Genomic DNA, 72,089 nt, shown 5'->3' with positions numbered 1-72,089 from the left:
ACCTGCTCCTACTGCCGTCATTCTTATTTTAATAGATGGTACCACTACTGATTTAGTTGCCCAAGCAACTATATTTAATTACTTAAGTGAGTATGTCTCCTTGTTTCCGCTTTTTTCTTAATTGCATCAAACAGCAAGTCCTATCAACTCTATCACACAAATATCCCAAATCCATCTCTTCATCTCTACTGCTACCACTTTAGACTCAGCTACCATAAACTTTTATTGGACTTCTGCAAGAGCCTCTCATCTCTCTCTGGCTCTCTCATCTATCAATCATTTATCTATCTAATTTTAAAATAGGGAATAAAGGAGCATTTTCTTATGGCTTAATAAAGCATAAAAGGGCATACAGTAAAAAGTGCACCTCTCAATACTGCACCACAGCTATCGTCTCTCCTACAGTAAATACAAAATAAGAAACAAAACTAAATAAAAACTTTTAGTCTGAACCATATGCCATTGTCAATTTTTCATCATTTGTGACCTCCAAAAAAGGCAATTAGGTATGGTTTGATCTATTAGTTTCTTACGATGTCTTTTAAATATTTTGCAATGTGTATACATGCAAAATAAAAACAGTACAATTTCTGTACACTTTCCCCCATCCACATTTTACACAAAACTAGCAACCTTTACCATATGATGATATATACCAACTTTTTTTTTCATTTAATAATATATCTTGGAGATATTTTGTTAACTTTAAGTAAAGAGTGACTTTAAAAAAAAATTGTTGAACAGTCCCATTATTTGGTTAGACACTTATCAATTTATTTTATCTATTAATGGCCATTTAGGCTATTTCTAATATTTTGCCATTATGCAATGCTGCAATAAATAACCTTTAAATGCATTGCTTCATAAGCACTAAATTCTTAGCTGAGTTCTTTTCTGTTACTCTCCCTTTTCCCCAATCCATTTTCTAATAACCAAGGTGAACATTTTTGTTTTAATTTTAAATTTATTTTATTATTTTTAAAAATTAAGTGTGTTGAGGTCACATTGATTAATAACATTATATAAAATTCAGGTGTACACCTGTATAGTACAACACCTGTATACTCCATTGTGTGCTCATCACCCGAAGTCCAGTCTCCTGAAGGTGATCTTTCTGAACATAATTCCAGTTATATTATCCTTCTACTGAAGATCCTGCTGCACAGGAGGCCCACACAGCCCTCAGTGATTCAGCTTCTGCTGATCGCCATGTTCACTGTGCTCCTTACCCCCATGTCACCAAATGCCAGTCTTCTCTGTGTTCCTTTATTCTACATTGTAGGGCCATTGCACTAATTGCCTAGACTGTTCCCCCTTGGATCTTCATACTGCTGTCTCTCTGCCATTTAGGCTTTAGTTTAAATGCAGTGGTGTGCTGGTAAATGTTTAACAGCCAGCTCTCCGGACAAAAGAAGCCATGATTTGTAGCATTTGTTAATTTGTGTAAACATTCTGCCATGGCCTACTTAGAGCTACCAATGTAATGCCAAGTGCTCACAAAATTGTGGAAATCTTAGCACTCTGTTCTTCTGAATTGGTAGCTGGCTTCAGTATAAATGATTAAAATACTGCTTTTCCTAACAACCCAATTTAAAGTAGACCCCAATCACTATTAAATCCATTTCTTTTATTTTTCCCTTTAACTATTATCACTATTGATCTAATCTTTTCCTGTTCAATTACTTATTTGAACTGAGTCCCAGGAAAGCAGGGACCTTGCTTGTGTTTTTCAAGGCTTCTGTTTCCTGTGTTTAGATTGATACCTGAAAAATAATACGTACTCAGAAAACATTTGCAGAATGTATATGTGAAAGAATGGATTTCAATCACTGATTAATTTCCTTAATTTTGGCTCGAAACCTTTAAACATTGTTCTTCCTACTTTCCACCTGAATATGTTCCAAAAATCTGATGTGACTCTCATAAGACCAGTCATATTTAAATTTTCTTGGTATATGGTCACTGTTTTTGGATTGCTTAATCTGCAAACCTGTCTGTACTCTGATTCCACGTGACCTGTCCAGCCTCCCTCTCTTCACAATGCAGCCTCCATCCCAGTTATCACCTCCCACTAGAAGCTATGCTGGTCTCCATTTCTGTGACTTTGCATATATATTCACCTACTCCTATTTGAACATTTCCTCATTTCCCCCTTTTAAAATATCAGTCTTTCACAGTCCTATTCAAATCCTATATCCTTCTTGCTCTTCAACCGGTACAGATATGTCCCTTCTCTGAACTGCTATTGTATCAACAGTTGAGAAAATCTCAAGCCTTGACCTAAAAAAAGAGGATGCATCTTAAATATGGACTGTATAGTCTTGTGATATTAATAAATTAATATTAATTTTGTATAGGTTATATAGAATGTGTTTCTTTTCAGAATTAACGTGTTTGAACTATTTAAGAATGAAGTGTAATGATGTCTATACTTTACTTTCTAATTATTTTTGATATGGGCAAGAGAGAGAGACAGATTGAGAAAATGGGAGAAAATAATTGTTGCATTGAAGAGTAGTAGGTGTTCATTGTGATATTATTCTTTTGTTATTTTTGTAGGTTTCAAATATAAATAAAAAAGTTGAGGAATAAATGATGCATTAGAAGTACCTATTAGGCTTTAGAATGTACAGTTATTTGGACCCCACCCGTGGAAATCTATAGATTCCGATTCAGACATAGATGATTAAGTCCAGGCATAGGTATTTTTATAGAATTCCACAAGTGATTCTGATGTGTAGTGTCTTTGGCTGGGCTTCTTAGAAGCTTAGTGTGAGACCACTTGCTTCATTGGAGAACAGCTCTCTGGAGAAGAGGAGTGAGAAAAGCAGAACAGGGCAATGGAAAAAAGTTAAGCAAGGATGTGGTCTTAGCTGGAGACTGACTTCAGGTTGATTCCATAGGAAAACTTTGGAGCGCAAGTCACACTGAGCTCAGTCCCATTTTGAGACAAGGGGCTGATCTTTTGTATCCCCAGGCCACTCAGTTACGAGGTCTAATCTGAAAGAGGAGCTAATGGTGGTGGGAAGTAGCCACACAGAAGGTTTGACCAAGGGCATTTCTCTGTAGGAGACAGTTGTGAGCTGTTATCCACCAACATGTTGTCTGCGGCATAGGAACACCATCCAGTGAAAGGGACCTGGGCAGGATACCAGCAGGCTTCACTATATGCAGCCTGAGTGTTGAGAAGTACATCTGTCAAAGCAGCATGGATTAGAAAGGTATTGCTCCTTATTCTGTATGTCCTATCTCCCCAGCTGAAGACAGGGAACATATCTCCAGCTATTAATGTTTTCTACAGAGGTTAGCACAGTGTTAGGCACATCATAAACAAATATAGATTCTTGGTGGTTAATTGACATGGCTTATCTCAGTACTCTTATAATAGCACCTACCCAGGCAGTTAAAGAAATTTGCTTAGGAGATAAGATTCCTTGACTCTGGCATGGTGAGGAGAAGGGTATAAAATGTACTGTAGAGGAGTCAGTGATAAGGTCTACCAGTTGCCCAAGACTTCCATGTTATAACTGCCAGCTCCCTTTCATTGTCTGCTGCATATCAGACACTGTATTCAGAGCAATACATATTGTCTTATTTGGGGTTTCCTCTCAAGCAAACCCCAAAGAATTCAAGCACAAGTGCGTAGTTTATTTGGGAGGTGATTCCAAGACGCATCAGTAGGAGAGTGGGGACAGAGACTGGAAAAGAAAGGCAGGCAATACTTGGCAGCATTAGCAAGTTAGCACCATGGGAGCCTGCAGCTTAGCTCACTGAGAAATGCTGGGCCCAGTGTGAAATTTACACCTCAGATTTTTTATACCCAAGAGGTAGGGAGCTAAGATATTTATATGCCAATCATATCAATCATTGCTTGAGGGCTGCTCTTGTGGGATTGGGAAGCCTGATTCTCCGACTCCTCTTGCCAGCACTTGGTGAGGGCAGAGCAGTCCCCAGCCACAAAAGAAGACCTTCAGGTAAAGCAATGCAGAAATGTGACCCTGGTAAGGGTCAGCACCTGCGCCGTCCATCTCATCTCATTTATCTGTACAACATCCCTTCAAAGGAGGAAATGATATCCTCTTTTGTAGACTAGAAAAGGGAGACCAGGAAAGGTTCAGCAGCTTCCAAATGTTCCCTATTTAGTGGTTGGCAAAGAAGAATTTGAACTCAGATGCCCTGTCCCAACAGTTTTTGTTCTTACTTCTACTGAAACGGCCCTTTACCGTAAAGCAGCAACATGGGTGCTAATAGAGACTTTTGTCAATGGTGATCACAATGATTGCTGCTGCTGAATGAATGGATGGTCTAGTACATTTGGCAGCTCTCCTCAGTACAAACTTAATGGTGAATATATATCCATCAGGTATCAGTAATTTGGAAATGGGCTTGGAAGCAGCATCCACCCTACTAAGTAATAAAGGTCAGCCTGCCTAGAGAACCATTCATGCAGGAGCCAGCTGGCTGGCACTGAGTGATTTCTTTGGAACAGCCTGGGCTACTAAGAATACCTGTCATTTCTCTGTCGGTCACAGCTCTAGCCCAAGTAGGGTTCCAGTGACTGCCTCCCCAACCTTCACATCAGTGCAAAGACCCTCACTCATGTCGTTCTGCATCTCCACCAGCTGTCAGTTCCCTGACAGTTCTCTTCCAGAGGAATCAGATCAGCTGTGCTGATTAAAGACTCCCGCGATTCATAAGAACAAGAAAGAAACCTAATAGGGAGGGGCTGTGGTTGGAAGGGAAGAGCAGGCTCCTAGTTAATTCACTTGGCTAGCTGCTTGGATGGATGATGAGCTATCCCCATTGAGGGGCTTCTGTGTTCAGGGTTCACATGAGTCTCTAACGTCTCTTGATTATTTTGTGCTGGTTTCCCCAGGTATGAATGCCTGGCCACCAAGGTGACTGGTCCCTGGGCACCAATCAAGTGAAAGTCTATGCCCTGAACCTCCATCCCATTCTGTGTGTGCCCAGTCAGCTGAGCGCACAGAGCCTCACTGAGCCGAGGGGTGGGATACGGAGACCTGAGTTGTTGGAAAAAACTGGTTGATGTCTCCATTGCCGTAATACTATAGCAGCAGAGAAAGCGACCTGGAAAGCTGTGAATTCAGAGTGCTTAAGAGAACCCTGGAAGCCAGGGTGGGTGGGAACAAGGAGTTGGATTAGAAGTTCTCTAAATTTCCTCCCTAATTCTAAGGTCCAACAATTCTATAGCAAAAGACAAAATACTTTTTTATCCCTATCTATAAAATAAATTTGAGAAAGACCTTATATATATTTATTTATAAATTATGTATGTTTTATTGTACTAATGTACTGTTTATGTTATAAAATTCATATATACATATTTTCAAAAGGTGACATTAAATATAAATAGACAAGTTAGTATTTTCCTCTAGGTCCCCGTTGGGTAAACTTACACCTCCCTTGAGTGTAAGCCTTCTAGTGTGGAGACAACTGCTATAGATACAATGCTTCCTTTCCCTGTTTTACCTAATGTGACTCTATAGGACCTAAGGGATTTAGGCAAAACAAAACCTCCAGGTGGGCAGTTCGCAGAGCCATTCAGAGTAGAGGAGCTGTGCAGTCAGAGTCACCTGGGTTTAAAATTCCTGGCTCCACTAATTTTTATCCAAGCGACATCACATTGGTTACTTAACTTAATGAGACTCAGCTTTCTCACTTGTGAAATGAACCTCATTATAATAATAGTTCCAAACTTACAAGGTTGCTGGGACACATGGAGATAAAGCATGTAAAATGCTCAGTATCACACATAATAAAGATTCAATAAATGGCAACTGCCACTAAAATTTTAAAATTAATATATGCCTCCCCCTGTCAACCATCTCCTTCCCCAGCATCCAGTTAATCGTTACTCTAGCACCTCAGTGTTCAGTGAAGCTCATAGCTAGGATGCTGGGGCTCAGGCACCGCTGCTTCCTCCTGGAGGTCTCAAGGCCCCTGAAAAGTGCCTCTACGACAAGTTTCCACGAAGGTGTCTAAAGCTGTGGCCTTATCCCACCCATAGCCATCACTGTGGAATTCAGTGTTATGGAGAAGAGGGAAGAAAATCTTTCCTTTTGAAGAGATGGGCCCAGTAACACAGAGCAGGGAGACAGAACAACCTGATTTTGAAGATGACTTGAGAGCTTCTACTGCCTCCACGCTCCCCCTCAGATGCCTCTGTTACCAGAGATAAAGTTGCCTCCCTCCTTTTTTTTTGAGCACAATGTATTATATTTTTTCCTGGAATTTTTTTCCTGGCTAAGGTTAAAAAAAATAAGAGATGGAACCAGAATCTGCCACTTAATAGTTGTGCAACATTGGGAAAATAACTCATTTGAGTATCAATTTATTCATCTGTAAACTGGGCATATAAATTAGGATAAAAATGGGTGATGTAAGGAAAGTGCTTTGTACATATTTCCACACATATGTGAGGGACTATTTTTGGTTCTTCCTCTAAGGGAAAGTGCTATGATAAAATTGTGAACAACAAAACAGAAACTCTATTTTGGTACTCCATGCCTCTGTGGATCCTATCAGAGAGAGAGAGATCTTAGTGTAATTTAAATAAGCAGGCTCAGAATTAGAGGGAAGGAAAATGAAGGGTGAGGAATTTAACTATTATAATTCTGATGTATTGCGCCATCTAAAAAGACATCTATATGAACTCCCGTACAAGCAGCAATTACCTGGAAAATAAATGTAATACGAATCTCCTAAGTTGGCAGTAAAATTAGCATTGCTGAATTTTAATTAATAGTCCAGCTTGGAAGGAATATACTTCGCCTTAGAAAAGAATGGCCTTAACCATGGAGCACGCTCACCTAAATCAGTGCTTTTAGCATGATTTTTTTTTTCCTTCCCCTTAGTTTCCTGGAGACGTTTTGCACTCCCCATATCACTGGGAGAACCGTGAGGGTAAGAGTATTATAGCAGCTCATCCAAAGAAATGTTGATCATTAGTCTCCTCTGTGGGTCTCAATTTCCTCATTTGAAAAATGGTGGAAGTGTGCTGTGGCTGAGGAAGATGTGGACCCATGACTTCTTGGGTCCCTTTTAAGTTTAATGCTCTTTGTGCTTTGATCTGGACACGTTTCCAGTTTCTCTATTTTTTGTTCTAAACACTGTCATAATAGAAGCAGTGAGGTCAATGGTAATTGGGGGGTGGGGTGTTGAGCATCCTGGATGTGCCAGGCACGATTGATGGCGATCATCACAGCAGCCTTTTGAGGTAGCTATTATTTGCATGCCCATTTTATAAATGAGATGGACGCTCGGCAAAACCTTGCCCAAGGTCGTCCAGCTGGGCACCAAATGGCCATGGGGGGTAATGGGATGATAAAAATCAAAGGAAGTTTTTTTCACTGCAACTATTAAGGATCCCAGTGTTGCTTTTGAGACTCAGAGACATGTCCTGCTTATGGGACTCTTAGACTCAGCAGGGCTGAGTGTCTCATAAGATTCATGAACCTGTAACACATCACATTCCCCTGCAGATTTCCTGCGCCTCCCATTTCCATCAAGTGCAGTGCAACTGTTTCCTTATTCTAGTGCTCTGGATATTTTGAGATCACCATTGGTTATTTCTTTTTCTTTCTTTCTTCATATCCAAGCATTCATTAAATTCCATTCTTTCATTACTTAATTAATTCAGTGATAATGTGTCAGATATTGCATGAGAAACTTAATAATAGCTTCTTAATTTATATAGTGCTTTAGAATTTTTAAAGGGCATCCATGTGTATTATCATCTTTAGTCCTCACAATGGCCCCTGAAATGGCTGATTGGTATTTTACCAGATGAAGAGATGGAAGTTCAGAGAGGACCACAATCAAACAGACAGAACAGAGGAAGGGCTCTAATGGAGCACAGATCTTCCTCAGGTTTAAAGTCCAGTGCTCCCTGCAGCATGGTTCTCCTGAGTATCTTCTATATTTTTCTTTCATTTTTCACTTCCACAGTTTCCACCAAAGTCTAAGTCGACATCAGCTCACCTCTGTTTTCTGTGACAGCCTTGTAGCTGGTGTCCTGGATTTCTGTCTCCCTACTTCAATCCAAATTTAAACTCCAATTCCTTGTTTTGAAACCTACAGTGGATCCCTACTGACTGGGATTTAAGTTACACTCCTCTATAAATCTTTCGATGTTCTCCATAATCTGTCTTTAGTCTACAATTGCAAGTACATGTTTCACCTTTCTCTTCTTATCATATGGGTCTCCCTGTCATTCTCTGAATATATTTGGCCCATTTGCTGTAGTGAGTTGTTTACATACGTGCTCACCAACATGTCTGGTTCATCTTTGTATCTGCAGCACCTGGCACCATGCCATGCACATGGTAAGCACTCGACACCTTGAACAAATGGTCATGACCCTTAACATCCTATTCACATCACTGTCTCAAATCTTAAAGACCCAACTGCAGCACATCAGGATAACCCTAAATTCTAGTTAGTACTCAGAGCTTATATCTTTGCTATTCAAAGTGTGACCCAGCAAGATAAGCATCACCTGGGAGCTTGTAAGAAATGCAGAATCTCAGGAAATTTCAGACTTAATCAAGAGCTGCCTTTTAACAAGGCAGTGGATATGCACATTAGGTTCTGAGAAGTATTGGACTAAAGGTTCTAGTCATGATGTAATGGGCCAAGCAGAGGCTTTAAATTTTTTTTTCTATTTTATTTTATTTTTTAATAATTTTATTTTTCAATTACAGTTGACATACAATATTATATTAGTTTCAGTTATACAACAAAGTGATTTATATAACTTACAAAGTTATATATTTATACAACTTACAAAGTGATCAACCCAATCAATTCCATACCCGTCTGACACCGTGCATAGCTATGACAACACGACTGACTATATTTCCCATGCTATACTCTACCTCCCCAGGGCTATTTTGTAACTACCAATATGTACCTCTTAATCTCATCCCCCACTCACATATCCTCTTAACCCTGCCTACCAATCCAGCAACCATCAAAATGTTCTCCGTATCTATGAGCTTGTTTCTGTTTTTTTTTTGTTTGTTTATCCTGTTCTCTAGATTCCACATACAAGTGAAATCATATGACATTTGTCTTTCTCTGTCTGATTTACTCCACTCAAGACAATATCCTGTAGGTCATCCATGGTGTTGTAGATGGCAAAATTTCATTCTTTTTTATGGCTGAGTAATATTCCATTGTACATATGCACCACCTACTCTTTTTCCATTCAGCCACTGATGGACACCCAGGTTGCTTCCATATCTTGGCTGTTGTAAATAATGCTGCAGTGAACATATAGGGATGCACATGTTTCCTCAAAGTATCAGTTTGAGTTTCTTCACATAAATATCCAGAAGTGGGATTACCAGGTCCTCCTTTGTCTCTTATTATAGGCTTTGTTTTAAAGTCTATTTTGTCTGGTATAAATCTTGCTAACACAGCTTTTTAATTTTATTTATTTTTCCTTTTTCATTTCCATTTGCATGAAATGTCTTTTCCCATCCCTTTACTTTCAGTTTGTGTGTGTCTTTTAATTTGAAGTGAGTCTCTTGTAGGTAGCGTATGTAAGGGTTCTGTTTTCTTACCCATTCAGCCACTCTCTGTCTTTTGTTTGGAGCATTTAATCTATTTATATTGAAATTAATTGTTGACAGATATGTAGTTATTGCTATTTTATTGTTCATATTTTTTATCTTTTTCTTAAAGAAGTCGCCTTAATGTTTCTTGTAATACTGGTTTGGTAGTGATGAACACCTTTAGCTTCTTGTTGTCTGGGAAGCTCTTTATCTCTCTTTCAATTTTAAATGATAGCTTTGCTGGATAGAGTAATCTTGGTTGTATGACCTCACTTTTCATCACTTTGAACATTTCCTGCCAATCCCTTCTGGCCTTGCAAAATTTCTGTTGAGAAATCAACTGACAGCCTTATGGGAGCTCCCTTGTAGGAAAGTAAATGCCTTTCTCTTGCTGCTCTTAAGATTTTCTATTTGTGTTTAACCTTTGGCATTTGAATTATGATGTGTCTTGGTGCGGGCCTCTTTGGGTTCATCTTGTTTGGGACTCTCTGTGCTTCCTGGGGTTGTATGTCTATTTCCTTCACCAGTTTAGTGAAGTTTTCCATCATTATTTCTTCAAACATGCGTTCATTCCTTGCTCTCTCTCTTTTCCTTCTGGTACCCCTATGATGCAAATGTTGGTAAGTTTGATGTTGTTCCAGAGGACCGTTAAACTAGGCTCATTTTGCGGGGACTCTTTTTTCTTTTTGCTGTTCTGATTGGGTGTTTTCTACTACCTTATCTTGTAAATCACTGATTCAATCCTCTGCTTCATCTAATCTACTCTTGAGTCTCTCTAATGTATTCTTCATTTCAGTTATTATATTCTTTATTTCTGACTTTAAAAACAATGTTTCCTATCTCCATTTTTATGTTTCCTATTCCTTTGTTGAAGTTCTCCCTAAGATCATTGAGCATCCTTATAACCGTGTTTTGAACTCTGCATTTGGTAGATTGCTTGTCTCTATTTTGTTTAGTTATTTTTTCTGGAGCTTTGTTCTGTTCTTTCATTTAGGACATGTTTCTTTGTCTCCCCATTTGGGCTCCCTCTCTGTGTTTGTTTCTGCATATTAAGTAGAGCTGCTATGTCTCCTGGCCTTAGTAGAGTGGTCTTATGTAGTAGGTATTCTTATGGGGCCCAGTGGCACAGTCTCCCCTGTCACCAGAGCTGGGTGCTTTGGATATGTCCCTTGTGTGTGTTGTGTGTGCCCTCCTGTTGTAGTTGAGCCCTGATTGCTGGTTGCACATCAGTAGGAAGGATTGACCCTCGGGTTGATTGGTTGGGAGGACTGGCTGTGACTACAGTGCATGAGCTGTTCTGCAGGGCCTGAACTTACAGAGCAGGATTCATTTTAGCAGGGCTCTGTTGCCTGTTCAGGCTTCCCTTTGGATGTGTTATCTGTAAAGGTGGCCTAGTGGTGCTCCAGTGTGGTCCAAAGGGAGCCACTGGGAGTGCCAGCCCCAGAGCCTACTGAGAGGGTCAGCACTGCAGGCCAAGTTAAGCCTCAGCCTATGCCCTGCCCAGGGCCATTTGGTAGGAGCCACAAAATACTCTACAGATGTCTTCCGCCCACGCTGGGTTTAGAAGTGCCTGGGAGAGACTAAGCTGCAAACTGAGGCCAGCTGCTGTTAGTGTCAGGCTTGAGGCTGCTTAGCAAGAGGCATCGGGCACATCAAGGCAGGATGCTGCTTATATGGGGATTGTGAACCTTTGAGAGATTTTAGGAAAGTTCACAGCATGAGCCAAGATAGGCTTTTTGTATGGAAAAGCCACCAGAAGCATCTTGGGTGGGCCTGGAAGTTGGATGGGGCAGTGTCTCAGAGAATCATCAATGCAGGACGAACAGTGTCAGCTAGGTTGATGGAGACTCCGATATGGCAGCCACCTATGTCTGCATGCTGGAAGGGGGAGGAGCTCAACTTCTGTCTGCAAGAAAACTGCCCTTCCAGACCCTGCCCTGAAGCCAGCCAATTCAGTTCTGTCTTGTATGTCCCTGGTGCCTTCTGAGTTGCTGTGCCAGTGCTGGAACTCAGAGCAAGTGAATCCATCGGTGAGTAAGTTTGTGCACAAGCCCTATAAGAGGAATGCCTGGGACTCCAGCAGCCCTCTGTCTCACTCAGCTACAGTCTCCACTGGTTTTCACAGCCAGAAGTTGTGGGGACCTCTCATCCTGGCACTGGAACCCTGGGCTGGGAAACCTGGTGTGGGACTAGGACCCTTCACTTCTCAGGAAAGACCTCTGCAGCAAAGATAGCCTTCCTAATTTTTAATCACCACACATGGGTATGGGGACCAGCCCATTCAGCAACTGACAGCCTTATGGGAGCTCCCTTGTAGGAGCTCCCAAAAATAAGACCTAGCTGGACGATCAGCTTTAATGTCTTTTGGAGCAAAAATTAATGTAAGACCCAGTCTTATTTTACTATAAGACCGGGTATAATATAATATAACATAATATAATGTAATATAATATTATAATATAATATAATAATATAATATAATACTGGGTCTTATATTAATTTTTGCTCCAAAAGATGCATTAGAGCTGATTGTCTGGCTAGGTCTTATTTTTGGGGAAATACGGTACCAGTCTTAAGGTGGCTTCTTTTGTATGTCATTAGTTGTAAGACTTCTGTTCAACTAGACTTCAGGTGATTCTCAGTGATGGCTGTTCTGTAGTTTAGTTGTAATTTTGATATAGTCATGAGAAGATGCAAGCACAGTGTTTACTTACTCTGCCATCTTGACTGGACATCCAAGCAAAAACTTTAATTCATAAATGCCTGGATTTGAATCCCAGCTTTGCAACTTACTAATTAAGTGACCTTGAAAACCTTGTAACATTATTTAGGCCTCTACTTCCTTACACATAAAATGAGGATAATAATAAATTACCAACCATGAGTGAGATATTATGCATGTATTATTACTAAGTATCACAAACATTGGCATCGTGGATAGTCTTATCCCATTTTGGCGCTGAGGAAACTGAGGCTGCATGGTATTAGCCAAGTAACACTATGCATTAGCTGGCAGATTTGCAATTCAAACCCAATCTATTTGATGATAAATGCCATTTTTACTCACTTCACCATTCTGTACTCTCTATTGTCAGGCTAGATCACATATTGTAGAGACCAAATAGGATTCAGGTTGTTATGTTTCTGGTGCCCTGTAATGCTGCATACAAATGTTAATCGTATTACTGGCTTGAATTGTTCTCTATTTACTTTAAATATTTTGCTTTGTTTCCTTGTAGTTAATAGTGTCCTTCCTTCTTGCTTGGGTATTTGATGAATTTGAGGTACCCCTTCTTGCTGCAAACAAGAGATATCAAATATACTCTGAATGTACATGTGGATGCTTGCACAAGTTAATTAGTGATGAGCCAGAGATGGAATGAAAAGAGGCAGAAAATAGGGGAGAAGAAGATAAATTGGCATTTGATTTATCTGGTGTACAGGAAAGTGTGAAAGAAAATTGATTGGAAGTGGGACTAGGAAAGCAAAACAGATGAACCTGGAGTGTTTTAGAATATTCAAAGAGGAAGTTAAGGAGAATTCTTGAGAGTATCTTAGGCTGCAAAAGCTAGGAAAGGAAATGACTATTGGGTTGGATGTTAGGTATGGATTTCTATAAGCTGTGGAATGAGTGTAGTATTTTTTCAGGAAGTTGGGCTTTCTTAGGTTATGCTGTTTGTCTTTTTTATATATTAATCTATTATTCACCCATCATTGCTGCTTTGGAGGTTTTGAAATGTGAAGAATAATTGGGTAATCAAAGCCAGACCTTAGCAATATCTGTAGAAAGTGGGCATTGTTCCTGGAAGTATGAGCAGAATTTGTAGTATCACCAAATACATCTACCATCACCACTGGGCCATCCTCCTGCTGTGGCAAATAGAAGTGGTCACCACGCTCTCAGGAGCACAGCTCCCAGAAGGTGTATTATTTGTTCATTTTTCCATGTGCACATTTCTGGGTTCTCCGTTCTCAGTCACAGGAGAGAAACTGAAGCAGCATATCTGATTTCCAATAGTGCAGGGAGATTAGAATCTGGGAAGATAGAAGATATCAACCAGCTTGGGATGCCTGGAACTACTTTAGATTTTAACCTAAACCCAAGGATTGTGTCTAGAAAACAGTGAAGAGAATGCATTTCTTAAAGAATGGAAGCTGACATAGAATTCTAGCTAGTTTTAAATATCTGAAGCTTTTGGAACTAAGGAGAGAATCCAGACTCTTCCTGGGCTAGTCAAGCTGGACCATACACCCACACTATGAACCTGTAATTTGCAGAATTTTATGTAGGTTTTGTTCTTAGTCTCCTCGCGCTGATCCCAGCTGGGTAAGAACAGCCTACTACCAAGGAGAACTAAGGGAAAGGACTAAACTTTCGAGAGTCAGTTTAAGAAGAAACAAAGTATTACACACTTTAGTTTGGGGAGTAACTTTGTATTTTATTGTATATCCCAGTAAAACAAATATCTACTTGAAGGCAGGGACTAGGAAAACTGAAATACAATCAGAAAACTACTGACCAGAGAGTCAAAATACTTTTGTTCAAACTTTCAGCTTTGTCATGTAATTTTAATAGATTCTGTAAATTTACTTAACCTTTATGTATAAAAAGGAATAATAATATATTTCCTGGTTATTAAAGTTAAATATGATGTCTGAGAAAAATTTTGTAACTTCTGGTTTACCTGTTTTCATGTTACTATACTATTTGAAACTTGATTTTACATAGATAAACTAAAAATCCTTGATAGTAATTTATTGAGTGCTTACTGTGTGCCAGGTACTGCACTAAAGATATTTGTATATATAGTGTCTAAACCTTGGAATCTTCTTTTGACATAGATACTACTTATTGTCTACATTTTGCCAATAAGTAAATTAAGACCTTAAAGAAATTAACATCTGACCCAACGTAACATAGTTGCTGGATGGCAAAGCCAGAACTTGAAGTTCCACCCATCTCTCTAAAGCCTGGACCACCTTGTCCTTTCCACTCTAGCATCATGAGGCACAATCGGTTGTCATTCTTATAAACTTGTGGATTTGATGTATAATAATATTAGAGAGGAACTGTTGGATGAACTGATCCTTGACTGTCCAAAAGTCACTGGCCAACCCTTTTGGAGGCAAAGGCTCTTTCATATAGAGACCCAGTTATAGTTAAATTACAGATAAACAATGAATAATATTTTGGTGGGATAAATATATCCCGTACAGAATTTGAAACATGCTATACAAAAAATTATTTGCTGTATTTTTATTTGCTAAATCTGGAGACTCTAATATAGGAAAGCACTGGGCCCAGAATTGTTTAGAATCTACCAGAACCGAAGCCTGTGATTTGGTCTCAGGGCTTGGCTGGAATCTGAGCAGTGTTTCTGGGAGCAGAAAAGATGAAGGTCAGTGAGATGCAGTGGGACAGGCCTGGACTGGGCCTCAGGACATCTGTATTCTAGTCCTAGTTCCACCCCCCTGTTTGGACAGGCTGCTACCTCCCTTTGCCCGCTGGCTGTGTGGTACCCGTAGGTCTTCCCACAGCTTCTGGAAGCAATATACCTTTTGTGATTGGACTTTGGAGCAGAAACGTTGGAGTTGTTGCAGCATAAACAGATGTCATTTCCAGGAATCAAAGGTTTGGGCAGAGTAGTGGCTATAAAACATGGCAATGTCTCAGGGCTGTCTATAGAAGAGAGAGGTGTGGAGAGAATTTACATGTAAAAACTGAAAACCAATTTATCTGGAGCCAATTCCAGCTTAGATCATGGGAAAAATTGCTGTTTGAATTCGTAGGTCCATTGCCAGGTTTATTGACAAAACAAAATAAAAAACCCCACCTCTTTGCTTTATGAATTTGTGGTAGATTACAAAAAACGGGGGTATTTATACTCTGCAGTTGGTGACATGCTGGATTTTGACAGACCTTTCTTTTATAAGTGTAAAAATGCTTATGGATGAGCGAGACTACACCCCCGTTCCACAACTCTGGGTCTCTGGATAGAATCTTTTACCTGTACAGGCATCAGTGAATTCTGCCCTCCTCCCTGCAGACTACAAACGGCTTGTCCTCATTTCAAAACTGGAGAAAGTAGGAGCCAGGTAAGGAAAGTGACTTTCCTAAGGTCACAGGTTGATGAGGTTGATAGTAGCTGCTGGGCAGAGCAGAGGCAAATCTCTGCAGCTAGGCCTGGACCCTCATCCCCTGGATGCCACAGAGCCCCTTCCTGACCCGACCAGGGAAGCCCAGGCTGCCTAACCCCTTCTAGGAATATTTGGCACGTCCCTGCCTGTCCTTACAAGTTTACAACTGCCTTAAGGACCGGAAGCCTGTTCCTCATATCTGTAGCTCTGTCATCTCCCAGCCCTTTCTCACCAGTGTTTGCAATCCTTCTCAGCTTCACTCAGTCTGAAATGTGTAGAGATCATAACATGTGGGGTCGTACAAGAAGCCAGCAGCCCTTCCATAATTGCCACTGACGTGGAAATACAGCAGCAAATGAGTAGCAATTCATATGTCGCTGCATGACAGAACAAAAACCTCTACTGAGGAATTAAAGCCATAAATATCCTACAGGGTTCCTACCTGTGAGCATGTTCCTGACATCTGGAATGGCAGCTCATTGCAGCCACTCGGCTGTCAGCGTGCTGCTCCGATGCCAGCTGCAATTAAGCTGTGAGAGCAGAAGGGACAGGAAGAGGAAGAGCTGTGGGGCAGGGTTGAGGGAGGTTTGCCAGTGGGAATCTGGTGACAAAAAAGCCCCTTTCCCCTACAGTGACCAAAATGACTAAGAGGCCCCCACCCACTACTGCACAGAAAGCCTGCTTGTGACAAAAGGCCCTATCCTTGCAAGAGGCATTAGCAGCTTTGTGGCTGGTCTCCCATCTGGTTGACAGCAACATGACAGCTCAGAGTTTTCGATCCTGGAGGGGAAAGAACTGTGGGCTGAGAAGAGGAAAGAAGGGGCAGCTTGGGAATGTCCACGTGGCTGTGTCTGGGTTCGCTCCAATGGGCTGAGAGGAATAGCACATCACTGCTAAGAATGAGTGAAATGTGCTGAAAGCTTGGAAGAAATCCAATCGCTGATCCTTAGAAGTAGGGAATTTTGCTAATGGGGATATCTTCTGCCAGGTGTTTACTATTTCTGGAGGTGGGAGGGATGTTGATGGCAGGAATTGCTTCCTGTGCTAGAAGCAGCTGGGGAAATGTGATTCTCCTACTGTGGTGAGAATCTCCAGGTCTGGTGCTTTTTGCTGGGACCAACAGTACTTGCTAAATGAAATGGATCCTGGGTTGCTTGCAACAGTTTGCACAGTGTTTTCAGGAGACACCTCACCTTTCCTTCCCCTTATGTTCTCTGCCCAGTGCCCAGCCTGTGTGCTCCTGTGGGTGAGCTCCTGCATGCAGATCCATTACAGGGAGACATTCTTCAGAAGGGTGGCCTTGGGGGTCCTTGGGAGCTCTTTCTTAGGCCCTTTGTATCTTAGTTTTCCTCCTTGGAAAAAGGGAAGAAAGATATTGGCTGTACACCATCTTTGGGTACTGAAGGGTCTGAGATTTGAGATCTACAGTCTTCATCCTCTAGTTTATCCAGATGAAAGCTGCTATAGCTGAAGTCTTTCTGTTTCCAGGGAAATTGAGAGGGGTGGAAATGAGGGAAACAGAAAGAATCCTTCCCCACAAGAGTTTAGAGATATAATTGAAAATATGATCTTTTTCTCTATGTCTCAATTTTGCGATTGTATGAAATGGAGATAAAAATAAACAGCAGGAGTCACGATGCAAGTTACCTGATCTTCTACCAAGGCGAAAATGAGTAGGCTTTAGTTCTATGTGCAGCCTGACTCCCAGTGGTCACGTCGCTGCCACTGCTGAGTCCCCAGGAGGACCCCTATAGTGAGTGCACGTGCTGGCCAGAGGAGAAAAATAAGGATCCAAGTTGACATCTGTAAGAAAATCCAGCTTTATAGTCAGCAACCCGGTGAAAGTGTTGCCCTCTGGCTTATTTGTGGCACCTCACTGAGGCCTTGGGAGAAGTCAGTCTGTTTTCTACACCGTAACATTTACACATGTTGCCCTAAAATTCCTGGACTTTTAAACACTTTTATGAAATTGTGGGGGGGATTGGTAAGGGAGGAAGAGTGTGGGCTTTGAATATAGTTTCCACTCCAAATCCCTTCCCGACAACGAACCATGGAACGGTGAGTAAAGTTTCTTCTGAGCCCCACTGGCTTACCTGGAAGCAGGAATGATAATCCACCTGCCAGTGAAATAGGAAGGGCGAGGGGTCACTGCATGCTCTTGCTTGGCACGTACCAGGTGATGAATTGTTTTCTGTGTCCCCTCACCCTCAGCAGCAATCATCAGATGTCACTGCTTCTTCTAAAGGGCAGAGTGAAATAAACCAACAACTAAGCTTTTATTTTGTGTTTATTTTTGTGAGGGGAAATGGATGGTTTTAGCTCCACCACCTCCTAGTTTGAACCCAAGATAGTGTGTTTTCTACAAATATGTAAAGATAGTATGTTTGACCTAGTAGGCACCCTAGGAATGGATGGCTATTCATGCAAATTTTTAAAAAATCAAAGAATTGGAAAAGTCTTCCAGGAGTCATCTGAGGTCCAATCTTTAGAATGTCATAAAATTAGGTTTGAATCATCTAAAAATATTTTGAAGATCCCCATTAAAGGGACTTTACCTAGAAGAGTATAAAGCATATCTTAGCATATATGTAAAATAAGACGAGGAAGAGCTTATATGTTTGCTTATATATGATAGACTATTTCTGGAACGATTCATCAGAAATCAATAACTGGGTGACACTAGGGAAAAGAAGCTGGTTGTGTGGAGCAGGAATTAGAAGAAACTATTTCACTGGGTGCCCTTTGTACCTTTTGAATTTTGAACTATGTGAGTGTATTGATTACCTATTTGATGTAAAAGAAAAATACAAAAAACAAAAAATATAAATTACATTAAAAGTTAAACTATATAAGTTGTATTCAGTGAAAATCAAAGTGGTTCCTGTTAATTTCTAAGAAGTTACCTAAACATCTATAAAAGCATGCCATGGAAAATGTACTTCAAAAATAAAATGTTAATTTTCGTTACCACCCAGTGAAATTCACCTTAGTTTGTATCTGTTACTATCTCAGCAAAAATGAACTCTCAGAAGTAGTAATAGTTAGTCTCTGTGTTAATGTGTGTGTGTGTGCACAGTGAGTTCTTCTGGTTAGGGCTCAGCCCCAGTGAAGCTGAGGTCTTGGGTCTGACCTGCAGGTGGCCAATTCACTCCAGTCTGTTCTGGGTGCACACACTGTGCCCCTCGCCCCGATTAGCTGACTGTGGATGTGGCTGTTGGCCTTGCAGGAGCAACTCTGGGTGACAGTCTCCTCAGCTAGGTTCATTGCCCCCCCATGTAAGGGTGGAGGCAAATGGGGCAGGGCAGTGCCAAGATGAGAAGAACCTGGGAAATACAGTGGGACACTTGCACACTAGTGTTCCTCTGTGGCAGGAATGGGTCCGTTAAAGGACAGCCTAGCAGGTTGCCTCAGCAATCGAGCAGCCTCTCCTTCCGTGTTTTTGCACAGGGCTTAGACTTCATGGCCAGGGTTGGTGCAAGTCTACAAATGTGTTAAGATGGTTAAAATGCCTAAAAAGCTCTTTTGGAAGTTCAAAATAAATATCTGAACATATTTTGGGGAGTCTTCAGACCTGGCATTAATTCCTCCTTTGTAGTCTGCCTAAGACAAGCACTTGTGATAGTTTATTCATGAGAAAGTTTTCTGAGACTGGCGTGCAGGGGCTGTGTATGTGTGTGTGTTTGAAGGCGCGCATGTGCAGGGAGATGCAGGGTGGAAACAAGGTTTCGTTTCCCTTCTTAGTACTGAAGATTTTCTAGATTCCACTGAGGGTGGGAGTGGGTTGGGTGGTGTGTGTATGTGAGGGTGGGGGTTTCTAGTCCCCGTCTAACCTTATCTGTATATCCTACAACCTTCTATGCAAGATTCCCAGGCCCTCATAGTGTCAGCCAGGCTGGGATCATAATATTAATAACATACACTTGTGAAACTTTTTATATTTCTAACCCTGCTCCCATGTTAATTGTTTCATTCACGGACAGGACAAGACCATAAATTAAGCTTATCCCCATTTCGTAGGTAAAGAACTTGGAGTTGGCCTCGAGTGTCTCACTCAACATCAGGTATCAAGACTTACAGAGTGCTCCTGATTCCTAAACACAGCTATTTCTCATACATGAATAAGATGCCTTAGGATGCTTAGTATTTGTGCTTTGTGATCTGATTAGAAAGCCAGGAGGGCGGGCTGTTGGTTAGGAAACTTGCTGGCAAATTAAGTTATATTCCTTGAACAAAGTTTTCATTGGAGCCTAGATTTAAGGCAAAGTCGAGGCTAGATCTCATTTTACTTGAACTTGGTCCTAATCTGCCTGTCACTGTTCAATAGCTACCTGCTAGGTAGTTATTGGAATATCATGTGTTTACCCAGTAATTACACACCCATGCAGATTACTCACTAATTACACTCAGTAGGAGCAAAAGTCATTAGGACAACACCTCCCTGTCACTGGGGGTAAAGGAGACACACCACTCAGTATTAATTTGATAATTGTATATTATTTACCATATCTGAGGTTATTTTGCCACAGAACAATAGCAAAGAGCTGCGTGGCTCACCTGCTGATGCCATCTGCCAGTACAAGTCACGGGCAGTGTGATTGCTCTTTCCCATCCTCCTTGTGTGAACTATGGGGGCAGCCAGACTGGGAGGGACACTTGGAGTTGCCAGTACCTGTGTGTATCTATCCCAAGCAAATTTAAAATCTGAGGCCAGCCTTCCCCAGTGCCCAGCATGTTCCTGAGCTGCTGTGTGCTCAGGGAATTAAAACTAATTTTAATATTAGCCCTGAGCGAAGCATAATTAGAAAGATAAATCTTCAGCAACTCTCTCCTGCCTAGACCTCTCCACTGCCACCTCCCACCCTCATCCCACCTCCCTGCCATCGTGCATTATAAAGCCAAATATAAATGGATTGGAGAGTATCTGCAACAAGGCTAAACACATTTGTTCAGCTAATTGAAAGCTGGTTCCTATGTCAAGCAGAAACCAGTGGTGTGACACCTGTGAGGGTGGGACAGTCCCTGCCTCCAGACACTAAGAGGAGGGAACAGCTGGGTGTGGACCTCCCCCTGCTCATTCCTTCAGCTCCAGCACCAGCACATCATTTGTCCTTGGAGAAGCTGCTTGCTTACTGAGGCCACAAGAACCTGTAAAGCCAATGGTGAGATATTTCTTTCACTAAATGATGCTGTCTTGGACTTCAAAAGCCCATCTTCATCTCCAGAAATGACTGTTCATCTGTCTTAGCTTTTTATCACTGCAGAAGGACTCTCCTTGTTTCTCCTTGAGGGGCACATGCAGGTAAGCAGGCAAGTGTCTGGTGACTTAAGGAAGGAGGGACTGTGGTAGCTATAGGATTGGCCCCCCTGAAATGCAGGAAACGTGGTCTTGAAGGGCACTCAGGTGCGGAGTGGCCTCTGTGTACCCCAACATGTCAGGGAGAGTTAAGGCCCTATAGACACGAAGACTACTGAACTCTCTGCTATTGAGAGAAAAGAAGGTATAGGAGTTAGGGAGGACGTGGCATGTGGATTGCATAATTTAGGATTTTCTGCTTCACTCTTTTGAAAATGGGCTTAGCTGGTGATAATAGGCCATCCTGGTTCAGAAGACAACGCTCTATTTATCATTCTCCTTTACCTTTTTTCAAGTAAACATTAAGCAACCAGCACCTTAACTCACATGTCTCAATGATTTCACTGAGGACTGCTTTTAAAAGTGCTAAGTACTTCACTGACAGCAGTACCACCACAGCCTGTGAAGTCCATGCAAAACAGGGACGTAGAGAAGGCAATTTGGAGACAAAAGCCAAGTGGCCCCAGGCCTAGGATACACCAGGACAGCTACGTCAGCCTCTTCCTCCCTTGAGTGGGCATGAAGGTAAAAATCACTGGTGGCCGAGACCCATTTCCTCAGGTCCCCCAATCCCCATGCTTCTATCTCCTCCAGCCCCACGCCCAGCTAGTTTGATTTTCTTAAGGGCACTTCATAAGCTACTAACAGCAGAGGAGAATTCTGAGCCTTCTGTTCCTGCCTATTTCCCACACCTTTTTTACCCTACAACTGTCATCTTTGGCTTTCTTTTCAAATTTCTGCTCTTTACGTTACAGGGTGTTAAAAATGGGGGAGGGGGCAGTGACTCACAGGTCAATTAGAGAACTAGGGAGTCAACTTGCTCCCTACTGCCAACACCCGTTCACTTCTAACCTTGCCCCAAGTTCAGTCAAGTTCTAAGCCTGGAGTGTCCCACCAACCCTCTTACTAGCACCCCCAAACCTTTTCTCGTAGGCTTCCCTGTTATCCTCAGTTCCAAGATGTGTGGTTAGCACGCGAAAGCAATGTGGTGTTTGGTTGCCTCTGAGAAAGGCAGGCATGTGGAGGTGGTTGATGCAGAAGGAGGTGTACACACCACAAACACACTCCTGCTGCCTGAGCGTTAGGTGCTCCTAAGGGATTTGCAAATATACCACGTACATGCATTCCTCCATGCCCTTTCTCATACTCTTTCCTGCATTTGGAAGTTTTTCCTCTGTTTTTTTTATGAGACTCATTCATGAATCAGCTCAACAGTCAGCTCCTTTTTTGAGGCTTTCCCCCGTGACCTCTAGCTGACCTAGTCCCTCTTCTTCTGAGTCCCTGTTGCCCTCAGGCACAGTCAAAGCAATTGAGGGGGGGGTGATTCTTCCATTAGCAAACTTCCTTTTGAGATCTGGACTCCATCCCATTTATCTTAACACCCTTGGTGACAAGGAGGATATTAAGACAAAAGGCAGGCCCCACATGGGGCCAGAGTGGGTCTAAATCCCCAGGGAAACAAGGCTTTCCAGTGAGCGAGGGTCACCTTGACATTTTTAAATACTAGGGAATCTATGAGAAGGGGACTGACATCTCTTAGTATCTACTATGTGCTAAATGCAGTGTTAAGTCCCTTCTATGTCACTTTAATTTTCATGAAGTAGGCGTTTCCATTCCCTTTAACAGATGAGGGAAGCCTTAGAGAGGCTAGTAACCCCCTCGCTAGTAACCCCCTAGAGAGGTTAATGGACTCCTCTGCAAACCCATGCTTCTCTTTCTCTAAAGCACACACATGTTCCTGCCCTGCGCTGCCTCCTCAGAAGGTGACTGAAAAGGAGGTTTCCCCTCTTTACCAGGAGCACCCTCTTCTGATACCTCTGCCTCTTTCCTGCCTCGTGGGATCTGTCCATCTTCTTTTGCAGGGTTTGTTTGACCCTGCAGGAGGGAGACCAAGCAATATTCACCTACTTTCTGTGTCATGCCTTCTGATTCAAGATTAACCAAACCATTTCTGACCAAATTTCAGGCTGTCCCTTATGCACTATTTTCTATTTTCCGACAGTCTTTGCAAATGGTTGCACGGGGAAAGTCAGTCTGGTTCTGGAGTGGTGAAACCATGAATTTACTTTGAATGTGGGGAATTCACAATTGTTGCTTGAAAACAGTTTATTTTTCCAAACAGACTCCCTTTGAGCTAGTTCACCCTTCCCCTCCTCTCTTGTTAAAATACCACTTATTGGGCTTTCAACCATATAAAGGTTTTATATGATCTATTATATGGTGCCTTAATTGCTGCTGTTTACTTATTATGATTGCATTTGAATTGCTGTGGAGAGCCAACACTGACTTGGCAAAGGGCACCCAATGACAGTGTCATGATATGGCTTTCAGCCTGAAAGTAGAAAACCAGATTGAAAGTAGAGAACCCTGGAGCAAGAAGCAACAGAAGGGACTGAGCAGTCCTCCTGACTGGGCTGGCTGGTGTGGAATTGCGAGTTTGCATTGAGTTGCTCAGTCGGGTTTCTGAGTAGAGTAAGCCTCTAGAGACAAGCTGCTGAGAATCTTCCTGAGTATTGTACAGCACTTGACTTAAGTAAAATATGCTGAACTTCCTATACCAAAATAACACTCTCAACTCACTATCAGGGATGTGTTTTTCTATCAGTCATTATGGCTTTACCAGGATCCAGCTACATACCCACCTTTTACCCTGTCCCCACTGTGATTAGTAAGTAGCCAACGACTGAGGGAAATGAAAATGTCCCATGTGACATCATTGCTCTCCACTGATGACTCACGTTCTAAGTGGCCATCGACGTGCGTGGTTCACCTACACTGAAACTCAACTTGCTCTAAAACGGCTTTGCTAGGAGCATACAAGCTGGACCGTCACAGTTCATTCATTCACCAATGATATACTGAGCTTTTAATTATGCCAGTTCTGTGCTAGGTACTCCCTCCCCTGCCCCATTCTTGGTGATGGGGTTAAGGAGTGTCTGGTAGTAGCTGCAAAGAATTATAAGATCTAGTTCCTATTTTCAGGGAGCTCAGTCTAGTGGGGCAGGTGAAGGGGCAATAGATACACAAAATGCCAGAGAAACATCCCATGGCAAGTGAGCAGGGTTGCCTGCCCCCTCTTCTCTTCTCTAGCTCGGCATCATCACCAGGTAGTCTACATTAATGTTTTCAGGTGCAGACCAACATGTTGGCAGGGTCTTGTCCTCACAGGCATATGTTTGTTAGGAGGAAAGATGAATGACAACTCTTTGAGGAAGTAATCACTCGTTTGTTTCAGTGATGGCTAGTGTCTTCCTTCAGTCAGAGAAGACATCCCAGTTCTTCATTTGGTACCTGGGGCTTTTTGGTGGAAAAGATATTGTAGGAAAAAAGTATTTCTGCCTCAGTAGGATGAAAGTGTCAACAGAGAGGCCAGGGAGGAGGGAGCAGAGCAGTGGGCAGCCCCAGCAGGAAGATGGCAGCCTTCGGGGTGATGAGTATGGGGGAGAGCCAGGGCACGCTCTGCTCCACAGAGAAAGGAGGAAGCAGGCCGTCTGTGTGCAGGATGGCTGGGAGCCAGGCAGGCACGGGGAATTTTCAAGGGGATAAATACTAAGAGATTTCCATCCCTTTGGGACGAGTGCCAGGGAAAGAGGCCAAGATTCCAGGGAACGCAGCCAGGACAGGGTTATTATAATCCCTAGGAGGATTCATTTGCCAGCTACAAAAGCAAAAGCAAGCAGCACCCTGAAATGGAGACTAGCTATTTTGGAGCAATTAGCCATTGGTGCCTGCTGCTGGCTTTGGAGAAACTCCAGAAGCCAGTGAGGTAGAGAGATGGGCAGGAAGTTGTGGTCTGCTACAGAGGAGATGACTCCATCCTTGGTACCTCTACCCACCTGATAGCTCACTGTAAATACAATGCTAGGCCTGAGGGTCCCAGGGGCTCCTGCTCCCATGGGGTCCACACCTGCACTCAGGACAACACTGGGCTGTCACAGCTCAATCCACAGGACACTCTACAGCTGCACAAGAACACAACATCCAGGAGGTTAGACCAAGTCAGATTCTCTGCTCACATCAGGCATTGTTCTCAGCCTGGGACTCGGGGATCTTTAGGGAATTTGCCTTTGGGACAGTGAATCACCGGAAATTATTTATAAAGACAGAAAAAGGCTAAAGAGATCCTAACTCCTCCCATACTGTATTAATGTGCTGTAAACATGTCACTCCCCATCATGGCCTCTTTAAGAAGAACCAGCAAGACCTGGACACACTGGGGTGAAGGCGGGATGGGGATACAATTTGCACTTAAAATAATTTGATCACAGCTCAGTAAAGGAATAGACATTGCCTTTTTCTCTCTCCACTGCCTGTTCTGGAAATTTTCCAGACTCTAGTCTTACTTCTATGCCTTGGAGTTTCTTCCTGGTATCCTGGGGCTTAGAGCTCCTGGTGACAGCTTTAGCCCATTTGCCTAGGTCTGGGACCCTGCGTAATCCTCGGTGTGTCTTGTGTCTACTTCTCTGCCTCTTCCCAAGGTCTTCCTATGGGCTGTGGCCACATCCTGGAAATAAATCCATTGGAGTAAAATGAGATTAGGTGCCATTATGTTGAACAAAAGCAACAAACTTCCAACTTCACGAAGCAAGAGAGGTAGTGTATGTTTTCTTTAGCCTGCGTCACTGCGTGGAATACAGGAAGCACTGATTCGGAGGGAGCTGTCCCGCCCATCTGTATAGATGAACAATGAGGAGGGGAGAGCTGAGATGAACAGCATATGGAGATGAGCCAACATAGCAAAGTCAACTGTAAATGCAGGAGTCCCTAGAGCTCCTTAAGCAAGAATCTCTTTTGTACATTGAAAAATAACTTTCCAACTCCGTTTCATGTCCACTGACCTTTTCAGACCCTGGTCATTTTCCCACACAACCCCAGTACCAACCACCTCCCCAAAGCAGAGGTACTGCTCAGGCACAGTCCATAGCCAGGGCTGGCACCTCAATGCCCTTGTTCCAAGCTAAGATGACATGTATTTCATGCTTTCTTTCCCCAGGTATTTTGCGATAGGATCATTGGGCGTGAGTTAGAACCTTACTTGCCTGAAGTTGAACTTGAATTGCTTTTTGAGGAATCACATCTCTGTGGACATCTGCTGGGACTATATGGAGGTAACAGAGAAGAAAGATGATAATCCCAGCAATAGTACTCAGGAAGGAGCCCCAGCAATCTCTGTGCTGGATGCTGAAGTAGATAAGAGAGAAGAGATAATGGAATATCATATAGGAGTTTGGATGGCCAGTCCCCAAAGGGCTTCATGGGAGTCCCACTCTACCTACTAAAGAAGTGGCAGATGTCCCTGTGACTCTCCCCTTCACTGGGAAGACAGGCTGGGAGCTGGTGATGCCTGGCAGAGGGAGACTTCCAGCCCCCAATGTATAGCTCAGTGTGGAGGCTTCGCATTCTGAGAGCTGTCCAGTCTCTTGAGATTGGATGTGGAAAGAGAAGTGGGAGAAGGGAGAGCAATGACTTTGTTTCAACTCATTGTGAACTCCATAGGAAGCAGTAACTGACCCCATTTTTCTGACCCCCATAGGGAGCAGTACATGTGTAGGTGATGTCATCGCCCCGTCATGGGTGGTTGTGTATTTCTTTACGTTTCCAATCATGTTTTCCAAGGAGTCCCATTTAACAAGCTGGTATTTCCAAAGCACCCCTCCTTTTGGATGGCTGGCAACCCCAGGGAAAGGCAGTTTGGGATTAATTTTTTTTTTTCAGGACCTAACAGAGGTGAGGCCTTTGCCCATATGGTGGTCCTTCTCTGAAACCCCTTTGCCTTACCTTTAGCTCATTTCCCTCACGCATCTTCCCTGCACCATGAAGGAGGTATCCCTCGCCTCCTGGACCTTAGCCTCCTGGATGATGAGGCCTGCCTCCCGTGCTTTGTCCTCCATGCGGCCTAGTGCAGGGCCCTGAGGTGGTCAATGGCTAAGTAGCAAGGAAACGGGTAAGCAATTGATCCTTGCTACCTAGCTATTGGTATATGGCCCTCCCTGCCCCACATACTCCCTCCCTCCACAATCCCTAGCATTCCTATATAGGTCAAAAAGAAGATGATAAAGGGATAGCCACAGGATGTGTGGAAAGGAAGAAGAATCTTGTTTCTTTGCTTCAAAGATGGAAGAGCTCATAGTGTATTCATGATCATCACATCTCCCTGTGTTTATGGTGGTATCAGCTGGTTGGCTGCGGAGTGCTTTTCCCCATCGTGGGTACATTCTCTGCCAGAGTCAGAACCCAAAGTTCAGGTCATGCCTAAGATAATATACTACCTGGGCATGCTAGCTGGGGGAAACATAGCTGCCAAAGCCCGCCTGTGAACCTTGGTTGTGACACCGGCTGGGCAGGGTGAAGGGTTGTATGGCAGAGACCTAGGCCAGGGAGGCGTATGCTCTGCGGGCAGGACCTGGAGCTCTGGGGGGTGCCTGCCGCCCCCTGGGGCTCCCTGCCTGCCCTGCGTCCACCCTCCAGCAGGGGGCTCTGCTATCAAAAGGAACCTGTTGGCAGGCAGAACTGAGCCTCAGCTCTGGCCATCCTGTGCTGACAGCCCACAGGACGTGAGCCAGAGGGTAAAAAGGACTTTGAGAATTCAGAGAGGAGACTGGTGTGCAACAAAGAGGCCTGCAAGGCCGACAGGAAGTTAGTAGCCAACACAGGCACAATCTGCCGGCCTCAGTGGGGAGGTGGGGGGCCCTGGCTTGCCCAGTACGCGGCGGCATCATCTGAACATCTTGATTTGCTGCTAATTGAGCAGTCTGGCACCCGCAAAACCACGTGACGCCCATGCAGCTGAGACCAGAGACTCCAGTTCCCCTGGCTCACTGCGGAGCAGTGAGAACCAACTGTCGTGGGCTGATGAGAAAGCTCACCGTGCCAGCGAGAGCGGTCTGGGCAGGGCCTCTGAGCCAGTGGACATCCAAGGGGCCTGGCGGCAGTCCCGAGGAAGGCCTGGCTCACACGCTGCTCTTCACCACACAAACCCTCCAGCTGGCAGGACCGAGATCTTCTGAGTCATGACGGTGATAACCGGCCCAGCCCCCACTGGTAGCTCAGTACGTGCAGCTCAGATGCTGTCTTGCTAATCCTCTCCACAACTTCACATACTGCATGTTGTTACCCCATCTTAGGGATAAGGAGACTTGGGCTCAGGGAGGTTAGATAGCAGACAGCAGCCATATATATATATATATATATATATATATATATATATATATATATATATATATATATATATACACACACACACATATATATATACACGTATATATATGTTTTATATATATGTTAAGTAACATATATATAAAACATTTTCCTTATCCATTCATCATTCGATAGATATTAAGTCGTTTCTACATCTTGGCTACTGTGAATAATGCTACAGAGAACACGGGAGTGCAGGTATCTCTTTGAGGTCCTGATTACAATATTTTTGGATAAATATCAAGAGGTGAGATTGTTGGATCATATGGTAGTTGCATGATTCCACTTACATGAGGCGTCTAAAATAGTCAGACTCAGAAGCATAAAATTCAATGATGGTTGCCATGGGCTGGAGATGGGGAAAGGCGAAGTCGCTAACCAATGGGTATAAAGCTTCAGTTCTGCAAGATAAATAAGCCCCAGCAATGTGCTGTACAGCAGTGTGCCTATAGATAACAATACTGCATTGTACAGTTAGAAATCTGTTAAGAGGGCAGATCTCAGGTTAAGTGTTCTTACCAAAACAAAATTTAAAAAGAGAAAAGCAGGAAGAGATCCAGGATGACCCTGTCAGTCAGATCATTCATGAATTTCTTTAAAATTTCTTTTTCATTCTAAGTATAACTGAGGAAGACTTGGAGCACTGGAGTAATAGTCATCTTGTACTCACCTGATATTTTACAGTCTAAACAGTGCTTTACGTCTATCACCATATTTGGTTTTCATAACTACCTCATGAGTGGGGCAGATGTTTTCTCCTTTTTTTTCTGATGTGGGTAAAGTGAGGTCCAGGCGATGAGGAGCCTGCCCTGGTAACGTAGCCAATGCCCACCTTTGGATGCTCACGTTCTCTCTCATTCGCTACTTGGTGCCACTGGCAGAATCAGTGTGGAGATGGAGCACTGATCTGATCCCGGCCTTAGCGCTGGAAGCAACCCCTTGCTGCCCAGCTTTGATTTGGCAATTGCTAATGAGTCTGTTCCCACCACTGTGCTCATTTTTGTGGTGTCATCCTTCAAATCCATTTGTTCTATTATTAGATTAATCCTGAGGATTAGGCCCGTGCAAGGAGACTTTGATGCAGTGGAAGGGGTGTCTAAGTATTTCTCTCTCTCCCTCTCTCATTGTATCTAAGTGCTTCTCCCTCCTGGTACCAAGGAAGAAAGGGCAGGACACACACAGGTGAGGGAGAGCATGTGTGCAAGAGTGTGTGTCCCTGTAGACGAGAAAGGTGGCAGCAATGAGGGAAAGGTCTGGAGTCTCACATTTTTTTTTACCGAAAGTAAAAAATCAATCTATGACCTTAAAGAAGTTTATGAATTTCTAGCTTAAGAATCAATGCACATTGATTTTTGTGCCTCTATATGGGCTGTACATGTACACTATCAAGTGATGAAAGCTGTGTTTTGTTGGGCTTGGAATGGGAATAAGCAGGTGCCATTTCTACCAGATTGCCAAGAGTAAGAAAGGGGAAAAAAATAAAAATAAATAACAAGCTCATTCTGTGGCGGTCTCAGTGCAGAGCCCGGGGCCTCTGGCTGTGACAGCTGAGTTCTGATGCTGGCCCTGATCAAGGCACTGACATTTGGATTCCTGAGCACAGTGTCCCAATCCTTCTCCTCACACATACTTCCTTGTAGCCCCAAGCCTTTTCTACCAACAGCGACCCTTGTCTGCGATGGTTTCTAAGCTTAGATTTACAGGGTGAGAGATTGCTAAGTGAAAGGAAGATAGGGAACAGAACGGAGATAAGGACAGAAGGTGTAATGTAAAGATGACAACAATTTACATTTGAGCAACACATTCCATGTAAAGAATACTTTTCCGTACATTGTATCACATGCACACCATGAGACCCCTGGGAGTTGGGCAGAATATGTATCATTGCCCTCGGTTTACACATAAAGGAGCCGATACTCAGAAAGATTGGGACTTGCTTAAGATCATATAGTTGGTACTAACACAACCAGCTCTTGCACCCAGATCTTCGCCCCTGCACCCCACCCCCATCTCCTACCCTGGGATGGCTCCTCTAGTGTCCAGAGGACACAGCAGCTGTTGTCATGGGACCTACAGGCTAAATGAGAACAATCATTATGTACAGGAAAAACGTGTAGACATATGCACAAAACATGTAAAGATGGTGACGCAATTGAGTCAGTGTTGAAGAATAAACACAAATGTTTGGGGGACACTGAGGTGGAAAAATCAGGAAGAGAAAGACACAACCTGAAGGTGGGACTTGGGGTTCTGTTGGGCCTAGGAAGTGGAACCCCCCCCCCATGGGACACCAGCTTTGGGATTTCCGATACTGAGCAGGCAGCTTAGCTGCTGGAGGTACCGCCTTCATGGATGACCTTGGGGCCCCCCAAACTCAACTGTCCCCAGGTGATCTTTCTCGCCTGCCCCCATGCCCCACAGTCCTGCTCCTGCTGTAATTTCTAGCTCAGTTGGTGGCTTGCCTGGTTCAGGAGCCTAGAGTGCCTCTCCCTTACCCTCCACCTCGCATCAGTTACCAGCTTTTATTCATTTTACTTTTTACATTTTTCTTGAATCCCCTTCTTTTATTCCTTCTATCTCTCTCCTAGTTCAGGGTCTCATAATTTCTTACCTGAAGTATTTGTGTATTCTTCTCTGATATGTATATTTATTTGATTTTTTTTAAAAAAAGACAACTCATGGTGGTGGAGTAAGCCACTTTCTGTATTAACAGTGATCACCCTCCCCACTTTATGTCTCCACTTTCTTTCATCCTTAAACACATAGGCCACAAGGCCTAGCCAGGACCATGGATTCAGAAGTAACTGTTGTGGAGAGATGGTGTGCCCACTTGGAATTCCTGAAGCACTCCCACACCTTCACATGATCTGTGGAAGGGTGTCACCTCAAAAAGATGGCAGGTAAAGTTTTCTAGCAACCTTGTCATATAGGGAGCTTGAAAGAAAAAATAAGGCAAGTTATAAAAAATTGTATTGGGGCAGCCGGATAGCTCAGTTGCTTAGAGTGTGAGCTCTGAACAACAGGGTTGCCAGTTCGATTCCCACATGGGTCAGTGAGCTGTGCCCTCCACAACTAGACTGAAGACAACAAGTTGCTGCTGAGCTGCCGGTGGCCAGATGGTTCAGTTGGTTAGAGTGCGAGCTCTTAATAACAAGGTTGCTGGTTCAATTCTTGCATGGGATGGTGGGCTGCACCCCCTGCAATTAAGATTGAAAATGGTGACTGGACTTGGAGCTGAGCTGCACCCTCCACAACTAGATTGAAGGACAATGACTGATGGGTCCTGGAAAAACACACTGTTCCCCAATATTCCACCATTAAAAAAAAAGAGCTGTATTTCTTACACACCTAAATTTGTGGACTGTGATTCACAGACACTAGCCTCATGTATTGCCAATAAATTTCAGAGACTTTCAAATGTCATGTTAAAATAAAGCAATGTTTCATGTTTCTCCCTACAACCCTCCCCCCACTCCAGCTGCCAGAGTGCTCTAGCTAAAATGTGTATCTGATTGTTTTATTCCTGAATTTAAAAACCTCAGGGTGTCTGCATGCCTGAAGGATCAGGTCTGAATGTCTTAGCAAGGTCCTCTGTGAGCTCCACTCTCTCCCCCAACCTCTCCAGGCTCCTCCTGCCTCTTATGTTTATATTCCAATCAAGCTAAATCCTTAGAAACATCAGCACCTCCCATAATGGTTCATACCATAGCACCTGTACTCATGTTGTTCCCTTAGGCAACATTTCTTCTCCCCCAGTTCCCTCAGCCCCGGTATAATTTTCACTCAACCCTACAACTCTTCTCCTCAGACATCACTTTTTCCAGAAAGCCTTCCCTGGCTCCCTCAACTGGCTCCCACAGCACTTTCTCTTGGTACTTTTTTCATACTATGGCAGCCATCATTGAATCCCCAGCTCTGCTGAAGGATTTGGCATGTGTACACAAGGTCAAAGTCAAGGTTGCTGGACTGGAGAGGTAACTACAGGTGGGAAAGCAGCCTTCAGGAGAAACCTGCTTGCTTCCTTCACTTTTTATCTCAAGGAGGACACAAAGGGGGTGGAGTTGAATTTGAGGTCCTTCATGGGTTGGCTTCCATGAGGTTTGCAGCACTAAAAATAAATTCTGGTAGCTTAAAATGGTATGTGAAATGAAAAATCAAGAAGTAGTATTTTAACCAAAGTGACTTCTGGCATGAAACATCAGTACTTTAGGAATAAAATTTTCTCTATTTCTTTGGGCCTTTTAGGTCCTTCTTTTCACGGAAGCCTAATTAGGCCAGGCTCCTAGAACTTAAGAGAGAGTCAGAAAGACAAGTTTCTCTACCCTCCACCTCTGCACCCCCAAAGGGGTAACAAGGTCCAGAGAAAGAAGAGGAAGAAATCCACAGATGTCTATCTGGGATTGGAACTGTCCCTGCTCTGTCAAACTTGTCCCTGATTCTCTCCCTTAACTCTTCACCGTCATTGGTTGATTCAGCACTTGGACATGGAGGAGGGACGTCTTAAACTGGGAAATCTTGAGCTAATAATAATTAGGGACTCTGATTAGTGTCCATCACCACATTTGCTTGATTTTGAGGGACAGGTGATGAACAGTTGGAAACAGCAGCTGAACTACAAACAGCACAGAGTAGAGCTGGTGCCTTGGAAGGAGGTGAAAGAAGCTCTTTGAACTCCCAGTGCCCAGTCCTGCAGGCAGCACTAGCTAACAGCCAGCCCCTGGGGCCCCCACAGCCGGAAGCCAGGCTCCCTTTGCACTGGCATTGGTTCTGCGCATCCTGCTCAGATGCCTTTGTTTTTCCTTTTGTATGTGCATGGGTCTCTGCGTCTGTGGGTAACATGTGTTGTGTTCATATACATACATACATGCATACATGCATACATACGGATGAAGAATCAAGAAAAGAGGAGATGGCTATTTCCTTTGTTCTCCCTCACAGGTTTGCATTTCTTTGGTCTGGGAGGGAGTGTCACTTGGAGGACGCCTGCTCTGACAGTGCAGAGCTTTCCAGCACCAACTGTGTACACAGAGAGGTAGGAGGGGCAGGCAGGGGCTCACACCCAATCTGCAATGCTGACTCTTAATCAGAGCAGCTCTTTTTATAAGCTGGCTTATAAATGTGAAAAAACATCCCTCAAAGGTCCCTGGGAATACTTGCAGAGAACACACACCTGCTCTGTGGTCAGTAAACAGTCTTCTCTGGGCTTGGGAGGAGGCGGCAGTGAAGGAACGGAGAAAGGAAATGACAAGGATGGGTGATGGGGCAGGACGAAAAAGGCACAGCGAGCGGAAGGGATGAGCCCAGCAAGACATCAGGGTTTCTTGCTTAATTTTGTGGAAAATAAAATTCACCCCCAAAAAACAGTAAAGTGGAAAATAAACAGCTTGGACCCTGAATGAGCCAACTCCTCATAAACTGGTCATTCTAATCATGATGGGGAAAGCAGCTGGGAGAATTATCAGGGGGTAATCTCCCTCCAGTCAGCAGCCAGAGGCTTTGTCCCAGAGATAGAGCAGATATCTCTGCTTGGGAGAATTCCTGCTTGGGAGAGAGGAGCTAACAGGAACACTTATTGAGCTAGACAAGAGTTTTTTAACCTCGGCACTACTGACATTTTGGACCCATAATGATTTGGTGTGGAGTGCTATCCTGTGTATTTTAGAATGTTTAATAGCATCCCTGGTCTCTGCTTGCTAGCTGCCAGTAGCACCCTCCCCACCACCAGTTGTAATAACCAAAAATGTCTCCAGGCATCTCCAAATGTCCTTTGGGGAAAAAAATCACCCCTGGTTAAGAAACCCTGAGCTAAACTGTGTGCTGGGTGCTTCACACATGTTATCTCAAGTAATTCTCCCTCTAGACAGGACTTACTCCCTCCATCTAACAGAGAAGAAGCCCGGCTGCAACAAGATCTCAGATCTATCTGACTCCAAGGCCTTGGGCTCTTTGTTAACACCAGGCTCTCACTGGAACGGAGTCTGTTCCACATTACCTGAAAGAGGGACAGCCACTGTGCATGACAAATCTATGGAGAAGTCTGACAGTAATGCCTTCTGTGGTCTAGTTAGACCTAAGGATATGACTTTCTGAACTTCTGGAAGATGTTCTTTCCCTCTCAACTCTTCCTAAGTTCAGTCATAGCAGAGATTCATGATTAGAGGGTTTATGCTTTTACCTTAAGTTAAATCTTGATCTGCTGTGGGGAGGGGAGGGAGTGGAAGAGGAAGAACATAGAAGGAATACTATGTTAAGCCAATTGAAATCTCAGTATGAATGAATTCACTAGATAGGAAGTACCTTTCTCTCACAGCTCTTATTTCAATTAGAATTGGACTGAAGTAGGAGACCCTGTAGGCAAAAGCAAAGGAATAGCTCTTCTTCTGGTATTAGAAGTGTCATAAAAATATTGAGTGCATTGGTTAGGTTTCCAGATGAGTTCACTATTTTAATGCTTGCAAAAATACTGTTATTATGGTAAAATTAGCACCACTAGTGGTTATTCTGTATGGTGCATTCTCAATAGAGGAAACCACTCATAAGAATCAAAATACTTCCAAATGGTCATTGTTGAAATTTATTGCTATTTTCTTTCTATTTAGGACCATATTTATTCTTACCTGCAATTTTCTAATTCTCCCTAAACAGGTCTCCCTGTCATCAGTCTCCACCCTATCCATTTATCCAGTCTCTATTGTCTATATTTATTTGAAACTGATATTGCCATATTATAACTCTTATCTATTCCTCTCCCCTTTCAATGCACAAAAGGCTCCCTCTCAAACCTCTGGACAAATTTTAAATTTCTTGGCATTATTCACAAGACTTTTCTTAATACGAGTTCGACCTATTCTTTGCCACTCCCACAGTGACCTTATAAGTTAATCACACAGAACTAGTGGAAATTCTCCAAATGCGATTGGCGTCCTCATTCCTCTGTAAACCTTTGCACCTGCTGTACATTTTGCCTGAAATATCCTTAACATTTTTAGCTAGCTGACTAACTTATTTTTGTTCTTGAAGATTTATCCCAAAGATTCTGTCTTTCTAGAAATCCTCCTTTAACTCTTTCCTCCATTGTCCACTCTGTTTGCTCTTTACAGTATCCAATGCAGGCCATAATATTGCATGTCATGCCATGAGTTACCTGCTTATTTCTCTGTCTCCCGCACTAGCCCAGGAGTGTCTCAAGGGCAGGGAATATATCTTAGTCATCATTTCATCCTCAGTGACTAGCACAATGCTTGACATAGTGGAGACGGAGGAAATAATAAATATTTGTAAGATGGCTGACTGACTGTATCCATTAATCATGGGTGGTTCAGCCTAATCATTTACCTTTTCTTTTGACACTCTAACTTAGATAATATTCAGACCTTAAAATTGATCGGAAGCCCTCTCAACCCAGAAACTAGTAAACCACTTTTTTGGGGGTTGGGGTGGGGTGGTAAATCAGTTACTTTTTATTATTTCTCTGTGAAGTATTGAGTTGTTGAGCCTCCATGTTCAGTTTCTTCCACATTCAAATGCTTAAAAGCCAGAGGCAGTAAAGATGGAAAACACGGTAGATGTCAGGTTAAAGCAAAGGGAGTTCCTTCTGCCTTTGGTGGATTTGAGGTTCCCCTCTGATATATACCCATTGTTCATTTTTATCTTTATTTTCTATTTGTTGAGCATCGTTAATTTTTCATAGTGCACATTGCATGTTCAGAATGTTTAAGAATCATTGCTACTGGGTCTGGGCCATTGTAAGTGATCTTCGTCTTCCTGGTTAGTTACTTGTTTCTTCATCAACACCAAGATGATTCTTTCCATGCAATCAATGCTCTGTAACTGGATTGACTACCTGACTGACATTAGCAGTGTGATCTCCTGCACGAGGTCAGGACAGGAAAAGAAACCTGCTTAATTGACTTACTCCAAGATGGGTCATGGTGAAATTTCAAGCGGTGCTGACCTGAGGATTCTACATGGAAACTCTTTACTTATTAATTTATTTACCCCGGCCACCCACTTTACCTCACAACTGCAAATGCCTTTTGATAACAAGTGTGGATTATGAAAGGTGTAAGGAATGTGTTAGGACAGAAGGTTCAGAGTTCTGGTCAGCTGTTAAGAACTTGTGAGAGGTGTCAGCAATGTAGCAGCATTAGCTAGTGGTGACCGAGAGAAGCAGCACCGGAACCCTATCCCTAGACCTTTACTTCCTTAGGCTCTCCTTTCACAGAGGGTTATCTGGGGTGCTGCCAGCCACCGAGGGGAAGTGGCCTATGTGATAGGATCCCAAGAGAAATCACGTGCCCAGTGTTTTCTGGGGAAGGGAAAAAAGTTTTCTTCTTTCTTGACTCCAGCAGATTTATTTATTAGTCAAACATGAGACCAACTTGGCAGTCCAAATGGTCAAGGTATGGAGGAAATTAATGAAAACTTTGTACTAATACTTGCGAATCTAATATACAAACTATTGGTCATGGGTTGAATTATTTTTTTTTTAAAGTAACTGAAGTTAGTATCCCTTTCCCATCTCAGCCCAAGAAAGAAAGGGCAGGATGATGTTTGTAAAATTTTGCTGCGGAAGATGGTTGAGTTTTTCCTAAAGAAAAAGGCATAGATGGTATGTTCTCATTGCAGAGACGGAAGCTGTACATTTAGAGATAAAGTTGGAGCTTTCCCAGAGACAGGTGAAGAGGTGAGGCCCGTTCTTCAGCATGCTCCATGTGTGAGACATGGATTCTACAAGGCAGACTGCAGCAAAAACATTTTTAAGCCTGCCCAGAGCAGAATGCCCAAGAGATGGGTGGCAGATGACAAGCACAAGGGCCAGTGCTGGGCAGCAAAGTCCACAGATGGCAGGAGCACTAGGGAAAATAGAGATTGGAACCATCATCAGATTCCATGGAGAGAAAAACGGAGAAGGCCACAAATTACTGCGACTGGTAGGCTGGGCGCTTACAGTAAATTAAGTCTGACTTTGAGAAATAAAGTAAAGTGACAATTATTGGACTCTGCTAGCATACCAACGACATCTTCTTGGAGAGGCTGGGAACATCATAGACACATGGGAATAAAAATAACCAAATTGGTGATTAAGCTTCATGCTATGCCAGCCACTGTACATAGTGCTGCCTACAAATAGCATAATTTCTGTCCTCTAAGAATTTGCATTCTTAGAAATTCTGATAGTCTGTCGTTTCACGGGAGTTTGGAATTAGTTGGCACTCTCTAGTCCCTCTCACTGAGAAAGAAGAGAGTAGAGAAGGTTTTTACACTGAATTCACTTGTAAGCTTGACTCCCATTGAATATCAATGTCTAATCCTAGAATCCATATCCCATTGCTGTGGCTGAGAGCACTGACTCTGGAGTAAAAGGCAGACCTAGGTTTCAGTCCCTGCTCTGTGACTGGTGGTTGCATGGCTTTGGTGAATTCTCTTAGCTCTGGAATCCTACCCTGTCTCCTTCTGGAGAGTGCGGTTCTTACTAGCACCTACCTCATGTGATTTGAGGATTAAAAATGTGATGGAAGTTGCCTCCAAACAGAGGAGACAGGCTATCTACAAAGAAATAAATATTTATTCTGGTGTCAAGTAATTAAAAGTGCTGTGAAATAAAAGCACGGCTAGCGGATAGATAGTTGCCTGGAGGTCAGTAGTTATTTAGATAGAGTGGTCAGGAAAGATGTCATTTGAGCAGAGACTGGGTGCGGCAAGGGGAGGGAATGAACTGATACGCAGAAAGTACACACTGTCTTCCAGACTTAAACTAAATGTCCCATAACCGCTTGTTACTTACTCTCTCATCCCGATATTCAGGGACTGACTCAGGACAAAGCCTCTATTCAAGAGCACAGAGGTTGGTAGGAGAGACTTTAACTCTTTCTTGTATCTGAGTCTGTGAGTCTGCAAGGCTCTGGCAGTAACAAAGGTTTATAATTTTCTACCTTGAAAGATGCTTTAATTATCCAGACAGTACCCTTGAAAGATTGGTCAAGCAGATATAAAGAATGAGATGTAAAAGAAACAAAATGATGTATGCAGGGTCGATACAAAGTATACAGGGGTGGGTATGCATGTGTGTGAGTGCGTGTGTGTGTCTGGGTGCGTGCGTGTGTGAGAGAGAGAGAGAGAGAGGAGGACATAACAGAAATGAGAACAGGTATAAAAATGAAGAGATGCTTTAAAAGATGTTTTTTAATAACGGATATATTTTGAGTTAACGGGTTTCAGTGGATTCTCAGTGGGTTTCTGAGGCCCGAGTTTCTTGTAGTGCGTTAGTCAGACTGTATAAAGAATTGGCTCCCAGAAAGGCCCCGGTTATTTGTTCTCAGCTCCATATGCTCCCCACCCTCCTACTGCTCTGATGTCAACTTTTGACATTTTTCATCGGACAATTTATACACTCTCACCTGCCAGCCTTCCCACAGTACTCGTGTTTGTTAGATCTCATACAAACTCCTCTCTCCGATCTCTTGATGAAATAATAAATCCGGGGAACTTTGAAGATAGAGGACTGTAGGGGAGCACAAATGAAAATCCTTTCTTGATACTTTAAGTATTCTGAATGCTGAGTCCCCAGTACTGATGGGGTCTACATTGTGCACTTCCTTTTAGACACATTTAGACAAATCTGTCAAGCAGGAGTCCCTAAAAGCCTGTAATTTTCCAGGGAATATGGGACATATCACATTGGTAACGGAATATTCTTGTAAAGCCACATGGTCCTGAGCTAAGCTATCTATTTATTTGATTTAAATTGTTTTAAGCACTTTATAGTTCCTGATGTGATAGCTGAATTTAACTTAAAGACATAGACCTGGCCTTCAAAAACTTAAAGTCCCAAATAGCATGCTTATTTAGGATACTAATATTTCTAAAGACACCTTTTTTCAGTATCTCATAGCCCTATATGAAAAAGTTTACGGACGCGGTTGCTGAATACATTCTAGGCTCTTTAACCTGGAATATGTAGCCTTCCCCAGGGACTTTGCAGCCTGTCTCTCACTTCTCTTCCATGACACCCCTCTGCTCGGACCCACTGCCTGATTCACAGCTGGACATTACGAACAGCCCCTGCGACTCATGCCCTACCCATTCTTGACAATTGACTTCAGATCTCTCTTCTTTCATGCATTCCCTCATCGCTCCTTTTTTTAAAAATGACTTTATATTTTAGAGCAGTTTTAAGTTCACAGAAAAATTGAGCAGAAAGTACAGAGAGTTTGCATATAGTCTCTGCCTCTACACACTCACAACCTCCCCCTATCGACATGCCCACCATGGTCCAGTTTTATAACCGATGTGTCTACAGTGACACATTATCACCCCAAGGTCCTGGTTACACATTCGCGCTGCGCATTCTGTGGCTTTGGACCAATACAGAATGATACATAGCATCATACAAAATAGTCTCACTGCCCTAAAAGCCTCTGTACCCCACCTATGCATCCTTCCCTCCCCTAATCCCTTGAAACCACTGACCTTTTTACTGTCTCCACAGATTCGCCTTTTCCAGAATGTCATAGCTGGAATCATACAGTGTGTAACCTTTGCAGATCGGCTCCTCTCGCTTAGTAATATGCATTTAGGCTTTCTCTATGTCTTTTCATGACTTGATGGGTCATTTGTTTTTAGTGCTGAATAATATTCCATTGTCTGGATGTGCCATACCTTTCTGCTCTTCTGAAAATTCTTGTGGTTCTTAATGTCTAGACCTGCTCTGTACCGTACATGAGCCACTCGTTATATAAAATTTAACCAGTATGGCAATTTAAACTTAACATAATTAAAAACTAAGTAAAATTAAAAATTTAGTTCTTCAGTCACATTAGCCACACTTAAACTGCTCTATAGCCATGTGTGCCTGGTGGTCTCTATCTTAGACAGATGAGATGTAGAGCATTTTCAATCATCATAAAAAGTTCTCTTGGATAGTGCTGCTCAAGGCTACCACTTTGGTGTTAGACGTGCAAATTTACTGCGGCTCTATTATAGTTAGATACTTGCCAAATTAATGTACATTAGCTAATTTAGCTCTATTAACAACGCCATTTTACACAGAGAAACACTAACGATCAGAAGGTGTGAGAGATCAAAAGTCAGCCAGTCAGTGGCAAGGCCAGGACTGGAGCCACGTGTTCCTGACTCCCAGACTCTGCTACTGACACTACTCGCCACCCTTCCTCTCGTTTGCTCTGTGATGTCTCTGTGTTGTTCCCTTAGGATTTACTTCACTTCCAATCATAAGATGCCCTCATTGAAAAGGGTCAGCGAGTCATTCATCCCAACACTCTCATTTTACAGATGAGAAAACAGATTTCAAAAAGGGAGTAACTTATGTCTGGTGACAGACATAAAGTGATTAGCAGGGCAGAGACTGGAAGTCCAAGACCCCTGCCGACTAGCTTGGTGAACCTCTGGCCAGCTCTGTGTTCCGAATGCAGGGGCTGTGCTACACTTTTGGAGCCCCACAGCTCTCAGCACAAGCCGTTGAAGTAGAAGGTGCTTAATATACGTGTTTTCATTTGGTGAAAGACCAAGGTGTGCACCTGTACTTGCTGAGGGGTGTAGAGAGCAGAGGCCACGGTCTAGCTTCCTCTTCCGGAGATTGGGAGAGGTTTGTAAGACAACTGTCTTTCACGTGCCTTCCTGTACTATGATTTGTCTTCTTCTGAAAAGGACAAGTTGCAGATGTGATGTGGCAACAAAGAACGGGGTGGTGTTGGTGGCTGGCAGTCAGGAGCAATACCTCATTCTTTCAAGAACGTTCGAAAGATATTCACTGATCACCCACTGTATGCCAAGCACTGCAGCAGGAAGTGGGGGTCCAGACTTAAGTCAGGAAGCCTGGGATCAGATAGAATAAGATTTGCAAATTCAAAGCTAGAACAGGAGACAGAGAAGGAGTTGGGAGCATCAGCCCAGCAGTCACAGGATGGGAGGGAGGAGGCAGAGCGAGATATTGTCTTTGGCAGAGATAAACCCTGTGGATGATGAAGTGGCCTCCTCAGGGGATGCCTGGCAAATACTAAAAACAAGATCAATTTCTGACTTTTCTCTGTGTGGGAGAAGCATCCTGACCTGGGTGGAGGTGCCCCTCGCTGTAGAACTGACTCTGGCTTCATATTTAAAGCTGGAGTTTATACACAGCTCTGCCCTCCCAACCCCTTCAGATGGCCAAGGTCCCCTTCAAATGCATATGTGAGCTCCACCTGATTTTTCAGTACTCCCTGGAAGAAAGAAAGGAAAGAAAGAAAGAAAGGGGTTGGAAGGATGGTGGAGAGGATCTCGACCGCCATTCCCCACCCCCCTGCCCCAATCTGTTAACAGGGCCAAGGCAAGTGGGGAGCACAGCAGTTGTATAGAAGTCTTTTATAACTCTGTATGGACATCCACCCGTGGTCCCAGCTGCCGCCTCCTAACAGTTCAGGAGCAGCCCAGAGGACAAAGCTGCTGTAGTCCTTAGCAGGGCACCAGGCCAGCGTGGCTGCCCAGCCTGGGTCAGGCATCAGTTCCACTAGGTGCCCACTGTCACACCTTCTGTACAGGTGAGAGAGCCCCAGTGTCCATCCTGCCAATGGAAATGTGACAGCTGCTGGCACCTTCTGCTCCCCTCCTGCCTGGTCCAGCCCTGAGTTCACTAACCCTTCCTCCTGCTTTCTCTCTTCGTGTGCCTGCTCCTTTGTGATTGTGCTTGCTCAGCCCTTCCTTCTATCCCCTTTCTTAGCCACCATCCTATGCCAGGCCCTATTTCTGGAGTGTCCTCTGAGGATGGAATTTCAAATAATATTGACTGAAGCAGTAAGGGGGTGTTTATTGCCCTCTAACTTGTCTCCTTGCTTTCTACCCTTGTCAGGCTTCCATCTATTCTCAGACGCAGGGTGACTAGAGTGACCCTTTTAAACATCACTTACATCATGTCATTCTTTAACTCAGAACTCTCTAATGGCTGCCATTCATTCTGAGCATAGAAGCCAAGCTCCCTTCAAGGGATAACAAAGCTTTACATGACCTGACCCCCTGGCCTATCACTCTCCCTCTTGTTCTCTTGGCTTCAGCCATGCTGGCCTTCTTGCTGCCCCTCAAACTTGCCAGCACTCCCCGGCCACAGGGGTTTTGCTCTTTCTCTCCCCTTTTCCACTTCCCCGGGCACCCACATTACTCACTCCTCTTCTTCCTTCAGTGTAGACTAGCCAGGCTAGGTGGAGAGTTTGCAAGGAGATAAGATGAGAAAAACATCCAAAGTCACCTTCTAGGAAGGGCTGTCCCTGACCACCACCACCCACGTTTCTGGTAATCTCAAGCCTCTATACTGTTTGATTTTGTTTTTCTCCTAAGCACATATCAGACATGGCTGAATCCAGGAGTTCAGTCACTTTAGAAATTCCTCTCCCCATCTTTTGGCTCTTTTTTCCTGTTTCCATTCCATTCCCCTCTCCACAGTGTTGGCAAAATGGCCACCCAGCATCTCAGGGTTTTAGCCTCCAATCTGTAAACAAAAGAGTATGCTTCATTTTCAATGATTATGAAACAATGAAAGGGCTGATTCTCACTGGACCAACTTGAGACATAGCTTATTTTTTAACCACTTTGTCTGGCCAGCGGAAAGGACCTTTCTGTTTGGCTAGGCCTGGGTCACACATGTATCTCTGGAAAGGAAGTGGTGGTGGAATCAGCCCCACCCAAAGCACAGAGCTTGGGACTGATGAGAAATGGTTCCCCAAGGGAAATTCAGGCACAGTTACCAGGAGAAGGGAAAATGGGTAGGGGGAAGGTGAAAAGAACTGTATTCAGTGGATCCCTGAAAACACATACCCATTGCATCTATCTCTTCCCTCTGGTGCCATCTTACCATGGCACCAGAAGTCATTTGGAGCTCGTAAAATATACCCTGTGATGTTACTCTCCTATTCGTAAGTCTTTGGTGCTTCGAGGTTAAAGTTCAAATGTTTTAGACTAGCATTAAAAGCCTCCACAGGTTGACCTCACCTTATCTTTCCTGTGTTGTCTCCTTGCAAGCTCTCTTCCTAGCCCACTAAGTCTATTCACTGCTGAATCCTGACTTCCATGCTTTTCTGTGTGTGTTATTCTCATCTTCCAAAGTATAATTGGTGCTGCCTCTAACTTGACACTTTCCTTCAATATCTGAACACACTTTTATGAAAACCTATAATATTCACCACCCCTGGCATTTCCTATATATTGTCTGACATTGTTAGGAATTCACGTGAGACTTCTCCCTCTATTCTTCCAGCCCTCTCGTAGGTCGTGAGGGTAGAGATCACTTTGCATGTTCTTCAGGAGTTCAATGAAGGACTTAGCTTATTGTGGGAACCCAATAAATTGTGATTGATTGTTTAAATGTCACTTTTCCTAAATTTGAGCCTTATTCCAAAGAGCTTGCTTCTTTCTCACCACATCTACCAGATGGATATTGAGATTTGCGGTTCTTGTGGACACTGAAGAGTCAAGGGTCATCTGGAAGAGTGATACTTAAAGACGCTTTACAAACTTTATCTTTACCTTCTCAGGCTCTTTCCCTGTCTCCTTCTTCAAAGTTACGATTTCCTTACCAGGAATGTATGCTCTGAGAAATAATAACTCTAAAAGTGTTAATAGTTGTTCTGCAAAATATAATCCCTCAAATTGTTCTTTTTGTCTTGAGACAGGTTGTATACTGTCCTCTAACTTGAAGAGGTCTATGGCTGAATAACCACTGCTTTCTGTGTTCACAACCCCTCTTCCCCTCCTCGCCAACCTGTGTCTCTATTTTCTCTCCTCTATTTTTACACACACTCTCAGATTCTGCTGCGGTGCTGTGAACATTACCTTCGAGCCAGGAGAGCTAGCTGTATAAGCTTGAGCACCTCTCTGAGTCTCAGTTTTCAGATTTATAAAATAAGGATATAATACAGATTTCACAGTTACTAGGCAGACCAAATGAACAAGGTACGAAAAAGCTTCCGATTGTGCCAGATGCATTGTAAGCACTTAGTGAATGTTAATTGACCAAATCTCTGCCTCTCTCAGATACTGCCTCTCTTTCACTACAGCTGACGTGAGGTTGCCATCTAGTGGGCTTGCAACTGACGGCTGTGAGGGGCAAGTCAGGGCTGGGTGCACAGGCCAAGTCCCAAGATACTCCAAAGGAAGGAGCTTGGATATCTTCTCTGGCATTTGGCTGTCTTGTTTGTGTGGTTCCACAGCTCAGTCCCCAGACATGGGTCTCCCATGTACCTCCAGTGACTTTCCTTCTAATGGCAGAGCAGAAATCCTAATCTGCCCCCTTCTTGGCTGTTGTTCACTCTTCCTACCAACTCCTACTTCGTGCTGTAGGTGGCAATGAGGGCAGGAGGCTACATTTGCTTTAGAGGTTTTTAGTTTTACTAAGCCCAAGACCCCTGCCCCCAGCCATTTTTCAGTAATTTTTCAGATTGCCAGATGGAATGGGCGTGTGACATAACCAGTGTTCCTATGGAGCAGAGCACCTTTGAGTGAATGGAAATAAAATTAAACCAAGAGTAGCTCCTTCAGATTGAAATCTTAACACAAAAGCAAGCCTTAGACCAGTCTGAACCCTATTCTGAACCATTAAGAAATCAAGACCTTGAGGCCACAAAAGAGGAAATAATTCACCAACAGTGTTTCCAAGTGAGTTATGCAGATGTGCCTCCAAAGCTGACTCTGTGGGCAAAACCCTGGGAGAATGATACATACAATATCCCATCTCCTAGAGCTCTGCGATGTACATATCAACATATCAAAGTACAAAAGGATCTCAGAAGTCCTGAAAGGGGAAAAAATGTGTTTGGCTTTATTTGGTGAGTTTTTGCCAAATTAGTGGGTAGGATAATGCTTTTTCCTGCAGAACAACTATTAACACTTTATAGAGTTATTGTTTCTCAGAGCAGATCATAAACAATACAAAGTTATATACAGCTACAAGCTAGACTCTGTGTACAACATAGGCATTCATTCATTCATTAAAAAATATTTTTGAGCACCTGCTGTGTGCCATACCCTCATGCAGCAATGAAGAGAATGAAAAAAGCCCTTGCCAACATGGGGCTTACCTTCTTATGGGCAGAAACAGACAATAAGTAAACATGTAAAACATTCAATACATCCAATGCTGAACAATAATCTGTAGCTGTACAGAAACAAGGAATCTGAAGGGAGAGTGATGGGTTTGTATTTTGAGTGGCCAGGGAAATATTTGAAGAAGATAAGCCATGTGGCCATCATACAGAAGAGCATTCCAGGCAGAGGAAAGATCAAGGGCCTGGCCCCACAGGTTAGAATGTGTCTGGGATGAAGATTTGTAATAAAGCCAAAGAGCTTGTCGTGGGGTAGGGGTGGAGGCAATTAAGGGATAGAAGGGAAGAAGGATCAGAGTGGGCTGTTGATATGATATCGTGGGAAGGCTCGGAGAAGGCGGAGGCCAGGGAGGTCAGGATTGAAGGCGAGATTTAAATCAGGTCTGGAGGATGGATAGAGTACATGGGTACTCAGAAGAGAGAAATCAGGATGTTCTATACTTGAGAAACAATCATGAGGGAAGGTGGAAGACTGAGAATATAACGTGTGCTTTGGACTTGAAGTGACAGGATGTGAATTCAAGTCCTATATCTAGACCTCAGTTTCCACAATTACCGGGCAGGAGAGTGGCACAGTACTCCCAGTGACGTTGTGTAGGTATACTCGCATGCATGCCAATGTAGCAAGTGCTAAGGAAAGGTAAGCTCCCATTATTGAGAGATGGAGATTCAATCAATAACCCCACAGAAATAGATTCTCAGGGACCTGCAATGTCCCCTTTGCCAGAGGTGAATAAGTGAACTGCTATAGCCCATCACGGTTCAGACAGAGGCTTGAAGTTGGTCTCTATGATGTATTGGACCCTTTTCTTGCTCTCAAAACCTTCTCCTCACCCCCACCCCTCAATGACAAAATAATGAAATACTACTGTCCATCACATTGTAGAAATGTGGAAACCGTGAGAGCACTTAGCTGTTCTGTTTGAGGTCTTCCAGTGAATCAACTCTTGGAGGAGGAGCCAAGATAGGGCTCCACACTTCTGTCCATTCTTCTGCTGAATAAGACTCATGTCTAAAAGCTAGCCAAGCATGTGATAAAAATACAGATAACATAAAATAACATCTTCACGATTTTTATGTGTACAGTTCAGTAATGTTAGGTACATTCACAATGGTGTGTATCCAGTCTCCAGAAGTCTTCTCATGTTACAAAACTAAAACACTCTGCCCATTGAACAACAAGTCCCTATGCCCCCATCCCCAGACCCTGCTTGTACCTCATCCCATTATTGTCAATTTCCACGATAATATTCATATATGTATATGTATCCATTCATCCATCAGTGGGTACCTGTGTTGCTCCTACCTTTTGGCTTTTGTGAATAATGCTGCTTTGAACTAGAGTGTACAGATAACTATATGAGACTCGGTTATGAATTATGTTTCAGAGTTAGAATTGATGGATAGTAATATGGTAATTTTTAAAGTAGAGTTTATTGGGGTGACAATTGTTAGTAAAGTTACATACATTTCAGGTGTACAATTCTGTATTACATCATCTATAAATCACATTGAGTGTTCACCACCCAAAGTCAGTTCTCCTTCCATCACCATGTATTTGATCCCCTTTACCCTCATCGACCACCCCCCACCCTCCTTACCCTCTGGTAACCACTAAACTATTGTCCGTGTCTATGAGTTTTTGTTTCTCATTTGTTTGTCTTGTTCTTTTGTTGTTTTTCGTTGATATACCACATATCAGTGAAATCATATGATTCTCTGCTTTTTTTGTCTGACTTATTTCGTTTAGCATTATAATCTCAAGATCCAACCATGTTGTCACAAATGGTCCTATTTCACGTTTTCTTACCGCCGGATAGTATTCCATTGTGTATATATACCACAACTTCTTTATCCATTCATCTATCGAAGGACATTCTGGTTGTTTCCATGTCTTGGCTACCATAAAAAAAGCAGCAAAGAACATTGGAGCACACAGGTCTTTATGTATAAATGTTTTCAGATTTTTTTGGTAGATACCCAGGAGAGGGATTGCTGGGTCATATGGCAATTCTATTCGTAATTTTTTGAGGAACCTCCACACTGCCTTCCATAATGGCTGCACCAGTCTGCATTCCCACCAACAGTGCATGAGGGTTCCTTTTTCTCCACAGCCTCTCCAACACTTGTTACTATTTGTCTTGTTGATGATAGCCATTCTGACTGGGGTGAGGTGATATCTCATTGTGGTTTTTATTTGCTTTTCTCTGATGATTAGTGATGTTGAGCATTTTTCATATGTGTGTTGGCCATTTGTATGTCCTCTTTGAAGAAATGTCTCTTCAGGTCCTCTGCCCATTTTTCAATTGGGTTGTCTGTTTTTTTGTTGTTGAGTTGCATGAGTTCCTTGTATATTTTGGATATTAGCCCCTTATCAGAGGCACTGTTTGCAAAAATCTTCCCCATTCAGTTGGTTGCCTCTTTATTTTGTCGATGGTTTCTTTTGCTGTGCTGAAACTTTTAAGTTTCATATAGTCCCATTCATTTATTTTAGCTTTTACTTTCCTTGCCTTTGGAGTAAAATTCATGAAATGCTCCTTGAACCCAAGGTCCATAAGTTTAGTACCTATGTTTTCTTCTATGCAGTTTATTGTGTCAGATCTTACGCTTAAGTCTTTGATCCATTTTGAATTAATTTTGGTACATGGTGACAGATAGCAGTCCAGTTTCATTCTTTTGCATGTGGCTATCCAATTCTGCCAGCACCATTTATTGAAGAGGCTGTCTTTTCTCCATTGTATGTTTTTGGCTTTTTCGTCAAAATTTATCTGTCCATATTTATGTGGTTTTATTTCTGGGTTCTCAATCCTATTCCATTGATCTATGTGTCTGTTTTTCTGCCAATACCATGCTGCTTTGATTATTGTAGCCCTGTAGTACAAGCTAAAGTCAGGGAGTGTGATACCTCCAGCATTGTTCTTTTTACTTAAGATTGCTTTGGCTATTCGGGGTCTTTTGTGGTTCCGAACAAATCTGATGATTTTTTGTTCTATTTCTTTAAAAAATGCCATTGGGATTTTGATGGGGATTGCATTAAATCTGTATATTGCTTTGGGTAATATGGCCATTTTAACTATGTTGATTCTTCCAATCCATGAGCATGGAATGTCTTTCCATTTCTTTGTGTCTTCTTCAATTTCTTTTAAAAATATCTTGTAGTTTTCAGCATATAGGTCTTTCACATCCTTGGTTAAGTTTATTCCTAGGTATTTTATTCTTTTTGCTGCAATTGCAAAAGGAATTTTTTTTTAAATTTCTTTTTCTGAGATTTCATTGTTAGTATATAGGAAGGCAATGGACTTTTGTGCGTTGATTTTGTAGCCGGCAACTTTACTGTATTCGTTGATTGTTTCTAATAGCTTTTTGGTGGAGTCTGTAGGGTTTTCTACATATAGCATCATGTCATCTGCAGAGTGACAATTTAACTTCTTCATTCCCAATTTGGATGCCTTTTATTTCTTTCTCTTGCCTGATTGCTCTGGCAAGGACTTCCAACACTATGTTGAAAAGCAGAGGTGATAGGGGACATCCCTGTCGTGTTCCTGAACGTAGAGCAAAGGGCTTCAGTTTTTCTCCATTAATTATGAGATTAGCAGAGGGCTTGTCATATATGGCCTTTATTATGTTAAGGTATTTTCCTTCTATACCTATTTTATTAAGTGTTTTAATCATAAATGGATGTTGTATCTTGTCAAATGCTTTTTCTGCATCAATTGATATAATCATATGATTTTTGCCCTTTATTTTGTTTATGTGATGTATCACATTGATGGATTTGCAGATGTTGAACCATCCTTGTGCCCCAGGGATGAACCCCACTTAGTCATGATGAGTAATCTTTTTAATGCATTGTTGCATTTGATTTGCCTAAATTTTGTTTAGGATTTTTGCGTCTGCATTCATCAGATATTGGTCTGTAGTTTTCGTTTCTTGTGCTGTCCTTACCAGGTTTTGGTATAGTGTAATGTTGGCCTCATAAAATGAGTTAGGGAGTACTGTCTCTTCTTCAATATTTTGGAAGAATTTGAGCAGGATTGGTATTAGATCCTCTTTGAAGGTTTGGTAGAATTCACTAGTGAAGCTCTCTGGTCCCGAACTCTTCCTTTGGGAAGGTTTTGGATGACTGGTGATTCAATTTCATTACCGGTGATCGGTCTGTTTAGATTTTCCAGTTCTTCATGGTTCAGCCTTGGAAGGCTATATGTTTCTAAGAACTTGTCCATTTCTTCTAGGTTGTTGAATTTGGTGGCATATAGTCCATCATAGTATTCTTGGATGATCCTTTGTATTTCTGTGGTGTCCGTGATAACTTCCCCTTTTTCAATTTCTGATTTTGTTAATTAGTGTCTTCTCTCTTTTTATCTTAGTGAGTCTAGCCAAGGGTTTGTCAATTTTGTTAATCTTTTCAAAGAACCAGCTCTTTGTCACATTAATTTTTTTCTCATGTCTTTTTGTTCTCTATTTCATTTAGTTCTGCTCTGACTTTCTTATGTCCTTTCTTCTGCTGACTTTGGGATTCATTTGTTCTTCTTTTTTTAGTTCTTTAAGGTGTATTGTGAGGTTATTTATTTGGGATTTTTCTTATTTCTTAAGATAGGCCTGTAATGATATAAATTTCCTTCTTAAAACTGCTTTCACTGCATCCCCAATTTTTTTTTTCCAAGTCAAGTTGTTGTTCTTTCAATCTTAGTTGTGGAGGGTGCCGTTCTGCCGTTGCTAGTTGCAGGGGGCACAGCCCACCATCTCTTGCGGGAGTCAAACCGGCAAACTTGTGGTTGAAAGGACGTGCTCCAACCAACTGAGCCATCTGGGAGCTCAGCGGCAGCTCAGCTCAAGGTGCCCTGTTCAATCTTAGTTGCAGGGGGCAGAGCCCACCATCCCTTGTGGGGTTCAAGGAATTGAACCGGCAACCTTGTGGTTGAGAGCCCACTGGCCCATGTGAGAATCGAACCGGCAGCCTTCGGAGTTAGGAGCACGAAGCTCTAACCGCCTGAGCCACCGGGCCGGCCCCTGCATCCCAAAAATTTTGGTAGGATATATTTTCATTGTCATTTGTTTCTATGTATCTTTTCATCTCTCCTCTAATTTCTTCTTTGACCCGGTCATTCTTTAAATGTATGTTGCTTAATCTCCATGTATTTGTGTTTTTTCCTGCTTTCTTTTTGCAATTGATATCCAATTTCAAAGCCTTGTGATCAGAGAATATGCTTGGTATGATTTCAATCTTCTTAAATTAGCTGAGACTAGTTTTATGTCCCAATATATGGTCTATCCTTGAGAATGTTCCATGTACACTAGAAAAGAATGTATAGTCTGATGTTTTAGGATGAAGTGCTCTATATATGGCAGTTATGTCCATTTCATCTAATGTGTCATTTAGGGCTGCTATTTCATTATTTATTTTCTGTTTGGATGATCTATCCATAGCTGTCAATGATGTATTTAAGGCCCCTAGTATAATTGCGTTTTGGTCAATTTCTCCCTTTAGATCTGTTAGTAGTTGCTTGGTATATTTCGGTGCTCCCTGATTGGGGGCATAAATATTGATGACTGTTATATCTCCTTGTTGTATAGTCCCCTTTACCATTATGAAATGTCCATCTTTGTCTCTTGTTATCTTTTTCACCCTGAAGTCTGTTTCATCTGATATCATTATGGCTACACCTGATTTTCTCTGGGTACCATTTGCTTGGAGTGTCACTTTCCACCCTTTCACTTTGAGTCTATGCTTGTCCTTATAGCTGAGATGTGTCTCTTGGAGACAGCATATGGTTGGGTTTAGTTTTTTGATCCAATCTGCTACTCTGTGCCTTTTTATTGGTGAGTTCAGTCCATTTACATTTAGGGTGATTATTGATACGTGAGAATTTCCTGTCATTCTATCTTTAGTTTTCTGGTAAGACTGTCTCCATTGTTTCTTTGCCTTTTTGTTGTTGTCTATTATTTCTGTGTGGTGGTATTCTATGATTTTTCCCTCTGTTTCTTCTTTTATTACAGTATGTATTTCAGTTCTGGATTTTTTTTGAGTGGTTACCCTTAAGTTTATGTAAAAGAAAGTTTGATATTTAAAGTATTCCAATTTCTTCAGCATGCTTACTTTCTCCATTCTCATATTCTGGTTCAGGCCTTTACTCTCCCCCTTTTTATGTTTTGGTTGTCACAAATTGTCCCTGTTGATGGTGATCAAATAGCCTCCTTTAGTATTTCTCGTAGTGCAGGTCGTGTATTAGAAAATTCCCTCAGCTTCTGTATGTCTGGAAAGGTCTTTATTCCTCCTTCGTATCTAAAGGATATCTTTGCTGGGTGTATTATTCTTGGCTCATAATTTCTCTCTTTCAATAGTTTGAATATTTGGTTCCACTACCTCCTGGTTTGTAGAATTTCTGCTAAAAAATTTGATGATATTCTAATGGGCTTTCCTTTGTAGGTTACTGTCTTCTTTTCCCTGGCTGCCTTGAGGATTCCTTTTTTGTCATTGGTTTTTGACAGCTTCAATACAATGTGCCTTGGAGAAGGCCTGTTTGGGTTGAGGTAATTAGGTGTTCTATTTGCTTCTTGGATTTAAAGATCCAGTTCTTTCCACTAGTTTGGGAAGTTCCATTGACTATTTGTTTGAATAGACTCTCTGTTCCCTTCTCTCTTTCTTCTCCTTCTGGTATGCCCATTATTCTTATATTGCTCTTTCTGATGGAGACAGAAAGTTCTTGTAGAGTTCTTTCATTTCTTTTAAGTCTCAAGTCTCTTTCTTCTTCCATCTGTGTCATTTCTATATTTCTATCTTCGATGTCACTGATTCTTTCCTCCATCTTGTAAACTCTACTACCTAAGCTGGCTATTTCATTCTTCATGTCTTCTATTGAGTTCTTAATCTCCAGAAATTTTATTTGATTCTTTTTGAAAATTTCAGTCTCTTTCGTAAAATGCTCATGTTGTTCTTTGATTGTGTTTCTGAGTTCATTAAACTGCCTTTCTGTGTTTTCTTGCATCTTGTTAAGTGTTTTGAGAACTGCAATCTTGAATTCTCTGTCATTTAAGTCACATATTTCCATATCTTTAAGTTCCCTTTCTGGAGACTTTTCACTTTCTTTCTGACCTGTCTTGTTGCCTTGGTTATTCATGGCTATTAATGATTTAATATTTCTTTTCCTAGACATCTACAGGAGTGGCTTCTGCAACAGGTTGATAGGAAGAGGTCTTTCTTTTGTTTTCCAGTATGTGTTTGTAGAATGTTTTATTTTCTCTCCAGCTGCAGCCTTTTTTTCTCTCTTACACTGTAGTGTTATGTTTTCTCTGCACTATTCCAGCTTCTCACACAATGGGGGGATTCCCTGGAAGGCAGGCTTCTCCTCTGGTAACAGTTCGCCTGGGTCATAGGGCTCCATATCCCTGTGGGTATGCGGAGAGCTTTTGAAGTTCCAAAGCTCTTCCTGCACCAGATTCAGAGCCCATGTTTCAGCAGTTCTGTTTACTCCTGCAGGGTTCCACCCAGATAGGTGGGGACAGGGCGGTGTGAATTGGGAGAATTGGCCCAGAGCAATGGCAGCGACCACCACCACACCCAGTCATGCTTCCACAGCTCCCTCCCCTTTTACAGAACTAGTTGGGCTGTGAATCTGTGTCTGCGGACCACAGATCTCAGAACTGCAAATATTTTGTTCTTTTGATCTGTCATTGCTACTGTTCTGCTTCTAGCACTGGGCAGGTGGGGGCAGAGCGAGCTCTGGGAGGGTGACTCATCTCCGTGCCTAAGGCTTCTGTTCTCTGCTCAGCAGTGAGGGCTTAAACCACCATTTTCAGCCTTCTTCCCTCAGTCTTTGCTCCGAGGTCTCTGCCATGAGCGTTGGATTCAGCTGTGTTATATGCTGTCCCCTCAGCCTTGTAGGCCATAAATGGAGCCCTAGCAGTCCGAGTTCTTCCCTCTCCTGCGGCTGTGATAGTTCCGGGAAGCAGTGAGCTCGGAGCACTGAGCTAGGTCTGCGTCCTGCACCTGCGTGGCTCCGTCTCCGTGTTTCTCCCTTCCCTCCTCCCCCGCTCTTGTGATTTGCCCACCTTTAGGGGAATTCAGTAGTGAGCCTCTTCATCTTGCCTATCTGCTGTGCAGGGAGTCCTTTGTGGAGTTATAGTTTTTCAATTTGTTGTAAATTCCCGGGGAGATTTCCAGAGGCTCACCTCACGCCGCCATTTGATGACGTCCTCTGGTAATTTTATTTTTAATATTTTGAGGAACAATTGCACTGTTTTCCATAGTGCCTGCACCATTCTACATTCCCACCAAGATTGCCCAGGAGTTCCAATTTCTTCACATCCTCATAAACACTTGATATTTTCTGTTTTTCTTTCTTTTTTTTTTTTAATATTCTAATGGTATGAGATGTGTCTCATTGTAGTTTTGATTTACATGTCCCTAATGATTAATGAGATTTTTCATGTGATTTTTGGCTATTTGTATATCTTCTTTGCAGAAATGTCTATTCAAGTCCTTTGTCCATTTTTAATAGGGTTTGTAAGCCAAGCCTTTTAATGATCAGTGAGTTAAGGTAATAAATACAGAGGAATGGGCAAGCTGGGATAAGAGTTTATCAGCTCTGATTCCAAAATTCCTGTTGGCTGACTTCTCATCTACCCCTCTGACATGATCAAGCCTCCTACTCAGAGTGGCTGTTGACACTAGTGGTGAGAAGTCCCCCCCCCCCAAGGAAATATCCCCCCACCCCAAGGAAATGACTGGTGAGAATGAGGGCTGGCTTTAGGCCCCTGCATTTCATCCACAATGAGGTTGAAGAAAATATATATATTTAAAAATATATCTTATTCTTTTCCTTTTCCCTTTGGTAGCCCAATATGAAATATTATTGCCACAGCAACAATCACAACTATTACTGCCACCACCCAAACCACCACCACTCCTCTCACCACCAGCAGCCCACATGGAACAAGTGCCCTCCGTGCACCACATCTGGAGCCTCCAAGGCTGGAATCCATCAGAATTCAAATCCCCCAGGTGAGAAACAACCAGCTATCCAAATTGTTTGATGGGCTAAACATCCCTAAGTGTCTGAAAATGAGAAGAAAATGTGGGCGTTTCTTTCTTCAGTTCTTTTTCTTTTCTAATTCATACCAGAGCATAATGATGCTATGGTTAGGAATTTTAAGTAGCAGCTTCAGTCAGGCAGGGTGGTTTACAGAGATTAACTTATCCCCTCACAGTGTTCAGTAACCAACCAGAAGGCTCTCCCAAACTAAGCAATCTTATAATTAAGTGATAATTGTTTTTTTGGAGATTTGTTTGTTTGGTTTTTTTTTTTTTTTTTTTTTTCCTGTGTAGCCTCGAGAAAGATAAACAGCTGCAAGAATCAATAAGCATCAAGGTCATAGGCTGAATTATTTACCAATTCTCTGTTATTTATCTCAAACTTTCCTCTCTACCAGAAAAAAATTGTGTCTATTTCATGGAACATTTAGAACGTACCTGGTTTAATTTCACAGTTGTTATTACTGCCTTTATGTTTTTACGACTGAGCAACTTGCTGCCTTGCTCTCAGAATCTAGAGAATGGGAGCATGGAAAAGTCTCATGATAGGTTGATTCACTGAGCTGGGTCGGGGTGGGTGAAGCCCTGTGGGGGCATCAGGCTGCAGGTAGTACTGGAGTTAGGGGGCAACAGAATGTGCAGGTTGCCCATACCCAGTCCCTGTCTACTTCCATGATGACCTCAATAGCTTCCTAACAGATCGCCTAACCTTCTGCTTTGTTGTCTCCCACCCCCTATGGATTCTGCAATCTGCACTCAAAATGAACTTTTCTAAATCCAAATCTGTCAGTTCTCTGTGATAAGAAGTCTTCAGAGCCGAGCTTTCTCTCTAAAATCATGTAAATTGGCATACATTCCTTAGGAATTCTGCAGCAGTGTTCCCCACTGGCACACCTGGTTTACATCCCGCTGCTCTCTGCCTTCCTCTCTAAACTCCTGTCTTGCTTCTTTGACTTCCTCAAACATACCATGCTTTTCCTCCTCAGATTCCTCTCAGTTGTTGGTCCTGGGGGATAATCTCCATCTGTTTCCCAGGGCAAACCCTACTCATGTGAGTTCTATAAACCTATATATATTTTTTCTTTTTCTTTTTTTTTTTTTTTAAATTTATTGGGGTGGTAATTGTTAGTAAAATGACATAGATTTCAGGTGTACAATTCTGTATTACATCATCTATAAATCCCATCCCCCTTACCATCATCTCCCACCCCCCACAACGCGTACCCTCTGGTAACCACTAAACTATAGTCTGTGTCTATGAGTTTCTGTTTCTCATTTGTTTGTCTTGTTCTCTTGTTGTTTTTGGTTTATATACCACATATCAGTGAAATCACATGGTTCTCTGCTTTTTCTATCTGACTTATTTCGCTCAGCATTACACTCTCAAGATCCATCCATGTTGTCACAAATATTCCTATATCATCTTTTCTTACTGCCGAATAGTATTCCATTGTGTATATATACCACAACTTCTTTATCCATTCAGCTATCGAAGGACATTTTGGTTGTTTCCATGTCTTGGCCACGGTAAATAAAGCTGCAGTGAACATTGGAGCACATGTGTCTTTATGTATAAATGTTTTCAGATTTTTTGGGTAGATACCCAGGAGAGGGATTGCTGGGTCATATGGGAATTCCATTCGTAATTTTTTGAGGAACCTCCACACCGCCTTCCATAACGGCTGCACCAGTCTGCATTCACACCAGCCGTGTATGAGGGTTCCTTTTTCTCCACAGCCTCTCCAACATTTGTTACTATTTGTCTTGTTGATGATAGCCATTCTGACTGGGGTGAGGTGATACCTCATTGTGGTTTTGATTTGCATTTCTCTGATGATTAGTGATGTCGAGCATTTTTTCATATGTCTATTTGCCATTTGTATGTCCTCTTTGGAGAAATGTCTCTTCAAGTCCTCTGCCCATTTTTCAATTGGGTTGTTTGTTTTTTGTTGTTGAGTTGCATGAGTTCCTTGTATATTCTGGATATTAGCCCCTTATCGGAGGCACTGTTTGCAAAAATCTTCTCCCATTCAGTTGGTGGCCTCTTTATTTTGTCAATGGTTTCTTTTGCTGTGCAGAAGCTTTTAAGTTTCATATAGTCCCATTCATTTATTTTAGCTTTTACTTCCATTGCCTTTGGAGTCAAATTCATAAAATGCTCTTTGAACCCAAGGTCCATAAGTTTAGTACCTATGTTTTCTTCTATGCAGTTTATTGTGTCAGGTCTTATGCTTAAGTCTTTGATCCATTTTGAATTAACTTTGGTACATGGTGACAGATAGCAGTCCAGTTTCATTCTTTTGCACGTGGCTATCCAATTCTCCCAGCACCATTTATTGAAGAGGCTGTCTTTGCTCCATTGTATGTTTTTAGCTTCTTTGTCAAAAATTATCTGTCCATATTTATGTGGTTTTATTTCTGGGTTCTCAATTCTATTCCATTGGTCTATGTGTCTGTTTTTCTGCCAATACCATGCTGTTTTGATTATTGTAGCCCTGTAGTACAAGCCAAAGTCAGGAAGTGTGATACCTCCATTATTGTTCTTTTTACTTAAGATTGCTTTGGCTATTCGGGGTCTTTTGTGGTTCCAAACAAATCTGATGATTTTTTGTTCTATTTCTTTAAAATATGCCATTGGGATTTTGATGGGGATTGCATTGAATCTGTATATTGCTTTGGGTAATATGGCCATTTTAACTATGTTGATTCTTCCAATCCATGAGCACGGAATGTGTTTCCATTTCTTTGTGTCTTCTTCAATTTCTTTCAAAAAAGTCTTATAGTTTTCAGCATATAGGTCTTTCACATCCTTGGTTAAGTTTATTCCTAGGTATTTTATTCTTTTTGCTGCAATTGCAAAAGGAATTGTTTTTGTATTTATTTTTCTGAGATTTCATTGTTGGTATATCGGAAAGCAATGCACTTTTGTATGTTGATTTTGTAGCCAGCAACTTTACTGTATTTGTTGATTGTTTCTAATAGCTTTTTGGTGGAGTCTTTAGGGTTTTCTGTATATAGCATCACGTCATCAGCAAAGAGTGATAATTCAACTTCTTCATTCCCAATTTGGATGCCTTTTATTTCTTTCTCTTGCCTGATTGCTCTGGCAAGGACTTCCAACACTATGTTGAAAAGCAGAGGTGATAGGGGACAGCCCTGTCGTGTTCCTGAACGTAGAGCAAAAGGCTTCAGTTTTTCACCATTAATTATGAGATTAGCTGAGGTCTTGTCATATATGGCCTTTATTATGTTAAGGTATTTTCCTTCTATACCCATTTTATGAAGTGTTTTAATCATAAATGGATGTTGTATCTTGTCAAATGCTTTTTCTGTATCAATTGATATAATCATGTGATTTTTGTCCTTTATTTTGTTTATGTGATGTATCACATTGATGGATTTGCAGATGTTGAACCATCATTGTGCCCCGGGGATGAACCACACTTGGTCATGATAAATAATCTTTTTAATGCATTGTTGTATTTGATTTGCTAGAATTTTGTTTAGGATTTTTGCATCTGTATTCATCAGAGATATTGGTCTGTAGTTTTCTTTTTTTGTGTTGTCCTTACCAGGTTTTGGTATCAGGGTAATGTTGGCCTCATAAAATGAGTTAGGGAGTACTGTCTCTTCTTCAATTTTTTGGAAGAATTTGAGCAGGATTGGTATTAGATCCTCTTTGAAGGTTTGGTAGAATTCACTAGTGAAGCCATCTGGTCCCGGACTTTTGCTTTTGGGAAGGTTTTGGATGACTGATTCAATTTCGTTACTGGTGATCGGTCTGTTTAGATTTTCCAGTTCTTCATGGTTCAGCCTTGGAAGGCTATATGTTTCTAAGAACTTGTCCATTTCTTCTAGGTTATTGAATTTGGTGGCATATAGTCCTTCATAGTATTCTTGGATGATCCTTTGTATTTCTGTGGTGTCGTGATAACTTCCCCTTTTTTGTTTCTGATTTTGTTAATTAGTGTCTTCTCTCTTTTTATCTTAGTGAGTCTAGCCAAGGGTTTGTCAATTTTGTTAATCTTTTCAAAGAACCAGCTCTTTGTCACATTAATTTTTTCTATTGTCTTTTTGTTCTCTATTTCATTTAGTTCTGCTCTGATTTTGTTATTTCCTTTCTTCTGCTGACCTTGGGTTTCACTTGTTCTTCTTTTTCTAGTTGTTTAAGGTGTAACATGAGGTTATTTATTTGGGATTTTCCTTGTTTCTTGAGATAGGCCTGTAATGATATAAATTTCACTCTTAAAACTGCTTTTGTTGCATCCCAAAAATTTTCGTAGGAGGTATTTTCATTGTCATTTGTTTCTATGTACCTTTTGATCTCTCCTTTAATTTCTTCTTTGACCCAGTCATACTTTAAAAATATGTTGTTTAATCTCCATGTATTTGTGTTTTTTTCCGCTTTCTTTTTGCAGCTGATATCCAATTTCAAAGCCTTGTGATCAGAGAATATGCTTGGTATGATTTCAATCTTCTTAAATTTGCTGAGGCTGATTTATATCTCAATATATGGTCTATCCTTGAGAATGTTCCATGTACACTAGAAAAGAACGTATAGTCTGATGTTTTAGGATGAAGTGCTCTATATATGTCAATTATGGTCATTTCATCTAATGTGTCATTTAGGGCTGCTATTTCGTTATTAGTTTCTGTTTGGATGATCTATCCTCAGCTGTCAATGATGTATTTAACTCCCCTAGTATAATTGTGTTTTGGTCAATTTCTCCCTTTAGTTCTGTTAGTAGTTTCTTGGTATATTTCAGTGCTCCCTGATTGGGGGCATAAATATTGATGACTGTTTTGTCTTCTTGTTGTATAGTCCCCTTTACCATTATGAAATGTCTATCTTTGTCTCTTGTTATCTTTTTCACCTTGAAGTCTGTTTCATCTGATATCATTATGGCTACACCTGATTTTCTCTGGGTATCATTTGCTTGGAGTGTCAATTTCCACCTTTTCACTTTGAGTCTATGCTTGTTCTTGTAGCTGAGATGTGTCTCTTGGAGACAGCATATGGTTGGGTTTAATTGTTTGATCCAATCTGCTACTCTGTGCCTTTTTATTGGTGAGTTCAGTCCATTTACATTTAGGGTGATTATTGATATGTGAGGATTTCCTGCCATTCTATATTTAGTTTTCTGGTAAGGCTGTGTCTCCATTGTTTCTTTGCCTTTTTGTTGTTGTCTATTATTTCTGTGTGGTGGTATTCTATGATGTTTCCCTCTAATCTTTTATTACAGTGTATATTTCAGTTCTGGATTTTGTTTTTGAGTGGTTACCCTTAAGTTTATGTAAAAGAAAGTTTGATATTTAGACTATTCCAATTTCTTCAGCACGCTTACTTTCTCCATTCTCATATTCCGGTTCAGGCCTTTACTCTCCCGCTTTTTATGTTTTGGTTGCCACAAGTTGTCCCCGTTGATGGTGGTCGAATAGCCTCCTTTGGTATTTCTTGTAGTGCAGGTCGTGTATTAGAAAATTCCCTCAGCTTCTGTATGTCTGGAAAGGTCTTTATTCCTCCTTCATAACTAAAGGATATCTTTGCTGGATATATTATTCTTGGCTCATAATTTCTCTTTTTCAATAGTTTGAATATTTGGTTCTAGTCCCTCCTCACTTGTAGAGTTTCTGCTGAAAAACCTGATGATAATCTAATGGGTTTTCCTTTGTAGGTTACCGTCTTCTTTTCCCGGGCTGCCTCGAGGATTCTTTCTTTGTCGTTGATTTCAGACAGCTTCAATACAATGTGTCTTGGCGAAGGCCTGTTGGGATTGAGGTAATTAGGTGTTCTATTTGCTTCTTGGATTCGATGAGCCAGTTCTGTCCACACGGTTGGGAAGTTCTCATCTACAATTTGTTTGAATATATTCTCTGTTCCCTTCTCTCTTTCTTCTCCTTCTGTATGCCCATTATTCTTGTATTGCTCTTTCTGATGGAGACAGAAAGTTTTTGTAAATTTCTTTCATTCCTTTTAAGTCTCAAGTCTCTTTCTTCTTCCATCTGTGTAATTTCCAGGTTTCTATCTTCGATGTCACTGATTCTTTCCTCCATCTGCTCAACTCTACTACGTAAGCTGGTTATTTCATTCTTCATTTCTTCTATTGAGTTCTTAATCTCCAGAAATTCTATTTGGTTCTTCTTTTAAATTTCAATTTCTTTCGTAAAATGCTCATGTTGTTCTTTGATTGTGTTTCTGAGTTCATTAAACTGCCTATCTGTGTTTTCTTGCATCTCATTGAGTGTTTTCAGAACTGCAATCTTGAATTCTCTGTCATTTAAGTCACATATTTCCATATCTTTAAGTTCCTTTTCTGGAGACTTTTCACTTTCTTTCTGAGTTGTCTTGTTGTCTTGGTTATTTATGGCAATTACTGATTTATTATTTCTCTTCCTAGACATCTACAGGAGTGGCTTCTGCAACAGGTTGATAGGAACAGGTCTTTCGTTTTTCATTACGTGTTGGTAGAATGTTTTATTTTCTCTCCGACTGCAGCCTTTTTTTTCTCTCTCACACGGTAGTGCTATGTTTTCTCTGCACTATTCCAGCTTCTCACACAATGGGGGGATTCCCTGGGAGACGGGCTTCTCCCTTGTTAATAGTTCACCTGGGTCACAGGGTGCAGTGTCAGGGTTGGTATGCATAGAGCTTTTGCGGTTCCAAAGCTCTTCCTGCACCAGATGCAGAGCCCGTATGTTTCAGCAGTCCTGTTTACTCCTGCAGGGATCCACCCAGATAGGTGGGGCCAGTGGTGGAGTGCATTGTTAAAGGTGGCCCAGAGCAATGGCTGTGACCACCACTACAGCCGGTCCTGCTTCCACAGCTCCTTCCCCTTTGCTGGAACTAGTTGGGCTGCGAATCTGTGTCTGCAGTCCACAGTTCTCAGAACAGCAAGTATTCTGTTCTTTTGATCTGACACTGCTACTGTTCCGCTTCTAGCATCAGGCAGGTGGGGGCGGGGCGAGCTCTGGGAGGGGAGGGAGGGGGCAGCTAGTCTCAGTGCCTAAGGCTCCGTTCTCTGCTCGGCAGTGCGGGCTTAATCCACCGTTTTCAGCCTTCTTCCCTCAGTCTTTTCTCTGAGGTCTCTGCCATGAGCCCTGGGTTCAGCCGTGTTATATGCTGCCCCCTCAGCCCTGTGGGCCATAAGCGGAGCCCTAGCAGTCCGAGTTCTTCCCTCTCCTGCAGCTACGGTAGTTCCGGGAAGCAGTGAGGTCGGAGCACTGAGCTGGGTCTGTGTCCTGCACCCGCGCTGCTCCATCTCCACACTTCTCCCTTCCCTCCTACCCCGCTCGCGTGATTCGCTCACCTTTAGGTGAATTTAGTAGTGGGCCTCTTCATCTTTTCTGTCTGCTGTGCAGGGAGTCCTTTGTGGAGTTATTGTTGTTCGATTCGTTGTAAATTCCAGGGGAGCTTTACAGAGGCTCACCTCACGCCGCCATTTTGATGATGTCTCACCGTGAGAAATCTTGCATCATTTGAGAAAAGGACCATGCTACATGTACAGGTATTATATCACTTATAATAATTCAATGTTTAGCCCACAATAGATAGTAAATATTTGTGCAGTTGATGAAGGGTCTTGTAAGTTACCTTGGACCACTGAAAAGAAAAGAAGGCTCTAGGAAAATGTCACCTAGTAGAATGCTGCCGTGAAATTCTAACTGATCCTGTCTAAAAAGCATCTTACTTACTTTGATTGAACCTCACACTGACAGAAAATAGTTGTGAGGAATTAAAGAAAGCACAGTATATAAAAATAAATATTAAAAACCTGAAATATTGAGTTAGTTATCTGTTTAGTAGACTGTTATTCTTCTAAGCATACCTGCCCATTTAACTGTATTTTACTATTGAATTAATTTGTATATAATCAAAGACTGTAACAGTTCTATAAAACAATAAGACATCTGTGGGGAGAGATCCAAGGGTGCAGTTTCCAGGCTCTAGGCCTCACGTGGAAAGGTGCTGGCTCCGGTAGTAGATGGCCCTCAACTGTGACTAGTTGGCTATCAGCTGTAGCCGGTTAGCCAATTGGCCACTAATATAACTGCCGTGGCTACGCTAGCAGAAAATGGGGGCTAGCAAGAATATGGTGGCTGAGCTAGCAAGCGGCGTAGTGTGGATTGCAGATTGCAGAGAAGCGGATTGCTAGCAAGTGAGATTGTTTGGCAGAGACAAGTGGATGGCGGGTTGCAGATAGTGTGGCTTCTGTCTTCTGTGTCTCCAACCCAGCCGCCAGCGAGAATATAGTGGTATGACTCGCCTATCTATGGCTCCGTGGGTGTTCCTTTTTGGCCTCACCATGTCCTGCATTCTTATGTGGGGAGCGGAACCAGAGACACTGCAGGCCTCCCCGCATGACAACATCTGAATTAGAAATACACACATTTTAGTGAATCGCTAGCTCTTTCAGAAAAGTAGCATAGATATGCTTAACCTCTACCAATTCTGAATTGAGTTAGAAGCACGTACACCAAATATCAAATTGACTTGTTACTTAATGTCCTTTTCAGGAACATTTTCAGTTTTTCTTCTCTGGCAGATAAGGCTGGTAGGTAATTTTGAGTTTGCTAAAACACCTCTATAAGTCAATATGGTACCAAATATTTGGATGGAAAGCTATTTGATATGATGTGAACAAAATCTCTAGATAAATAACTCAGATTTTTCCTTTTCATTTGAAGTTTTGAGTGCTTGTAGACAAATGTAAAAGCACACAATTTCCTATTTGGAGGTCCTTTGCTCTCCTCAGAGGCATTGGATGTTGATCCTGGCTATAGGCCAGGGACCTGCTTTCTTGCCCCAGTGCTCTTACAGGGTGCTGAGCAGCTTTGGAAGAGCTTCTTGATCTCTATTAAGGGTGTAGATCTCAATGATGCATTCATTTCCCACCCTTGCTTTGTCTGTCCTCCACCCCAGCAACTAGTAATGAACTCAAAATCAATCTGTCTGGTTGCCTGATGAAATTAGAGGACTTCCACTAGTCTTGCAACTGCTCATAGGAAACCAGATAAAGCAATCAGTTTATTGTGATCTCTCTCTCTCTCTCTCTCTCTCTCTCTCTCTCTGTCTCTCTGTCTCTCTGTCTCTCTGCTGTTGATTAAGTAATGGCACCCTGTGGCTTGGTCCTGATAAAGCATCTTCTTAAAAAGCAAAATAATGGGTCACCACATAATCCCGGCTATTATTCTATAACCAGGCACCAGACCAGGGATGGCTTAACCTCAGTAAGGCAACATGTTAGTGCTAAGCATCCCCTCCTGAGCATCCTGGTTATAATCAGAGATAGTCTATATTGAGAAGAGATTGTCCAGACGTGAGATAGACCCTGACCTACAAAGGGGCTGGGAGGCTGTGGGGACAGAGTCCCAGAGAGCAGTTTCCAGGCTCTCGGCCTCATGTGGAAGGATGCTGTCTTGGGTAGTAGATGGTCATCAGCTGTGACTGGTTGGCCATCAGCTGTAACCAATTAGCCAATTAGCCACTGATATAACTGCCGTGGCTACGCTAGCAGCAGATGGTGGCTGAGCTAGCAAGCGCGGGTTACAGCTAGCAAGTGGGGTTGGTTGGTTGGCAGAGAAGTGGAGGACAGGTGGCAGATCGTGTGGATCTTACTTCATGTGTCTCGCTGAGACGCCAGCGAGAATATAGTGGTATGAGTCCCTTATCTATGGCTCCGTGGGTGTTCATGTTTGGCCTCACCATGTCCTGCATTCTAGTGTGGGGAGCAGGACCAGAGACCCTGCATGACACACTGCATGACAGAGGCTCGATGGGATACTCCACTGGCTGTTTGGAAAGATTCAAATAACTCCATAGCAGGAACTCAAACCAGATTTTCTGAGTGTTCCAAAATCCAATTCTTTCACATTGTTATTAGTCTAATCCTAACATATAGAGACTGGAAGGTAGCAGTATCTCCATAATGACCACTGAAAGAAAAAAGCCTGAGATCAAAACGAAAATGCTGGAGATAAGAGCAGCTGACTGTGGGAGACCAGGAAGCCTGCAGCCTAGAAAAAGCTAAGTTTAGGACTGAGAAAATGAGCTAGATGATTAGGAAATCCTATGCAATATGGGCAGAAGGCATACTCATTCCTCTTTCATAGATTCAACACCCAACAGAGATTCAGAAGGATGAGGGGTTCATCCCATGTCACACACATTGACACTTGAATCTATCTATATATTGCAAAACTATATTTAATACCTATCCCTAGAGGGTCTTTACTTTTTGAAAGACTAACAAAAAATTGCTGTATTTTAAAGAAATAAGTTGATTCTATCATGCGTAAAGTTATCAAGCATTAACATAGGGAGGTAGGGGTTTGATTTTCTTTTCAATATTCCTGTCCCCAGTTAAAAAGTGATAGCAGGTTTATTATTATGATTATTATTATGATTATTATTATTATTATTATTATTATTATTTTCTTTACATAGGGATAACACCGGGATTGCATGAGAAATCTGAGTTGCTATGCAAAGTTACCAGTTCTTTTATGTAAAGAAAATTAAGAGGTATTATATTAGGATTTATTCTAAGCTGCTATTACGAAGAGACCCACTCAATGCAGTTCTTAAACAAGAATAGAAATCTTGGACCCTTTATCAAAAGTGCTTTTCAGTCAGTGAAAAGGTGGCTAGAAGCATGCCGCTCACATACTCTTCCTTTTAAGGCACAACCAGGAAGTGTCAGACCTTAGTCACATGGCCACACAACCAAGTAAGAAAACCAGCCTTCAGTTGGGTACCAATGTTCCCAGGTAAAAGACAGATGTTCTGCTATTAAAGAAAGAAGGGTCAAGTTATATTGGTGGACAATTTGCGGGCTCTTTCACAGGTGCTTACATAGAAGGAATGCAAGACAACATGGATCTCAAATTAAGATATTGATCTACTGCTTGGACTGAGATAGCGATTGAAATAAAAAAAAAGAAAGAGAAGAAAAAAAAGAGGAAAAAAAGGAACTTGAGGTAGGTAAAAGGGTCATCATCCCAGACTTAGATAAAAAGGGTCAAACATAGATTTGCACATTGGAAGGTGGAATTGAAACAAGAAAGGAATATGTAGTCTACTTTTCAGTTCTTTAGATTTGAGTCCAAACTAGCTTAAATGGGGCTTAACTGTAATCATTTGGGAGGCTTAATAGTGGCAATCCCATGAAGCAGTTCACTTTAATTGGGTTGGATTTGGAAATCTGTAATTTCTTAGCTCTTTATTTTGAAAGGTCCCTTTTTGTTCCCAGTGATATGACTTGTTCTGAAGTGTACATTATCTGATGATAATATAGCCTCTCCAGCTTTCTTATTTTTAATGTTTGCATAAATATTTTAAAGACCATATCTGTATCTTTGTTGTTAAAGAAGGTTTCTTGTGGTTAAAAATGTTGAATCTTACTTTTCTATTTAGTCTGAGAATTTTTGCCATTTATTTGGTATATTTAGACCATTTATATTTAACGTAATTATTGATATGGTTGGGTTTAAGTCCACCATTTTGCTACTGGTTTTCTAGTTGTCTTATGTGCTTTTGTTCTTATTTTGTCATTCACCTTTTGGATTAACTAACGATTTTCTATTATTCTATTTTATATCCACTATTGGCTTGTTAGCTATATCTCTTGTTTTATTTATTTATTTATTTTTTTAGTGGTTGTTCTATGGTGTCTAATATGTACTTTACTTATTCTGGACTTACCTGAAACAATATTATATCATTTCTTGTATAATGTAAGATTCTTACAACAGAATACTTCTATTCTCCTGCCCATCTTTTGTACTATTGCAATCATGCATTTTACGTCTACATATATTATAAATATGTATATATTTATATAATATATAGAAAATATATAAAATATTGCTTTTTTTCTTTAAAAATTCATGTATTTTTGAAAGAAATTAAAACATGAGAAAAAGGAAATACTAACATTTTAAAGTGCTCTGTTTCTTTCAGTAGATCCAGTTTCCATCCTTCATCATTTGCTGCTGCCCAAATAACATCTTTCAATATTTTTTTGTGGGACTGATTTACTGGTGATAGATTCTTTCAGTTTTTGTCTGAAAAATATTTTATTTTGTCCTTATTTTAAAAGCCATTTTTACTGACTATAGAATACTAAGATGATAGGGTTTTCCCCCCTCTTTTTTCAGTTTTTAAAAAGATGTTGTATTGATTTAAGCCTTGCGTAGTTTTCTTCTCACATTCTTACCTTTATCTGAACATAATGGGACAATTTTTTTCTCCAGCAATTTTTAATATTTTGTCTTTATCACTGGCTTTAAGAAATTTGATTATGATGTGGGATTTTCTTTGTGTTTACCCTGTATGGAATTTATTGACCTTATTTCATATGAGTTTATAGTTTTTATAAAATTTGGAAAATGTGGAGCCATTATATTTTTCAAATATTGTTATACATCATTCTTTTTGGCCTTTCTTTCTGCTACTCCTGTCACCTGTATGTTAGACTACTTGATATTGTCCCCCAGTCACTGAGACTCTCTTCATTTTGTTTTTAGAATTTTTTTTCCTTTGTTCATTTCATTTTGGGTAGGTTTTATTACTGTCTTCACATTTACTTAACTTTTGTTCTGCAGTGTCTAATCTGTTACTAATTTCATCCAGTGAAAAGTTTACTTTAAATATTGTGTTTTTCATTTCTAAAACAAAGATTGGCAAAATTTTCTGTAAATAGCCAGATGATAAATATTTCAGGCTTTGCAGGCCATACAATCTCTTTTCTATAGCTTAGTATTCAATAACGACTCAGGGGATTCACATGCAGATTTTTAAAGCTCATTTTTTATATAGTTCCCTTTTTCCTGGAACTCTGTTCTACAACTTCTGCCTGCCAGTTTCCTTGAACTCCATTCTTCCTCTCCTTAATTCATAAAGGTTGCTGCACTCTGTTAGTGGGGCTCTTCCTGAATGTATAGTTCAGAAATTGCTAGCCGGCAGACATCTGGGGCAATTATTGAATTGAGTTCACTTAATTTCTTTATCTTCTTTCAGGAATTGCTATTTCCTCCTGTCCATTGTGCAAAATCTAAAAAAAGGTTGATTTATACATTTTGTTGGGCTTTCTAGTTATTTTTTACGGTTATGTAATTTCAATATTTGTTACCCCATCATGACTAAAAGCAGCTATCTTTTTAGCCCTTCAAAGTGTTGCTGTCACAAGGCAGCCTATTTGTTATACCAGTGTGTCTTTCTGTGACAACATAGCTAAATGTTTAGTCCCTAACCAATAAACGAATAATAAATGAAAGAATGATGGTAGGTTCAGTGATCTCTGGCCTGTTTTATAGAGTAACATGAGCCTGGGTTTAATAATATTTGACATAATGAGTTTGTACAGAAATAGTAGTTATAATCTAAAGTTTTTGTGTGTGTATGTGTGTGTTTTTAAATTAGGAATTGGTAATGTTCACTATAATAGGTTGGACAAAACATCCTGTTGCACACCACTGGCTATTTGTTGTATTACATGGCAGGAATATTGTTGAACAAAATATTTTTAATAAAAACTAAAAAATGACTGTAGTAGGTATGAATTTAATATTCTACTCATTTCTTTACAGATTCACACCAATAAAAAACATTTATAGTGTATATTCTGGAGGTCTTGCAGCTACAAGGGACAAAGTAGGTATGCTCCTGGATGAGTGTGCAGTGTGTGTGTGCAGGGATTCTAATTGCAGCCTAGTAATTGAAGCTTGAAACATAAATATAGGGCTTCCTCCATTGACAAAGATATCGAGCAGCCATTCAAGTTGTAGATGGAAAAAAATATACATCTATTCAAATTTGTCTTTTAGTTCCTCAAAATTGGGAGGCAGATAAGACTGATAATTGTCAGGATGTAAAGTTAATACTCATGGGTTTTATGGTGAATGAAAGAGAAAATATCAGAGGCATTTTAGGAGATCTCCTTTTGGACAAGCAGTTAGTATACTTGTTAGATTATTTCTAAAAGAAATCACACACTGAGTACACAGTCATTGGGCCTTCCCTATCAGGTGTATTTCACAAGTTTTACCAGTGGGTACTGTATTAACAACTGATATATCAACAATTGTGTTTAAAGGTCAAAACCAGCATTGTCAAGCAGAGAAGCCAACATAACAGCAGGATGTACAACCTGGAAACATGGTTTCTAAGCTGTTCTTGGGGATTATTGAGGGACCTATGTATTAGTAGAAAATCTTACACAGATTAGGAAAAAAATAGATTATTACAACTCTTAATGGAAATATCTTTGTATTTGTATCTAAGTATTTGAGAGTTGAATAAAGTTGTATTTGAATGTAAGGGATAATCTGGACTGGCACAAGTATACTCTACGCTTTCCCACTCAACTGGAGATGGAGGCTTTCTGTATCTCAAAAGATGATGCTGTTGGAGACCATATTGGCAAGGCAACCATTAGCTGAAGCCAGAGAAAATCATCTTAATTAGTTTAGGTCATACCCCAGCCACAGGAGACAGCTCTAATTCATAGCAGGAACTGGAGGAATCCTACCATGATGCATTGTCATCACCATTCCTAGAAGACAGGAGTCTATGAAGAATCTGCAGCATTCAAATTCATTTGTTCAACTTTAAAGAGTGACTTTACATAGCTGTGCTTTCCAAGAAAGCTTGATTTTTATTTATAATTTTTTTCTTACGCTAGAACAAAAAATATGTGCTCCTGTTTTGAGTTCTTCTGAACTCAAACTTTAGAGGAAAATGATCTTGTGCTGTTTTTCCTTTGTCATTAAAATGCAGAATTTGACAGTGTGTAGGCTGTGGGCTTTCAGTCCTGCTGGTAAAGCTGGCACTGAAATGGCTTTGAATTCATCCAAGAAATATATCGAATGAACTAGTGAAGTGACACTGCTTTCTTGCCTTCGTGGATTTCACATCTAGTGATAGGAAAAGATGTTATAGAGGAATCAACACACATAATTATATGAGTACAGTTTTGATAGTTTCTGTGTGTGAGGGTGGGAGGAAGCCTACATTGGTCAGGACTAATGTTAGGGGCTTACCTTAGTCTGGAGTTGAAGGCTGAAAAATGAAAGATAAGCAGTTAACAGAAAAGGAGCAAGGGTGTGAGTGGATGTGGAGATTCAGAAGCGGGAAGGACCTTGATAAGTCTGAGGAAAGAGAAAGGCCAATGTGAAGGAGCCAGAGTGAGAGAGAGGGAGATTTTATGGCAATGAGGTGCTGACTAGAAGTTCAATCATGCTGGACCATAGAAACTATTCTAAAGACTTGGAACTCTAAGGTCAATAGAAAACCCACTGAATCCTTTTCATGACATGATGAGATCTGCCTATTAAAAGGAGACTGTACTGGAAAGAGATAACAATGGATATAAAAGATGTTGCAGAAGAGTAAACATGACTTTTAAAATTTACAAATGGTTTCTGCCATTCTCTAGTTCTCTTGCGTGCTCCAACCAAATTAAACACTCTTTTGTAACACTGAAGGAACAGAAGTCAATTTACTAGGTAAGTGGACAAAGAGGAAAAGAGAAAAATGGCACAAATTACCTGCTCTCCCACTGTCATTATGCCAAATGGCTGACAGACTCTCCCTCAGGAGGGACATGACTTATGGTGCTCACATAGTTCATGATTCCTCTGGAGCACAGCCCCACCTTCCTCATCCTGGAGAGAGCCAGGGGAATAGATGTGGATGTCAGGGTATCGTCTTAATGAATTTGGACATTATACCAACCTCAGCAGCCCTGGTCTGTGGCCATATCTTTTATAATTTCTCTTCCACTTTTGCCTTTTCAAACAAAACAAGTTTTTCACTGCATCTCCGTCTTGATTTATCTCAGATAACAGGGGACTTGTCTTTCAGGACTTATTTCCCTTATATCCAGAATAGGGGGAACAGGCGAATGCTAGAGCCCAGCTTTCATCAGCTCACCACATCTCTCTTCCTTAGGGCGACAAGTTTAGCAAATTAAAAATAACCCCCTAAATATATAAAACCCAACCCAACAACCACACAAACAATAATAACAAAAAACCCCCAATCTTACACAAGGGCATATTATCTAGTACTAATTTCTTTTCGATTCAGATTGTTTAGAAACAAGCATATTGAACATCTGTACTTCAATACTGATATGGCTCTGTGTGTGTGTGTTTTGTTTTTGCTTATTTTGTTTTCCTGGTTTGTTTCGGTGGTGGGAATAAAGAAGAAAATCAGTAAAGGAAAATTCCTGTGCAGAAGCTGAAGCATGCTTCATGATTTTTTTCCCCATCATCCAGGACTAGATAACCACAAAACACTCTTTTATAGCACTTAGGGTAAATGATATGTTAAAAATATCATCTATGGAGACCTTCTCTAGGATAGGACCATTTGAGACTAAAATTATCCATGCTATACTCAGGCTTAGTTTCCATTTCTCTCCTCAGACAATCTCCAGAAGAGTTTAAAGTAATGCTATTTTAGGTGTGGTGTGTGGATTGGGGCCAAGCAATGAAACACTTGTCACTGGTCTTGAGACACATATATAAACAGAAAATAAGCATTTTCTGTAATTGTTTGTCTGTTGTGTTGAATCTAATAACAAAGAACTGGGCTAGTATTTCATATATCTTTATTTTTTTTTTCCTGGTAATTCATTTCTGTCATGTTTTATAAAAGTATTTAATCAACAACAAATTGGAAAAAAATCCAAAAACCCCAAGTCTGGCACTCCCTGGACTGGTCTGCTTTTTTGTTTTGTTGAATCTTTTGAATCTATAATGATTTCAAATAAAAAGGATAAAAAGAAGCCATGTAAAACAAAAAGCTGGTCCTTCACTACAGATAGAGAAGCAATAGTTCTTAAAACACTAAAAACACTAGCTTTGGACTGAATCAGGTATACATGGGAAAAGTCACTTAAAAAAAATCGTAAGTTCTAGAGACGGCCCAAGATGGCGGTTAGGTAAGCGTTATGCCTGCTACCTGCCAGGATCACATAAAAACTACAAATTATAGAACAATCAACCTCAAGAACCATCTGAAGACCAGCTGAACAGAGCCCCTACAACTCAGGATGCAAAGAAGAGGCCACATCGAGACTGGGAGGAGGGGCAGACATACAAAATGGGCTGACCCCAAACCCACAGGTAGTGGTTGAACATTGGGAGGGACACCTCAGTGGTGGAGGTCCCCCAAGAAGAGCAAGGGGTCCCAGCCTCACACCAGGATCCCCAGCCCAGGGGCCCTGTGCCAGAAAGAGGAGTCCCCATAACATTTGGCAATGAAAAGCAGTGAGGACTGTCTGTCCTTCCCATTGAGGCGAAAGACAGCTTGAAAGCCAGAGGTACACTTAAAGGGCTGACACCTAGACTCACTCACTTAGGCTCTGGTGGAGGGGTGATAACTCGAGAGGTGCCAGATCTATGGGGAAAGAATGAGTTGTGTGTCTTTAGGGTGAGGACTGTTGGATGAGGACAACCCCCATTGTCCCTGTGTGGAGACAGCCTCACGTGTAGCTTACAAGAGGGCATCATCTTTTCTATGTTGACTCCTCCCCCAAAGGGCCACATCTGAGACCACACTGGTCTGGTAAAATCTGCACATGTGCACCACCTTGGGGACACTCTGGGTCCCCACCCCAACTAGCTAGTTCTGCATTGCCCAGGGCACTCTCCACTCCTGGGCAGCCAGCTGCACGTCACAAGCTATGGAAGTCTTTTAT

The sequence above is a fragment of the Rhinolophus sinicus genome, linkage group LG16 (assembly GCF_036562045.2).
Source record: "Rhinolophus sinicus isolate RSC01 linkage group LG16, ASM3656204v1, whole genome shotgun sequence".
NCBI lineage: Eukaryota > Metazoa > Chordata > Mammalia > Chiroptera > Rhinolophidae > Rhinolophus > Rhinolophus sinicus.
This window is presented reverse-complemented; position numbering follows the sequence as displayed.